This window comes from Trachymyrmex cornetzi, unplaced genomic scaffold (assembly GCF_001594075.2).
Source record: "Trachymyrmex cornetzi isolate Tcor2-1 unplaced genomic scaffold, Tcor1.1 scaffold579, whole genome shotgun sequence".
In the NCBI taxonomy this organism is placed as follows: domain Eukaryota; kingdom Metazoa; phylum Arthropoda; class Insecta; order Hymenoptera; family Formicidae; genus Trachymyrmex; species Trachymyrmex cornetzi.
The window spans coordinates 1,618,154-1,690,242 of NW_017299892.1; the positions used below are offsets into that span (position 1 = coordinate 1,618,154).

At 37.5% G+C, this 72,089-nt stretch overlaps 1 protein-coding gene across 1 annotated transcript; it reads right to left on the reverse strand.

The window, feature by feature from the left end:
- Positions 1 to 37,081: 37,081 nt before the first annotated feature.
- Positions 37,082 to 39,952, reverse strand: LOC108766266 (achaete-scute complex protein T3). Its single transcript, XM_018515446.1, has 2 exons — positions 38,790 to 39,952; positions 37,082 to 37,160 (listed from the first exon to the last, which is right to left on the reverse strand). The coding sequence occupies exon 1, from the start codon at positions 39,694 to 39,696 to the stop codon at positions 38,827 to 38,829; it is 870 nt and encodes a 289-aa protein (XP_018370948.1). The 5' UTR covers positions 39,697 to 39,952; the 3' UTR covers positions 37,082 to 37,160; positions 38,790 to 38,826.
- Between the last annotated feature and the right edge of the window lie 32,137 nt (positions 39,953 to 72,089).

Genomic DNA, 72,089 nt, shown 5'->3' on the forward strand with positions numbered 1-72,089 from the left:
GCATCGCACATGCACGTAGGCACGTAAATCGCGAATTTGGTGCTTTTTTAATACTGTATGCACCGGTTCACTCGTGGTGGTAGAAGAAGAGGGTATTTGTAATCTGTTAGGTGCACAATAACGACTGCACTGGCATTGTCATTGTTATTTATTCGTATCCATTGTAGTATTTTATTGCCATGTGTTCGTCTAGTTGCGAATTATGCAATATATTCTTTAGACATTTAATATGTTTTATATATATTCAAAGGTGTCTAAAATAAATTGTTAAATTTTGCAGTTCATAATCATGCACCTAATAGTATAAAGTAATTCTTAAAGATTTAAACAATTTCTAAGAATTTTGTTGTAATTTTTGCATCGAAATATGTACAAGAAAGTTATAACGTTCTAAAAGTAAGAATTTATGATGAATTTATATTCCGACATAAAATTTCTTTAATATAATTTCAGTTGTTTTTATTTTAATTAAATGAAATGCATTCATTGATATCGAAATCGATTGTTTTTTACGGTTAAAACCGAATATATTGAACAATGATTCAGCGTTGCAAACAGAATAACATCGAATTTAGTGGAACAATTACTTGAAACGATTTCACTTATTGAAATCGAATACGATTTGCCACAAGCGTAAACAAAAAAAAAATCCAAAAACAACTTTCTTTCTTCATTTAGGCCCAGTTTCACAACTCACGGTTAACTCTTAACCGAGGTTCAACTAATTTGTCATCTTTTCCCAATTCTAGAATTGAAAAGAGATAATGAATAAGTTGAACTTTGGTTAAGAGTTAACCGTCAGTTGTGAAACTGGGCCTTAGAGCACATCGCGAGTATTTTTCTGAACGGATGAAGGAAATTAATTTGCATGTAAAAATGTGCTTATCATTTTCCGCTGTATAATAAAACGTAGCGTACCAGCAAGCAAAAGCTTGTTGTTGCGCAATGCCCGGTTAAGAAGAAGTGTATAGTGCGTGAAAGAGTAAAAACGAGAAGCCAGGGAAAAATGTCCACTGTTCAGCGTCAATGAAAGCAACTAAGAAATAAGTATCGGTATAACACGATCACTTCTTTAGAATAATGGTTCTTCGAGGCGATAGAGAGAGACATGGAGGAAGAAGAAAAGAGCAGCAGAAAGAGGAAAAGAAAGAAAGAGAAAGACATGTTCCAATCGTGGAAATAAATCTCCATATCTGACACGAAATGGAACACTTTGGCACTTTTCTATGAAAAGCTACGGATGAATATCCTCACTGTAGGAGACAGAGAGGGTAGGGCGAAGCGCGGAAAAAGGAACCCGATGATTTCTACTATGCTATGAAAGAAGTTGCGGACTACTAAGAGGATGGGTCCGGGGGATAAACGGACGGGAAGGATAGATAAAAAGAAGAATGAAAGGAAGATGAAGACTGGATGAAGAAATGGGCCCGTCCTCTGATGGCACGGGGACCGTCTCAAATCCGTTTCTTTGAAGTTTTCTCGTATAGCAAGCCTCTTCTTCTCCGTTCATTCCCTTCGCCGGTTTTTTTTTTTCGAAAAGAATGGAATAATTCCGTTCAATTAATGTCATCAATTATATATAAATTGCTACTGTATTAAAAAATAAAAATCTCAAATAATGAAAATATGAAATAATGTTTGCTTTCTAAGTTGTTATTATATTTCTGAAGTTAGCACAAATAACATTTCCTAGAAGCAGATAATTAATAACATTGGAAGATGGAAGAATTTATCAGCAAGTAGAATAGGTTGCAACTAATTCTTACATATTTTACTCCTTCTATATTTTTCTTATATTTATGAAAAATCGCGTTCGTACTAAGATGGTAGACTCGGTAGCTGACAGCAAAAGAGAGACCCTAAGGTCAATGTACAGGCAAAGGTTTGGTCGCCGATCAGGTTCTTTTGTCCGTTTTAATCCGCAAAGATGTTGCTTGCGTAGCTGTGCCAACTTTCATCCGCCGGCGATCGATTTGTTGACTTACCTACAAACGTAACAATTTGTAAAACTAGATAGAAAATCAGATTTGTATACATACATAATTCTCTTTTTCTGTTTATTACTAGTTTAAAACTTTCTTTTTAACTAAAAATAAATATTTCGAAAAACTATTTAAATACATTAAACAAAAATAATTTCTTTTTATATAATTAAATTTTAATAATTTGTCTTACTTAATTTTATATATTTTTTGTTATACAGACATTCATAAACCGTCATGTTTATAAGAGGTATATAGGTTGAAACATCCAGTATACTTAACAATAGTTTATATAATTATTCTTTGTTTATCACGTCTTTATGAGTATAACAACTTGCAAAATAAAAATTAATTACCTTTGTCTTAACGTAGACTTACCCGAAATTACGGAACAACATAAATAAATAATCCAGAAAATAATTTTTGTAGCAATCTACTTCGTTTCAAGAAAAATGCAATGTAATGGTTTGATAATAATTGACTGCTCGGACTACTATGTTGCAATCTGAGACTCGGGTCTGATTTAAGGGTTAAGGAGTAAGTCTCCGAGATATCGGGCGATTAGCGCTTCCTGTCTGCAGCAACCACGAGTTAGCAAGTTGCCGGCACGCGTCCAGGGATTCGCCGAAGTCGGACTCGCGGGGTGAGAGCGAGCGGGGCCGCACGGTCTTCGCCCAGGAGTAAAAACAGGAAAAAAGTCCGAAGGCGCGCGCACATACGCACGTGCGAGAAGGAGAAAAGGGGGGAAAGCGAGAGCGACGAGGAAGGGGGAAGATTGAGAGCCCCAGAGAGCGGGGGAGAGTAGACGGAAGAGAGGATAGACGGGATATTGGAGAGGAAGAAAGTAATGGTGTATGGTATTTTGAGTGAGAAAAAGAGAACGCGAGAGACGATGCACACCGCATAATCCATTTGCCATGTGATTTACGCGAATTTAATAGAGAATTTACATAATTATTGGGGAAACGAATTGATGTACGGGTATATATTCGAATATACTATATCGAACGACGGCAATGTTGATATTAATTATGTTAATGTTAATTATCGAAAATTCGTCTCCGACGATTATTATTTTGGATGATTTATCGCAAAAGTCGGCGTTACACAGTCGCTGTTGTTTTCTTGGAGAAACTAAATGTTTCTAAAAAGTCGGTAATTGCAGGGCTACCTTGAATCGAGCCATTCATTTCTGGCGACACATATGTACATTTATGGAGAAAAAAAAACTTTGTCAGAGTCCAACGAAGGGGAGCGCAGGATGGGTTTTCTCAGGGACGATTCGGCCGTGTAAATTCGCTTTAACGCGATCCAGATGCCCACGTAATTGACAGAGACGGGTTCGCGAGTGGTCGGTTTTCATAGTTTATCTTTTCGCGCGGTGACGCGACGCCGCGCCGTAAGATTTAACGACAATAATGGCCGAGTATTAAATCTTTCGGCGTGCGTATGTCACCGCTGGCAGCTCGGCCGAGCAGCCTTTAATTATCACGAGAGATTCGGAAGTGGACTCGGGGCCTTACGAGACCGACGACGAGCCGTGGATTCGCGTGAAGAACGTGTCCGAGAGGGACGGAGAAGGCAAGACGCGGCCGTAGAAAGAAGAGAGTTTTGAGAAGCGGCTACGATCATGAAGAAGAGGTCGTGCACCTGCTGTTTGCACGCCACTAAAGGCCGTATTTATAGTCGTTACTTGAATCTTGTCTCAAGGGCGTATCGAGTGAGATATTCCGATCGGACGTTTCATATCTCGCCGCATGAACGATTCACCGATGACACTTTGAAGGGAGATTTAACGGACGAGAGAGACATGGCTCTTTGCATTCCACGCTTGTGTTTATACTCGGGCATGTAGCGTTACGCATATACAAGGTCGCCGTGCTACACTTATGGCGAGACTCGAGCGGGCAGGTAGCGGCAACTGTCGTTCCGTGTGTCGTGCTATTATCGCTCGCGATTACTTTTTGCGAACAAGTACTGCCCGCAATTAATAAATTTACAAGCGATTCGTAAAAACGAAGCGGCAGTTTCTTTGTTCGAGACATTTATTTTGCGTTATTATTCATTATGAGTTACAAGTATGGATTTAATTATTTGTGCTATATTTTGTTCCGATAAGATACAGGTTAGAAAAGGAGGAAAAAAAGTATACGTGTATTAATCGAAGCGAGGTAGTAAGAGTTATAAACTTGCTGCTTGATATTTAACAAGCGATACAATTATTTCCGTAATATCCATTAGATTTACATATCGCGTCTTTGACTTTCCTACAATTTAAAGGTAATCTATAGGGTGCTTTTTGTTTCCCGTTTTTTGCTTTCTTCATCATTTTTATTTTTTGCTCTTTTACCTTTTAGTCTGTTTCTCCGTTTTCTGTCGCTCGAGATAAAAGTTGAATTTCATTCGAAAGAGACAAGAAATACGTGACAAGAAAGTGCACTGTTATCGCTAAAACAATCGCAAAGACGGAAAAATAAGGTAAAAAATAAAAAGTACGAAACTGGAAACAAAGAGTACATTGTAGATTAGCTTCAAATGCAATTTACTCGTTGTTCTCGGGACCAAATAATGACGTTACACACGAATAGCTGGATCGAACGGTCGGACGAAAAGTGTCTATTGTGAATTAAAGTAAAATATAAGAAACAAAAATTCAACGGACAATTTAAAAAGTCGAATTAAATAAGTATTATATTTCTTAAAATGGATGAAGACTCTTAGATTCCATTCAAATATTCATCGTAAATTAAAGTAAATAAAATACAAGAAACGGAAAATTCAATGGAAAATTGAAAAAGCTGAGGTAAATATTTCGTGAGAGAAACCCTGGCACGCGGTTTCGATGTTGTGGTGTTTGTGGCGCGGCACGTATCGCGCGTTTTTTTGTTTACAAGTTGCCGTACTGCCATACGCGCAACGAGATTCAAGCAGGCAGGCAGTGACGAGAGCCGTTTCGTGTATCGTCGCGCTATTACCTTTCAGGATGCGATTATCTCTTATGAATAGGTACTGTTCGTGATTAAAAAAATCCAATAACGAGAAGCGATTTATAAGCGTATCGAAGTAATGGTTCTCTTTATCGAAGACACTTTGAGTGATTTACGCATATTACGTTTAAAGTACAGATTTCAACCGTCGTAGATTAGAGGAAAAAAAAATGCTTAGATGCGAATACGTATACAGTGGGAGCAAAAAGTATTCGCACAAGGAAATTTGTTATGAAAAAAGTCTTATTTGTAAACAATTAACATTAATTAGTCATTTTATACAATGAATATATTCTGTTTCAACATAGCCAACGAACTTCGCATTGTATACCTGAATTTAAAAGCCAAATTTCTCGACTGTACGAATACTTTTTGAGCATCCAAACAATAGCATTTTTTATTGTCGCTTATTTTTCAGATGATATATTTTTTATAAAATTAATACACATCTTTTTGGTATGCTTCGAAGCATTTTTTGATTGTTCAATTAGTAAAATTCTTTCTTCTGATTGGTCAATCAAAAGCGTCGAAGCAGTTGTAGCGTAAAATGAACCGCAGCCATTGTTTCCACTAATAGCGTTGTTTTTCACTGGCAAAACTGGTGCTCACTCAGTGCACATTAAAGCTGTTGTACGCTAACCTAATTTCAATGTAAAAGTGAGATGTTTCAATGAATAAAATACCCAAAGTATATCTTATCAAATAGCACAATATAATATATTGAGAATTTCTTCGGTTTAATTCGTTTCTATATTTTTATCAAACGTACATCTTTATGTCGATTTGTGTACAACGGTTTTAAAATGCACTAAGTGCGCACCAGCTCTGCCAGTGAAAAACGTTATAAAGTACCAAAGACAGAAAATGGACTGCTCGATCCGTATCTAAGTAGCGTATCAAATGTGGTCGATAATAATGAGAGAGAGGGACCATGGGAGACGGCCAATCTCCTTCTCATTCTCTCTTCCATTACACCATCGAATGGAAAGAGACAGAAATGGCCGTCTGCCACGGTCCCTCTCTCTCATCCCTATCGACCATTTTGACACGCGGATCGCGCAGTCCATGCCTTTGTAAAGTACGTAATAAGTTCAAAAGTCGTCGATTCAAATTTCAAAGCGGCGCGCGCGCGTCACCACTACACGGACGAAAGTCGTCCCCCTCCATTCCCCACCACTCCCGCTTCCTCCGCTCCCGCCTTCCGACTTCTATGTGTTGACGCTCTTCGCGACGTTTGGGACGCGACACGTAACCATTCCTTGTGAAAAATCAGCGTTTCGTCTCATTAACGAACTTTCACGACGACTATTCGAAATGGATATCTCGCGCGTATCATTCATTTAACCCAAGATAGATAAGGGACTAATAATTAGACATATACCGTCGCGAAGTTCGCGGCGAAAGTTAACCTCATTACGTAACGACGCTTCGATTCGAATTTGTTTCACGTTGCGCTTTGAATCTCTCGCTGTGACTCAGGTATTGCTTGTTCATTTTCGCACTTAGAATGTGTAATAAGACATCGAACTGCCGATTCGAGTGACTTGAGTAACGTATTGGTATTTTAAGATTATGCGTTTGGCGGGTTTTCTCCGTGTCCAGATCTATTTTTGGAATGCCAACGTTTCGTGAACCTTGCAATCCCCTTCATCAGGGCGAGGAGTAGCTTGATAAAGTATCAGGCTGTTCTTCGTCCTGATAAAGTGGATTGCAAGGTTCACGAAACGTTGGCATTCCAAGAATGGATCTGGACACGGAGAAAACCCGCGAAACGCATAATCTTTATGTAGAAAGCACCCATGGAAGCCTCAAGAGTATTGGTATATCAGTTAATATTTCGCGCATTTCGCGGAAGTGTTTCGTGTACGGAGTATCGTAAAATGTCGCGCGTAATTAATTGGCTTTCCACGAGTAATTATTGTGGGACTGGGGGAAATCTGAGAGGAGGAGGAGGCCTAGGAGGCATGGGGCGACGGCCGAGCAACGAGAGGTAAGTATATATTATTTTCTAACAATTGAGAAGCAGACTTCCAAAATGCATTTTGTCCAAAATTTCATTTTTTGAGTTAGAGATGGCATAGCGTTCAATATTGAAAGACTCGTATTGTTAGTTACTCTGTGATCTGAAAGCATTTTTTCACCATCAATTTATGTGTTGAAAAAAATTTAGACATTCGAAGTGCATTATATTTTTTAACTAGAGACAAATAAAATGCATTTGTTTAACATTATTAGAAATAGTTTAGCAATTTTGTTTAACATTTTATATCTTACTGATTGGCAAATTATTATTTTCTGTAAGGTGCGTGATTTCTTTGTGACTTTCTGGTAAAAAATTTTTCATGCATGAATATGTATAAGTATGTATAAACATACATAAATATTTATAAACATGTATAGTCATATATGAAATATATCCATACATGTTCATACATCCCTATTTCTTTTATAAAATTACTTTTTTTTTTAGTGTAATAGAAATAATAATAGTCATGTGAAAACACAAAAAATAATTACAAAGATAATTTTCGCATTGTTCGTTTTAGAAAAAAACAAGTTTTGAAAAACGTAAAAAAAATTGCTCATACACAATTATGCATACTTTTATATATAATTATACATAAGAAATTTTTGTACATTTCTTCAAACTTGATTTTTTCTAAAACAAATAATGTCAAAATTATGCTTTTAATTATTTTTAATGTTTTTATATTACTATTATTATTTCTATTACACTAAAACGTAATTTTACAAAAAAAAGAGATGTATGAACATGTATGGATATATTTCATATATGATTATACATATTCATGCACGAACAATTTTTTACCACGAATTTCTTTCTCGTTTTCTGAAAATTATCAATTTTAAACAAAATGCGTTTTGAAAGTTTGCTCCTCAATTGTGGAGTGTTATAAGATAATAATAATGATAACGATAATAAGATAACTGTTTGAATATTTCAGAGTCATCACAATCGAACGACCACATCCCCAGTCCCCAAATAAAATGTAACTGTTTTTCGCGAGTGATTATTGTGTAATGGTGAGATCAAGAGAAGCAGGAGGCCTGGGAGGCATCGGGCAACGACGGAGCAATTACGAGGTTAGTGTAATTATTTCTTAACAATGCGAAATTCTTAATAATTACAAGACGGTCGTCCGAATTTTAGTGATGTCACAATCGAATATATACTCTCAATTCCAAATTAAAATGTCGATCCGTCTTTGTCTTAAGGTACTTTATTTTGAATATTTCACTCGCTTATTATTATATATGCATCACTTATTACATATGTACTTTTATCATTATAAGATTTATAAAAAAATATAATTATTTTAGAAATATTATGGATTTTAGGAACTATGGAAAGATTACAAAAATTTTTTATACGTGTGTTTTAGTCGCATAACCGTGAACGCAATCTCTTCAGACTTATACATATAGATTGAAGTTGAATTGGAATTTAATCAATCTCAGAAGAAAGAAAACCAATATTAAGTTTAGAACTTTGCTCTGATTGGTCAAATTCCAATTGAATTTCAATTTCAATCTCTAGTCTGATATAGGTTTTTAGGTCTATTCTTATCACCATAGATTAATTTTAATCTTGATTTAAAATTTACTCTTTACTGTTTTCTAATTCTTAGAACTAGTAAAAGATAAAAAGTAAGTTAAACAGAGATTAAAGTTAATTTACACTGACAGAAATGGACATTAAGGTGGTTCTTTAGTAAAGTGTACAAAATTTGAGGTGCCTCACCAGGGCCCACCCAAAATTACAAAAATATCTGCATAATTTGGATAAAATATTAAAACTATGTGTATATCTTAATGAAATTGTATAGAATATACGATAGTAAATCAAGAGCTGTATCTTAATCAAGATGAGATTATGTTTACTTTTCGAGATTAAATTTATATGCAAGTTTATGCGCGTAAATATCTTACTAGAATGGCCGTTGACCTATTACTTTTGTGTGACTATTAAAATCGAAATTTTTTGAACTATTATGACCTCGTTTTTAGAAAAAGTCTAGGATTGTGTGCAGTTAGTCAAAGAAGCGTCTGCGAGCCTTATCTGTTACTTTGTAAGTTATACGTGAAAGGTTATTCTCTAAATTTGAATCACAGTGGATAATCATTGATATCAATGCCAAGTATGCCACTGGCAATCAATGAATGAAATATGAGATATCTAATCTAGTTGATCTTTATTATGTGATCTAACTAACCTTGTTTTAGTGCATAAATTCAATGAATATGGTATTAGAAGATTGAAATTGAAATGTAAATATCAGTATTTTAGTTATATAATACTCAAGCATTTTTCCTTTTTTAGTTGAACTTCACTGATTATCAGTGCCAAGTATGCCACTGAATAATTAGTGACTATCCACCGATTCAGATTTAGAGAGTAACATCTTCAACATTTTTTTCTCTCTTATGTCACCGTTAACCTACCTAATTTTGCGCACATCAATTTCGATATTTCAACTTGATTATATAAAAAAATTAGACATTTCTATGGTAACTCGATTTATTAAAGAACCACTTTAACTAATTTTCCAACATTTCCTCATGACATATCAAAATATTTGTATGCCTGTTGGTGCATATACGGACGGTGCACGTGCGTCGCACGCGTTCGCAGAAACGCTCGCACACGCGGCGGGGCTCATTAAGCCCGATATCGGTGCGAGTGTTACCTTCGCTCTTGCACCTTGCTTTCTCGTGACGGCGACAGGTGCGATCTCGCATCGCCGTCTTTGTACGGCGGCTCGCGTTCGTTCGTCTTCGTTGGCTCTTCTCCGATAATGAGTCGGTGGGACGGGGCACGTGGCATCGAAATAATTGCGGGAAGCACTCCCGCGCGTTCCCGAAAAAGAACCCGTTGGAGAAATCGACAAGAGCCGATACGCCCGACCGCTCATCATAACGTGATAACAGCCGAGTAATATGGTAATGACGTCGTATGTCTCGTGTGACAATGAATAATTCAGATGATAGAGAACGAACGCGATGCCTTCTCTCTTTTATACGTACGCCAAAATCCTTATTTTCAAATAATTGGAACGTTAATCATTAAGATAGTACGTGTTTGTAATGATGATGTTTAGTATGCTAAAAAGAAAATATGTAGTTTATAAATTATGTGCCACGACGTAATGACAATTTTAATCTCTATGCTATTATTTAATATAAATGAATTTAATATAATGAATGCATAAGAATTAAAGCATCTGATTGCGTAGGTATAATTATTAGCATAATAGAATTGCTTAACAGTTATAATGAGATTATGGGATACAGACTTTTGCATAACGCATAACGCATAATGCATAAGTGAATCAACTAATCACTGTTCTTTTCCGTGAAATGGAAGAAAAGGAAGGATTCAGATTGGTTGATTCTCTTATGCCCGTTTCCACCAATGTAGATTAACTTTAATCTCGGTTCAACTTACTCTTCTTTTTTTAGTTCTAAATATTAAAAAAAGACAAAGAGTAAGTTGAACCAAGATTACAGTTAATCTACATTGGTGGAAATGGGCATTATGCGTTATGTTTTATGCAAAGGTTTGTGTCTTTTACGACACAATTTCACAACTCACGGTTAACTCTTAACTAAGGTTCAACTTGTTTCTCATCTCTTTCCAATTCTAAAATTGGAAAGAGATAATGAGTAAGTTGAATCTCGGTTAAGATTTAACCGTGAGTTGTGTGAAACTGGGCCTTGAGATGATACTTACGCCTGATACTAGGCTGCACCGCGATACGTCAGTGGAGAAGATATTTCTCTTACGCAGGCGATAGAGAGACAGTTTAGTGCAACGTCGACATGAGTACACTCTAAAGGATGTGGATTTAACACCATGCGATATTTATATAATTCTTATATCTCGATGATTACAATCACAGTAATTTCCAATTTATCATGTTCTAAATTAATTATATTGTTAAGTATACTAAAACAAATAGATATGGATTTAATATCATGGATGTTAAATAGAATTCGTGGTGTTGACGTTGATAGAAACATGGTGTTGATTTAACACTATGGTTTGAAGTTCATGGCGTTAAATTCACACCACATTGATGTTTATATAAACGGTGAGAATTCCTTTTAATATCCATGGTGTTAAATCCACATCCATATTAACTAAGAACATGATAAATTATTAACTAAAAACATGATAAATTTGAAATTATACTATAACTGATTGTATTTATTGAGATATAAGAATTACGTTTAACATACATGATGTTAAATCCCATTACTCATATTTTTAAGATATATTTATGACTAAATTAACATGATTAACTAAGAATGTGAATATGTCTGACATTGCCGTGATTGAATGTAATTATCGAGATAAAATATTTGCAGTGCAACAGTCATTCTCGATATTCATTAAGTTTGCCTCATTATAATACGAGCCATTTATCACAGCCATTTTTATGTCGTCTGCCACGATTGCTGTGTACTTATTAACTGACGCTATGTAAGTCGTTATTTCGAAATAATTTTTCGCCGTTAAAAACTGATATCGAAGGAACGATCTGGACTTTGCGGACCTAGAGAAAACGTTTACGCGCCTGGAAATCTCGAGCGGTTTTAACACACACAGTGTCGCTTGTTAATTGAAGACGCGATAATTAGTGTGCGTGCCGATCGTGTCGGCGCGAGCTACAAAAAGTACAATTGTACGGACAGAAAATATCGTGATTAAATGGCCACGCCGACATTATTTTCTTTACGTATACGCAAATTGCCTGCTGACTCGTATGCGTTAGCGTGTGTTCGATCTTGCTCCTGCCGCGTCATTTTTATCATTTTATGCACCGGCGGCGTGACGTGATCTCGGGAGCTCTCCGATGGACCCGTTTCTTTAATCTCAGGCTCGGGTCCTCTCTCTAATCGAGTCAACTTCGTAAACATGTCGGGAGACAATTACAATTTTGCGTGGCGCATTTAATATGTTACATCGAATCGCAAAGATGAAGAAAATTCGTCAATATTGAACATTAATTATGCACGATGTTCTTGTTTTGAGATAACCTTGAATAAATCGCGCCGCAATTAAGGCGTTGCGTCTGTCGATCGGTCTGCATGTCTGCTTAAATATAAACTTGCTTGGAAACAACGTCGCAAAATAGCGTGGTAATTTATGCGATTAATTAATGTGATTCGATCGATTTATGCTGTTTACCATAATACAATGCACATTATACACATGAGCGTATAAATTGTATTTTGACGTGATTTTCCATGAATGTTAATGTGTTAGCATAAAGGTCGGTTAGTATGACAATAAATCTAGTCTTGCGTTTATAATTTTGTTCGGGCATTGAATATTGCTTTTTTCTTGGCGGGTCTTTCAGCCTTTTTGAAGCCTTTTGGCACAGTGGACGTTAGAATAAGAGGATGCACCATACAATTGCTAAATTTTACGACTGTACAATTTCAAGAAAATTTTAATGACGTCGTTAAAACTAGGTCTTAAATCAGTCATTTACGACGTGGTTCTCTTTTATTCTTTTATTACATAACGATGGAGAATTTTTACATAGACTTGTTCGAATTCTTGACTAGGTATTACGGGCGATTGAAATTTTTTAATAACTTAAAGCTTACTTTTCACAGATCAAATATTGAATCTAATAATAATAAAGATAGTGAATGCAGTAAATAAATACTCGTAAAAAAATTATTTGATTCTTTCGTATGTATCGTTCGCTAAATTAATAATCTTTGATAATTTTTAATGATTAAAACTAAAATATTTTTTTCTAATACAAAACATCTTGAATATACTTCAGTATTTATTGTATCGTATTTTTCATAATTTATTAATTAGTTGTTAAAACAAAATTTTATTGCGTTACATCTTACGTCCTTCCAATTGAGTTATCTTATTAGAAAAATAGGACGCAAGTTTGACATGAAGGCGTTAAATTGAACTTCAATTTAACATATAGGCAGTTTGTAAAACTCGTTAGAGTAGCTAACGACTCGAAAAAGAGAAGCCAGCTTGCGCGGGGGTTGGAAGACGAATTCGTTGTCAAATTGTGTAACAGCGGGATGGCGGTTATTATCAAGATGGTATAGCCCAGTTGTGTGTGCTGTGTATCGTCGGAGGCAGCGATCATCTTTTCTCGGCGCACACGCTGCCTGGGCGCACTCGATTTATCGCTAAAAACGATCTCGGACGTGTTCCTGCGCTTCCTATCCGAGCCTAGCATCACTTCGAAGTTGTTAACGAGGACCAAAGGGGCATCGCTCTTTCGCGTGGCTAATGCAGGATTCACGAAAATTAATTCCATCGTCAGTTCCGAAAATGATAATTCTTAGCAGTCGAAATTCCGAGGACCTTACAGACTAATTCGCGCGATTGTCAATTAAAAAATCAATGTTTTCTTGTGAACAAATTAGTCATTTTAGAAGAAACTTTACTCCTAATTCTTTTTGCTTTCACGGAATAGAAAACACTCGAATGTATCGATATAATTTTATTAAAATTTTATAATTTTTAAATTTGTGTTATATATAAAGTAGCACGGAAGTACATGACTGTAAAAACATTTTTCTATACTCATACAAATTTATATCTGCAACTTGAAGAAAAGCGAAAAAGAAACGCGCGATAAATAATTTTTTTGATAAAAGTAATACAAACGTATAAAGAATCGACGTTATTTAGATCGACACATATAAATGCTATTTTTACTTTAATAAGTTGTATTATTATCACACATATTTCTAATGCAGTACGCTTAATTTAAAATTTTCCAAGCTGACTCTTAATTAATTCTTACCGTACAAGGTCGGGTCATCATAGTGACCGAGTGATTCTTATTGATATTGGCAAGTTTTTTTGAGTCTTTCGGTAATTATAAATTATACTACTATATTTTATTATTCTTCACAATAAAATTTCAATATTTATTCTAGAAAATTGAAAGTATGTTGGTGAATTTTTAAAGATTTTTTTAATCATTCTGAATAGGTGAAAAAAATAGACAGATTCTAGTGACTTATGTTTGGACGGATGGTATACCAAATTGGATCTTTTATTGTAAAGGTTAATGCTAATTTAATATACACAAAGAAGTCACTATCAGTGCAGCAGGAAGCGAATCAATTGACTTTATCGATTGTTGTAGCAGCGTTGGGAATAGCGGAAGGATCGATCGATTTTCGAAATGGTAGAGTAGATTGAAATGCGTCGGCCAATAAGATCCGGATGTATTTATTGAGGGTCGAGGAATCTACGGGATCGGAAAGAAAGAGAGAGAGAGAGGGGGGGGGGGGGGGAGAAAGAGAGATGTATATCGATCTAACATCGAGACCAAGCGCGCAACGGTGCATTTTACAAATAGGGTACATAAAGAAACGGAACGGGCCCCCATTATTTCCTATCCAAACGAGTCCCTCTAGAGTTGGTCCCTCATGCTCGCGACTTTCGATGGACCAGGCATGTTCATCATTCGCGATCGTAGATTAAATCTACAACGGCATTCTAACGAAAATTTTCGTCGAAATCTGCGGTCATCCCCTGACCTTTATGAATTCCAAGACCAGCGAAATTTATGCCATCAATATCTTGTAAGTAAATGTTTAGTTGGCAGGTATTGAACTAAATATTTATTAAAATTGATTATATTTTTTTCTCAGTGTAGAAATATGAGAATCATATACACGAAATTTTTCTACACAAACACAAAAAAATTGTTCGAAATCATTTCTTTCTATCTTTCAGTATTTTTGATGAACGTCTTAGCACGCAATTCGAAAGCTTCCAAACGTCGGCATTGTGTCAAGGTAATATTTAGTACTGCAAATCAAGTATTCGTCACACTTTGATCTTCACGCGGTCCATTACCCACGATAGAATGCGATTAACTCGACGTAAGTGTATCGCATCAATTTCCATGGCGTTATCGAAAGAGGAGCGCCGCGGCGGTTGGCGCGACGGGAAGATCGATCGGCGGTATGGGTGATCGTTCGATCAGACGTGGTGCGTCTGATACCTGCCTTGATACCCGCGTCGTCGGCGAACGTCGGCCGCGTTCGCCATGGGTGCCGAAAAAAAAGAGGACTGGACGGACGGACGGACGCACGCACGCACGCACGCATTCACGCACGCACTCACGCACGCACTCACGCACGCACTTACACGCATGCCCGTGCAGTCCGTGATCTCGGAAATGAGCGAAAGAGAGAGAAAGATGGGGAATCCTGCTCGAGATGAGACGAGAATGACCGGGGGCAGCGCACGCGAGTCCGTAATGATACACCGCGGAAAGGAGGGATAGAGCTCGCGACCAGCTCGATGGAAAAAGACAGTGGACATTCTCTGGCGCGAGCGAATGGAATTTCGCGTGCGGAATTACGTACTCACCAGTGCCAGTGTCGAATTGATCAGATCGGGGAATTGCCCCAAAAAAGCGGACCCAAAATTTTTTCAAATTGTTTACAGGAATGAAGAAGTAGCACCAAGTAAAAATAAAAAATAATCAGAAAAAATGTTAAGAGTATAGATTTTAATATAAGTTTTAAATTTGCGTTGTAATGCTTATCGTTTAATATCATTGTCATTTGTGGAAGGTCTGTAAAAAAATTTTGTAGGCTCTGAAGAAAATCAATTCGACCCTGCGTTTGGCGTTTCTGACTACCGATGTGATGGGAGAAGAAACGTTTTCAATTTACGACAGTGGTAAATTAAAAGTATTCTAGTCGTTCCGAAAGAAGCAGCGCTTTATGGCTTTTCGCTATTCGGCATTGTGTTTTTTTGATAATAGTAACAGTTCTCGCAGGACGATTGTAGTCGTTAATGGAAACTGGATTGATCGCTGAAGCGTAGATTACTTTGTTGATCTAAAAGACGAAGTTCGAAAAGTTAACGTCTTCTCGCGAATTCAATGGATTCGTTATTGTAAAATCAATCTATTGTCTCCAGAAAGCAGCAAAATCTTCGTCGAAAGCCACGCGATTTGATCTCTTGAAGGGAATGAGTTGGAATATCGTTGGAACAGGATCGGCAATCAATTTAGCTTCAGCGTCTTCGATCGCGCGCCCTGATCGATCATTCAGTCACGTGAAAGCTTTTCGGACGCGACGGGGAAATCGCCCGTCGGCAAGACTCATTTCATCCTTTCGCTCGACTTTCTGCATCCATAAGAGGATGCACTCGCCGCGTCGATTTCAATACGGTTAATGTGTATCGGTCAGTCAGACATGAATGACGTTGCATACTCGAGATTCGCTCGCTTATTAGATCGCGTCGCATGCAGTTGCAGCCATTTATTGTTGCGCTGCACAACATATCACGCATAATATGAAAGAATAAAATCGATAACGGTTGATAAGACTAATGGAACTTGAGAAAATGCATTATTTATTATTACGCTGTATAACATCGTATCGTACACATACAATACACAGTAAAAAAGAAAATGTTAATTTTAACATTTTTTACATGTCCCAGGACATCATCCACTCTAAATTTTAAGTTAAAGTAACTCATTCGTCTTGTGTTATTTGTTAACGAATTAGTAATGTTAAATAATTGACACAATACTTTACATTTATATTTGTTATTTTGACTTGAGGGGTGATTTAAAACTAACATATAAAGTAAGTAGAGTACATAGAAGAGTAGTTGCAGTAACAAGAAAATGTTAATAAAACATTTTTGTTCGTATAATGTGAATGAAAAAATTCTTACATATTAAATTGACTTTGAGATATATAGATTAATTGAGACAATTGTGTTAAAAACACTCAAAATAATATTCCATTTTTAATTGACATACGCAATTGTTAAATTAGAAAGGTGACATAAATCTAACACATCAAAATGTTACAAAAATAATAACATATCAGTTGTATGTTAATTTTACATTGAAGTAATAATCAAAATGTGATAACACAAGAAAAATTCTACGTATGGATGCACGAGTTTTTACTGTATGAAAGAATAAAATTGATAAAGATTGATAAAAGGCTGATACGTAATTTGAGGAAATGCACCTTTGCCCGCGGTTGTGAGATTATGCACGTAAAAAATGATGGTTATCATCAATGATCAATTACGATTTTCTGATGAAATAACGGCTCAAGAAAATTCTCAGTTACTCGTCGGTGATCACGCGAGAAAGGGGCACCATTGGGATGAGTGCATATGCAATCGTACATTGTATCGCGCCGGAATTGCGTACGGGGTACAAATTGTCGACGGATAAACGAAGATAATTTGGCGCTCTCGGGGAAGTCGTCAATTATCATTATTCCGCGAATGCCACAATTTCCAAATGCAAGTTGCGAGCGGCAACATTTCAACGGGAATACGTACGTACGTACGTGACCTGTTCTTTCTCAGTCGAAACGTCAACTGTGCGTTAAAAGAGCCGGGGAGAGGAGATGCAACGAAGGGTAACAGAGGATAAGGGGAGAGACGCGTACACATACGTGTTCTCCATTTGTTACAGATTCCGCTCTCTCAACGAGGCAGAAAATACGCTGCGAAGGTAATTACGCGTCGTCGGCAGACAACGTTCGATGGGTTAATGCGGCCGCGCGATATTAAAGTATTTATCGCGTGCAAGAGGTAGAGACAAGATGTAATTTCACGTCGGACGCCATGCGCGTAACGCCTTGCGTCGGTTTCCATCGCAGTTCTGTTTTTACAGGTCTTAAATTCCACGTTGTTGTGTTTTCGGTCGCACGCTGCCTTTATCACAAATTGGATTCTGCGTCAAGAGCCAGAGAGAACGAATCTTCTCGCTAGGCAAGGAAGAGGTAGCAATTTATTTGACCGTTCAGGTAGCAATTTATGCCCACCCGTATCTTTTCCTTCGCGACAACGGACGACAAGTAAAATATTTGTGTTGAAAATTTCGCGATCAAGGCGAAGTTGGGTAGCGGTCGAAGTTACTGTAATTCATGTAATGCGCCGGATAACTGAGGTACGGAGGAAGCACGCGGGCGCGCAGAGGTGCAGCTTCGGTAAATTATCGGGAGATAAACGTGGCGGTAATTTAGCGCGACTTTGCCAATTACCGCGCGCTTCTAAGAATGCCGCAATTTTGATACGCGTGCGTGCGGTTGCGGTTGCGCTCTTAATGGGCCAACGTGTCCACAACCAGTTTCGTGAATGAAACAGTGTTGCGGAGACGAACGAAAAGAAAATAATAAAACGAGCAACATGAGCGTAAATATCGGCTGAGACAAAGAGATAACTGATGGTCTTTCAGTCGATTTCCGATACTGTCGGAAATTTAGCGATCGGGAGAATTGTATGTATGATCGTAATGCAAAATTACTCGTCATGGAAAATGCAATTGTGGTGACGCAAGGTTCAAGAGTAAGTGTCGGTGCGAAATATAATATAGATGTACTTGGCGTACGTGACAAAAAAGTACATTATTTTTTATTCACGATAAGCGATTGATTATGAAACACGCGCAACAATATAGCAACATAATTAGCATCGGTTTGTGCATTGTCATAACAAAATTTAAGAAAATTTACGCAAAATTATTCATTGTGCTCATACAATTTCAATTGAAATACATTAGGTGTCTGTTGAATGTTTTAACAGGTGTATAATTATAAATGACCTCGTGCTGAGTAAACAAAAAATACGATGCTTTTTTTTTATAGCTATTGCTTCGAAAACAGAATTTTAAATATACTGATATATATTTATATGTTTACTAAAAATTGTGCTAATTCTCTCTCTCTCTCTCTCTCTCTATATATATATATATATATATATAATGCTAAATGCATTATTCTCTTTAACATAGTCTCGTTTAAATAAAATATTATCAATTTTAATTTTCTAAAAAAAGTATTGGAAAATTTATTTCTCTGAATGCAAACGGAAAGAATATAAATCAATGAATTAGACTTTTTTATTAGTAAAAATTATTTCGAAATTGTACAATTTCTTTTTTAATATATTTGATACAAGAAATTGTTATACAATTTAATAAATTAAGAAAACATGATGTACGTACGAACAATGATATATGTATCTCTCTAAATCTAAATCAGTGGATAATCACTGATATCAGTGTCAAGTATGCCACTGGTAATCAGTGAATTAAATATGAGATCCCTAACCTACCTAATCTTTGTAATATGAACTAACCTTGTTTTAGTGCTTAAATTCAATAAATATGGCATTGGAAAATTGAAATTAACGTGCAAATATCAATATTTTAGTTATTCTATAGGCTTTGAATGAATTAAATCAATTAAGAATAAAAAGCTTTTAAGAGCCAGCGCTGGATGTTATTGCAATCAAGTTTTATTGCATATAACAAACGTTTGAATAAACAATACGTTTCGATTCTTGATTTGAATAAATTCTTTTTTATGTTATGTAAATCCTAAAAATAGACATCCTAAAAATAAAATACGATGCTTTTTTTTCTTAAATGTTATAGCTCGATACACATGTATAATTACTATGCACATGGACTGATTTTTGGAACGTAACTCGAGCGATCTAATTTTCAATTCGCTCGTTGTATATTATACAATATGTCGCACATTTATTATATAACTCGTGCGGCATTTACCGAGTTCTCACTTTCCCGTCCATCCCGACGTACACGATCCCTCCTTCTTCGGCGGGCAACAGTGTTGCAGTCGGCGGTGCAAGGCGCGCGCTGCGCGCACGCACGTCGAGAAAATAAAACACCGCCACCGCCCCGGGAGCACATTTCACGATACGCCGCTCTGCTCGAGAAAGGGATCGACCACACGGCGGGTTGGACAAAGATGAAGAACCCGGGTTCGGTGGGAACCCAAGAAGTTGCTGCCGGTCCCGCTGCCGTTGCGGCTCCTAGCGATGGGAACCAATCGCGCTCGACCACTCGACTTCTAGTTTTTTAACGGAAAGTTTGAAACGGTACGCTGGACATTACTACCGTATTTAGATACTTGCGATTATTTGTATAATTTATTCAAGATTAATAACTTTTTCTGTTTCCTCAAAGGATAGTGTTTAAAAATCTGGCCAAAATGGTTGAAACACGTGAGAAGCTTTAGCAAGAAGATGAAGATAACACTAACTCTTCAAGTGTTAACTTAATATTCTCGTTTTCTTTTATATGGGGTGATCCCGATTGACCACGGCTCGATTGGACACCACCAATCACAGCGACCGGTGCTTTGTAGTCTCAAGTGCTATGAGTGGCTCGTGTCCAATTGAACCGTGTCCAACTGGGTGCTACCCCTTTTATATATATTGTTATATTTAACGTTTCATTAATTATTATTACTTCCAATTTACATAAAGTGAAGTTAGACTAAATAAAAGTCATTTTTGACTATTTATTGCTAATATATGTACATATAGAGTATCGAACTTTTCACACTTGCTACGTTAAAGCCTAAAGGCTAAAGGCTTCGCACCTGATTATTGAGAGCGGTAAAAAATAGTGGTAGCGTAGTCCTAAATTTACTCGCCCCGAAGATCGTTCCTTCACAACCACAATGTATTAAGTAACAATTACCGACCGCAAGCGCAGCATCGACGAAGCGATCTTCCGACTGCATATCGTCGGCAAAAAATGTATTATTTCGTCAATTACGTAAGATTCAAGTGTCGAACCACGATTGCCGTGTATCTTACCGCCGCTGCAGAAACAAGAGTGGATGATCGGATGGGATGCACCCATCCCACACGATTATCTCGGCTATTATAAACAGACTCTAAAAGAAGCAACTCGAAGTGATGAGAAAGGGGAATCGCGAGCCCCGAAGAGATCAGGAGAAGACGAAGAAGAGATTCTCTTTTGAAAGGGGGTGGAAGTGATGTGAGATAGCCATCGGCATTCTGTGGAAGGAAAGCGCAGGAAGATGGCGGGAATGGCGGGAAGATATGAGAAGGAGAGAAAGAGAGGCAGAGAGAGAAGATGAAGCCTCGAGATAGAGCGAACGTGGCGGTCGCGTGGCCGGCAAAGAGGCTCGCGCGTGTGCACGAGAGACTCATCATGATGTTTATTCCGTTGTTTATCAGTTGGTATATCGAACCTCATTTCGACGAACAGGAGAGTTGCACTCCACATTAGTACCACGACACTTCACGGTTAATTCAATGTATGGTTCAATTTCACTCTAATTATACTCTTCGATCTCTCTTTCTTCGTCTTTTCATTTGCGCACGTACATATAATCGTGGCATATAATCACCAGGGTTTTATGAACAAAAGTTACGAGATGGTTTTTCTTTAACGACGTTTATTTCTCTCTAAATTGGAATTATATGCATAAAGGAGCCCTCATCTTGCAGAAGGCATAATAAATATTTTGCAGCATATATAATAGGAACTTCTTCAATTTAATTACTTCTCGTTTTCGGATCAAAAGTAATATTTTTGATATATACGTATCATTGTAAATACTTGTTTAAGTATACGACGATAAAATATGTATGATTTCTCTTTTTTTGCATCGTCGTGAAAGAATGCACGTTTCGCTTCTAAATCGTGAGCGTTTTTCTTCCCGCGTTCGGCATCTTCTTTTTACAGAGTTGTCATAAAAATTGAGGACATCGAACTTATATAAAATTTATTCATCAAAAAACCGTCTGGTCCACAATACTTGGGCAGCATTTCCGTGTTTTAAAATTCGGTGAAAAATGCCATGAAATGTAAATGTCCGTACACTTTGCTTGGAAGGTCACTTTCTGATCGCGATACGGACGCAATTTATGCGCGATGGTGGTAAAGCGAGTATAAAATATTAATTATTGAAAATATTACTAAAAATGTTACCAATCCGTAATAATTTAATAAGCGACGAAATTAAAAGACAGGCGAGAGATAACGATCTGGCTTCTTCGTTACTCGAGGCGATTTGACGCGGTAATTACCGGCGATATCTTCGTTATTGCACCCACGAGGATCTTAAGTCGGTAGATCTTAAATCTAATCCATGAAAATATATACACATGCATATATAGCAGACGCTTTTTCGCGAGATCGTTATGGCGTTTTAAATCCCTCCGGGAGCGCTTGTGCTCTTTTTCAAGGTCGACTCGAGTATAATTTCGACTTTTAATATCCATTGCAGAGCCTAAGGTGCGCCGAATGTTCGTCGAGGTCTCGTTACCAGAACCTAACTCGCCGAGTTCGTTGTTTATTCATGCACGCGCGTGCGGTGCACGCACTCGTCGTGCGCAAGCGTGAATTTCGAAGGACGAAAAAAGGCATTGGCCACGGCGTTTGTTCCACTCGGGCCCCGAAATGATTGGGAGCACTCGGCTCGGTTTGTAGGTTCGTATGCCACGGGGCCAGTAGGCTCCTGTACGTTGAGAGGCCGTGAATACGTGTGCGTGCCATCGGACACGCGCGTGCTCGCGAACCGACTGGGTCCGCGAGCACGAGCCGCGCTTCGGTTTTAATTCGCGTTGATCCAAATTGCGTATCGGGGTCGTTGGACGGAGATGAAGTATAAAAATATCATCAGCTTTCAATAAGTAATTTCTTTCATCGTTGTATAATTTCTTTTCAGCGGATGAATATTTTCGTCTTTTTCTTTCAATAAAATTTTTCTGTCTGAAGAAGAGTCACAAATGATATATTCACAAACTTTTTTAAAACAAAAACATTTTACAGAAAATATTTTTGTACTTACAAGGAACATTCTAAATTGCAAAAATGATATAAAAAAAACTATATAACGTTATCAGAAAGATCACGTTTAAAATTGATATTCTATTATTTTAAAATTGATAGAATTATCTATTTTACTAGATTTTGGACCCAGGACTCACTTTGAGCCTGATAAGAAAAAAATTAATTTGGGTTCTTATTATTGGGTTTCTTAAGTAACTCGTCTGTGTGATGGCCTTCTTCAAATTCTATATCTTTTATTTGAGATATATTTTTCAAAAATGCATTGTTTTTAAGATATTTTGTGTCTAAGTTAAAATAACCAAATAGATTTGAGCCTAAGGGTAAAGAATCTTATAGGATCCCGTGATTTAATCATCTACTCTCTAAATCTGAATCAGTGGATAATCACTGATATCAGTGCCAAGTATATTACTGATAATCAGTGAATTAAATGTGAGATTCATAACTTAGCTAATTATTATTATGTGATTTAACTAACCTTGTTTTGTGTTTAATTTAATGAATATGATATTGGAAGATTGAAATTAACATGCAAATATCAATATTTTAAACACAATCAAAACAGAGCATACAGCCACAATGCCAGATAATATTTGCGAAAGTCAGTTTATTCAATTACATTAAAACATGAAATTAAACGTTTCGGTCACTATTTTTGACCATCGTCAGTAATAATATATCCAATAGAAATTTTTTTACAATTATAAATTTATATCTCGTGATGTAATCTTCTTAATTCCAAACAGATTTTTTATGAAAAAGTAAATTGTCTAATACGCTTTTTATAAAATTATGTCTCGCTTTATAATCTTCGAAGGAATTTTAATTTGATTCGTCCTGATTTTATAACGATATTCCATCAATTATATGAAGAAGATCTTTCGTTCACGAAAGGTTGTGTGCAAATATACAACTTCCCAATGCTATTAGCAGACAGTAACTATATAATTTTTAATGTACTAATTAACGGAGTAATATAAGTTCCAAAAAAGGAAACATACCTATATTTGTACACGTAATATTTATAACGATATTCCAAATTTATTATAAGAAGAAGATCTTTCATTCTTGAAAGGTTGTGTGCAAATATAAAACTTCCCAATGTGCTCTTCTTCTTATAATAAATTTGGAATATCGTTATAAATATTGCGTGTACAAATATAGGTATGTTTCCTTTTTTGGAACTTATATTACTCCGTTAATTAGTACATTAAAAATTATATAGTAACTGTCTGTTAATAGCATTGAGAAGTTGTATATTTGCACACAACCTTCCATGAACGAAAGATCTTCATATAATTGATGGAATATCGTTATAAAATCAGGACGAATCGAATTAAAAATTTATTTCAAACGTAATCTTTCGACTGGTAACATTTGTTTTTTGATACTTTTGCAATTTGGAACGTTCCTTTGTTAGCGTCACTATTGTAACGTATTAATTTATTTGTTATAATAACAATTTTTCCTCTTTCGTCCTGCACACTTACTGTCTGTCTCTCTTTCCTATCTCTATTCCTCTCTTTCTCTTCTCTCATTTTTCGTCGTCCCTTCCTTCTCGTTCTCTTTCTCTTCATTTTGTTTTATCTGTCTTCTTCTTCAGCTTTCTCTTTCTCACATTAATAATTGCACCGTCGAAACCTGTCCGGTTTATACTCGGCCGCAGTGCAAAGGGAGAAGCACGCGGACCCGCTCGTTGCCGCTCGTCTGAGGTACTGGTAATTGTCGGAGCCTCTCTTTCGGGTCCTCGTTAGATCCGCTCCGCTTGGTTCGTCGTGGGTCCGCTGCTGCTGGAGAGCTCTGATACCACACAGATCGACCGCAACTCCGCGCCGGTTTCACCACCGAAATTCGCTCACTCGAAATTGGTTCAGCTTGCGGCCGCCGAAAATCGAGCACGTGCTTTCTACGGCTATGCATGTTCACCCGTAGCGCAGAATTTTGAATTACAATGTGTAAGTCTGACCACCACATGTGTCGAAATGTTCGTAAGATCATTGACATCGCAGGTAAAACCCTTTCCGCGAAACGATCTGCTCTTATTCGTGTCGTAGTAAAAAATTTATATTAGATAAAATTTCAATAAAACTAGTTAAAATCATGTATTTTTGAATTTTGTAGTGATTTTATATTATTTCTCTCGACAATCATAAATTTTTATGCACACACATATTCTTAATTTTTAATTAATAATTTTTTAAGCTCATACATTAGTAACGTTTTTTTATATGGTATATAAAATTATATGCTTTATTGAAGATGATCTCTATTTAAATTTTGCATCTACAAATTTATCGATAACATTTGCATAAAGTTATAAAGTATAGAGAGGAACTGTCTTTATTTACTATATTTAAGGCTTAGTTAATCGAAATTCCAAAACCCGTTCCTCTAGATTTTTTGTTTTGTTTTGTGCCCCTTCTGATTCAGTATATATCGATAGCACGCGTGCGGACGATGTCCTCACTCTCCAACGTTCATCTCAGATTCTCCAATAATTTCTTACGTGAGTCCCCCCCGTTTTGTTCGAAAACTATTCAAGCCCTCTCGGCAAAATCACAGCGACATTATGCCAGTCGAGCGGAGGGCGTGATTTCGGCAAAGTGGCCAGAAAAATAGCATACCGATCTCGCATTCTATTGAATTCGGACCACAAGCGGTCGGTAATTCCGCGGGTCGGGCCATCTCTCATCTCGCCTCTTCGCGCCCGTTCCGCATTACAATTTCTTCGGCAAGCCACTAGCTCCCTTTCTCTCTATGCCACGTCTCTCTCGCAGGGAGGTGACAAAGAGTCGCTGTCGAAGAAAGAGAATGGCAGACTGTATGGCGACGGTCAATGTCGAGGCGTGAGACCCCGGGACACCGTGGATTGTCCTCGGAAGAAAACGCGAATACTGAATGGGAAAGAATGGTAGCCAAACGAGGCGAAGTTAGTCGACCCTACTGCGGTTGCACCGACGACGGCGATATGGAAACGGTGCGGCAGCGAAGATCGACGAGGATTTCTCGTCATAAAAACGCCCCTCCTGGCGGCTCAGAAAAATCGCAGCTCGGGGTACTGCGATAATATTTTCCTAGGATCCTAGAAAAACTCGATACTTGCGTTTGCAGCCACCGGGGATCCATCCTTCGATCTCATCTTCCCTGACGACGGGCCCACCGCTCTTCTCTCGCGGTCGGATTACCAAGGCACGAATCGTAACCGTGAAAGGATCCGATTTGAGAACAGATACGTCCTCGAGCTTGTCTGTTTGTCTTCTCATTCAAATGCAGCGCGCCGCACCGCGCCGAGTTTTCTTTTTTTGAGACACCATTACACAGTTTCCTTATATCGCTTTACGAGCGATAGGGGAACGCTTGTTTTGTTAATGAACCGATATCTTCACGGTAATTTCAATTTCCAAATCATTGATCCGTAAATTCAGAGACAAGTCGTACAGAGAATCCTGTTACAGATCGTCCATCTGCTTTGTTTATATATATATACACACACAGAATATATACAACGAATATTAATTGTGTCCTAACATACATGAGAGGCGTACAGAATACGTTCGCAGAGGCCTCGGGAGATAAAAGTCGATAAAAGGATAAGCAATAATGAGTGTGTGTGTGGTAAGCGTGCCGGCAACACCACGTTAGAGTTGATCAGACAACAGGCACTGGTCACAAATGAGAGCATCTCGCACGTTCGGCTAATGAATAATTTTAGTATCCTGACGAAAATAGTCAGCGGCGCGCCCGCAGATTGCCGAATCCTTTAATCAAGTCGTTACGCTTTCCGCACGATCCCGACATGCGGGATGATCCATTCGTGGTTTCGACACGTGTCCGTGCGCGATAAACGAAGGATGATCGTGCTAGTCTGGGAAGGAGAGAGAGAAAGAAGGATATAAAAATGAGGGAAAGGAGGAGAGAGAGGGGGGGGGGGGGGGGAAAAAAAAAAAGCCCGCCGCGAATCGCCGCGTGTTGTTGCCGAAACATAAAGATCTTCTTAATTCGCGTGAGGAGCAGGCTTCCGTGCTTTTTTAATCCACGTAGACTTTTTGCGGGGTTCCTGCACCCGGTGATGCTTACCAACGTCGGTCGCAACGTGTATATTTAGGCTGGCATTAGGCCGTCCCGGCTTCTAGGCGGCTGCTTATTAACTCTTCTTCGGCATATTGCCTCCCGTAATGCGACCAACAACTGCAACGCCTCCCCTATATTTGCCTCCTTTTTGCCCTCCCGCTGCCTTTTCTTGAGCCCGACAAGGGTTTCCTAATACTACAATATCGCGTCGTGACTAATTCGCAGTCGTGATTAGAAACGATGATGTATCTTTGCGAACACGTGGATGATTAAAGCATGAACTTGAAAAAATTCGTACACAGAGAAATGCTCATAATATTTTTTTTAATGTACACAGAATATTCATATTTGGCACAAAGTTAGATGATGAGTATACGTGAAAGATGGTGTGGTTGAATTAGACCCTACTAGAGACCCTTTAATCACAGACGGGCCATTAGGATTTCGTCAAATTCCTCCAAGCGAGAAAGAAATATAGGCTATCTCACTCCTCCACCAATAGGTGTGTATACATCATGTAGGAATGGAGGAATTCGAGGAATTTGACAAAATCCTTATGGCCAGTCTCTGATTAAAGGGTTCCTAGTGACATCCCCACGTGACTTAATTGAAAAAATGGCACGAAGTGAAGATGTTCGTAAGTCATTTGCGCACAAACGAATGGAGTATTCAGATATGTCTGTAAGAAAGATTGCCATAAAGCTACAATTGGTCACTGTTTTAAATGTCTTGAAACAATTTTCAGAACATCAAACCATTGATTGCAAATCTGGATCTGGAAGGAAAAGCCGTTCTGAATACCCTGAGATAGAGAAATTAATTGTTTAGCTATTCAGAGAAAATCATAACTATCGTTGCGTGATATAGAAAAAATAGCAGGTATATTACAACTTATACATTTACTTTTTTGTACTTGCACCCCTACTTTACACCTACTTTTTTATCATATCACACAAAGATAAATGGGAATGTCTTCTAAACAATCCGTTTCTCTGTCTAAGGACATGCAGGGTTTTTTCTTCCAGATCCAGACCTGCGATTAATAGTCTAATGTTCTGAAAATCATTTCAAAATATCGTTTCAAACATTTTTGAAACAGTGGACGTGGGAAATTGTAGCTTTCTTGCAATTTTTTTTACAGACTTATCTGGATACTCTATTCATGTGTGCGCAAACGACACATCTTCACTTCGCGCCATTTTTCCAATTAAGTTACGTGGGCTCTATTCGACCACGTTATTTTTCACGTATACCTGTTAGCTAACTTTGTGCCAAATATGAATATTCTATGGACATTTGAAAAAATATTATGAGCATTTCTCTGTGTACGGATTTTTTCGAGTTTATGCTTTAGAAAACGTAAAGATAAAAATTTCTTTCGACTGAATTTATTACGATCACCTTGAAACGCTGTCACGATTAAATTAATAGTACGAAGTTTACTGTCACTGAATGCAGCCTTGTCCTGAGATTTGTACTAGCGCCAACGAGGACATGTTACGTCATTCGAACACAATCGGCCTCCAGTTAGCTCGGATTGAGATATAATCGTGAACGAAAGTTAGTTCGACAAATATTTGTAGTCACTTCCGGCTCTGTAGCTTTCTCACAGAGACTGGTTGAATTTTATTCTAGAGGATTGATTATAACGAACATGACAAATCCAATAGATTTAACAAAAATTATCAAAAAGGAGACAGAAAGACGTAATATTTCTTAATTAAAATTTTTTAATGCTTTAATTAAAATTAAATTAATTTTATACATGATTCTTTTAAATTTGCTCAATAATATCCACTTGCAGTTGAAGATATTTTAACGAAAAGGCTGACTTATTGTCAAGACATTCAATTTTTAAACGTGCGATCAAACATCTAATAATGTATCTTAATTTTTTACTATGTATCCAAAGTTCATTAAAATCGAAAAGGGACAAAGACGTTTTTTTTTTGGTTAGAGATTTATCTAACTTTTTAATTTCTTTTCCCCTGAAGTTCACCAGGTGGTCTGAAGATGCAGAACTTCTTGGGTCTCCTTTTGATGATGCGTTTACTTCATATCGGGGAGAGCGCTGATCAATGAGTAGTGATAAGACGGGCAGGATACAAAGCGTAAACAATCGTTTTTTGGCAAAGTCACATCGTATCCATCCGTCGTTTTCGTTGTTGTATCGATGAACGATTAGAAAGTAATTAGCGCCCCGATAATTGCCGATCCTTAGGTCGAACCCCTGCGGTTCCTACTCATCTCGTACCGGATGTTCAATGTCTCGGAGTAGGGATCTATTGTTTTCCATTGAGTACTTTCTCACGACCGACTGTTGCTAAGCGTTACTATTAACTACCATAATTGTGTTACTGTAAGAGATTTCTTAAAGTGGTATGCATAATGTTTGTCACTGATACTTCGTTTGTTCTCATTCTCGTTTTGAATAATTTCGTATAAGATAAATATATTATAAGAGAAACAGATCAGTTCGCATATACCGGTTGAAAAACCACGGGCGGTCTCGTGGAACGATCTTGTGACCGAAGACAACATTGTATAGAGATACAAACAGAGGTTTTCCGCCAAACAAATCCCAGAGCGTCTCGAGACTGTCGCATGCAATTCGTCTGTGAGAATCGCAGACGGATGGATTTACTTGGCTAAGCACACATTGCATTATGCTCTCCTCGGCTAATGTTGAAGCTAACGAGGCCGGGATATGGTTTTTCCGCGACAAAGGCGTAGGTTACACAGCGACGGCGCGAAGAGAAAAAGGGAAAAGGGAAGAGGGAGGACATTCATGCGTGGTCGTCTCCCCCGGTACTACCACCAGCGAAATGAAAGGGAAGGCACGGTAATTGAAGTTAAACGAGATAGCCGGCCATTCATGGGTTACGGGATCGTGACAATGAAGCTGGCTCTTGGTTGAACGGACGCCTCAGGCGACAGACAATGGCTCCGCTGGAGTTTACACCGCGTCGAGGAGTTATGCCGTAATATTGTGGCCGTCCTGGTAGTTTCCATGTCGATGAAGGTACCGCGTGAAGTTCTTCTCGTCGTTCACAAAATCGCCTGGCCGATTCATGCTGTAGTTCCGTCCCGACCTCAGTTCGTTCACCGCGCGAGATTGAAGAAGCAGGAAGAAATAGTTTGGCAGTGACCTTCATCATGTTATTAGGAACCAATCAATCTATTGTAATTGATTTACAAGAAAAACGAAAATTACAAAAATTATAACTTTTGAGAAGTTTTAAGATGCCTGCGTTTTTAAAAAATATATAAGAGAGATTTATTCATTATATATAAAGTTTTAATAGTCATGGAAAATAAAGCCACATGGAGATATCTTTAATTTCTTGAAACACACTTTGTTTAATCGTGTCTTTCTTTTTAAATTTGAAATGAGAGAATGAATTTAATTTGCAGTTATATAGTAACGATTAAGAACAAATATTTCATTATTTTGGAATAAAGCATATACATATATGTATCACAATATATAGTTGTTAAAATCTGCACAAATCTTTAATCGATAAGAGAAACGTTCAAAATCGGTGAACGATTTATATTTGAAAAGCACTGTCTATTCATTTGGCATTCAGTCCGATTAAGTACCCAACGAATAATTCTTCCATAACATTGATCCCATTCATTATTACAATCAAACACGCCATGAAATCATGTAAACGCGAATTGAATTAATCGAGGAATTAATAATACACGTGTAAAACTCGCATATGATTATATGTAGATACATGCATACCAGGACGATACGTTATTTCCATTGCTCTTTAAAAGTCATGAAAAAGAGCTGAGGCAAAAAGCTGAGAATCGAGAGAGTTAGATGACCTAAGATATCACACTTTCTTCGTCGCGAACAGATTTTTTCATAGATCAGTTATGACACCGAACGAAGGATTACAAGATTGATTTTCTTGTTCTCAGTGGTAGCTGGAGATCTCCCGTTGCGATCTCTTCGAAGCTGTAAACTCGCTGTGATGCCCAGATTCAAATCTCGAATTTTTCACAACTCTTTCCTGCTTACCGTCGAAACAAAAGTAAAATTTCGTGGAGAGCGCACAGCGGCTGATCGTGGTTTGGGAAATAACCGATGAGCTCGCACGAACGACATCGGTTCGGGTACTCGAAAGGAATGGACTGTCGTTTACTTATTTTTCATTTGAAGGAGTCCTCATATGTTTTCAAGTAGTTATCTGTTTCTCGTTAACACCCCGCGTATCTCATGCATCACATTGTAGACAAGATAGATAGAAATGTCTGAAGAGTCGAGTCTAGACAATAACTCTTTCTATCCATTCTAGAAATTCGACTAGAATACAAAACTAATTATGTATTTAAGCGTTCAGAGTTAGAGACATCATATATACTGCTCTTATATTATTATATGTATACATCTAGATTTGTGAATTGTTGACTTTCATCTACCAATTAATTGCGTTGGAAATTATATTACCGCAAAAATATTTTATACTCAGATCTTAGATTCGTCGTAACGATGCACGTAAACACATCAACGTGAGATCGTAGACGTCTTAATGGCAGCCAGGACGACTGCTGGGCGGGTTTGCCGAGAGCGATTGGCGCGCGATCGTTGATTTCATCCCGGGCGGTATCTCACTCCCCTATCTTCTGCGGTCGCACGTGAATTCTTCCCTGAAGAGACGCAGCATCCAAAACGCGTTTCCCGGGACGCTATTCGGCCGGGTCCCACGACCACCCACGACACTCGAATGTGGCGAATCCGTGAGACGCGAACGGGCACGAGTTCTCTCCCGTTTCATTTTTTTCCCTTCTCGTCCTTCACTCGACACGACATCTCATCCCGGATCCTCATCTTGGGTTCGAGAAGCCGCGCTTGAATGACTAAATGGAATCGAAGTGAAATGGAACGACCGCCCGTGTGTCATTCACATTCGTGTGTAACGTCTCGCTTCTCCTGGCTCCCGAAAAGCCGGTCCGGAACGATGATTCCCGGCGACGAAACGCGACGGTGCCGATGACTTTCGTGACTTAAGCGTTTCTGGTTGTCATGCGGCTATAATTATGCTAAGAGAACCGAATACTCTCTGAACGATTTAGTAGCGATCGGACGAATGCACGGGGATAAACTGTCTCTATTACTGATATAGCATGTTATTATATTATCATGTTGCATTAATCCATGCATGTATTTGCATAATTTGATATGAATCTGTAATAGCTTCTGATCGAATTTAGCAATATACATAGGTGTTAACAAATAGTATTACCTGATGCAGGTACAAATAATATTACCAGTGTTGTAGAATATGCTGTAGGTATATTTGATTAGCGTTTATTCTAAAAATTATGTGTTGTGCAAATCTAATTTTTAAGCATTAGAAATTTTAACAAAACATCGTCGTCGATGGATGTAGTAGGTAGTGTAGGTACCCTTCGTGGTATTCAGAACATTACAAATTTTTGCCTTAATTAATCAATGATTATTTACGTGCGTACGTTTACTATCCGCGTAAGATATTCGGATGTCTTTTTCGTAGCAATTTATGAGAAGGTTAATAGTTCGTACGGAGCGTTCCTCCCCATCGTCTTTTCGGCCATTACCCTATGCCATCTCCCTTCGCGCATTTCTTATTATATATGGAGCCGTGAGGAGTGTGTGTCCGGAAGCAAAATCGAAGAAAACGATACCACGCCGGGGTGGTATAATGCTTTCCATGGCACAGCCCCCGGCGTCCTTTCTCACACTCTCTCTTTCTAACGGAACAGAACGTGATGCAGCGCGTCGGAGCGCGCCGGATCCCGACTGACCTGTGGAAGAGTTGGAAAGGAAACTTGCCTCTAATTATCCTGTTGGGGCCATATAGTAGCCGCGTGAGTGCACGCGTGCGCTGCGTTGCGTATATATGAGTGAGTGCGTGCATACGTGCGTGCGTGCGTGCATGCGTGCGTACGAGTAACGCTGCACTGATGCGCGATCGAGAGGAGGACCGGACTTCAAGGAGAAGGGCGGCTCCGACGGCAACAGAATATATTATAGACTCGTTCCTTTCGACTTGCGCCGCGCCGGGCTGAAATCTCGCTCTGGGTTTCGTGTTAACTTAAGTGTCCCTGAAACGGACTTTGTGGGAGAGCGCGGCGTGCGTATGCCGCACGCATGCTGTCGCCTCTTCTTCTAGTTGATCTCTTAACGATCAATCTCTTTTTTCCTTTTTTTACGCGGTTCGTCCGAAAATGGGTTGTAAATTGTTGCGAAATGTATTTTTGTACTGTAAAAATGTATTCTTCGAGGTGAGCAAATAGTTACATTTGGAAACGCGTACATGTTTCAAAATTACAGTAAGAATTCATTGATTCTTATGCAGCAATTATATTGCGAAATTACAGGCTTTTTCAAATAGGATATCACAATTAAGATTTTAGAAAATTGATTAATAACAATAAGATTATTTTTTGTATTTTATTAGAATATATAAAAATACAAAAAAATTTGTTAAATGAGTTAATACATGTAAACAAAATCTGTAATGAGAGATTTTAAGTGTTTTGAAACTTATATGTTTAAAAATTATGTTAAATCAAATTTGATAATAAAGAATTATATGTCAATCTTATAGAATAATGATATATATATGTATTATGTATATTCACAATGAGTTCCATCCTTGAACTTTAAATCCAATTTGAAAGAGTCTGAACTAGCAGGACAACTACGAGGACTAGTTATTATTTGTTTTTGGCAAGAATCCTGACCGGCCAAACGGATCTAATTTTAATTCGCCATTGAGACAACTCGCCTTTTAACTTGTTGTACCGGTAAGACAGGCTTACGATCGGTTGCCGTGTGTTCTCTTAAACTTCGATTATTGTTCCTCTTCATATTCTTAGTTCGTCGAGATAGATAAGAGAATTAAAGAGATACATAGTTAAAGTTGCATAAAATCTGCCTTTTAATATATTAAATCTGAAATACTAAGAGATATTTAAAATGAGTCTTAAAAAATTTAAGTATATATGAAAAAATTCCAGAAAAAAGAGTCAGAAATAATAATCCTAATATAACTCATTAAGCTATGTTATACGTTTCGTAAGAACTCGTACGTCTATAGTCAATATTTAAAGATATATTTGTATAGTAATTTAAATATTTTTATTTTTAATATACTATTTTTATGATTCGTAGCGACACTGTGTTAGATTTTGGTCAGTCATTCGTGGCAAATCTTTAATGCTAATTCAGTCGTTTTGCGGTTTCGAAAATCGTGAGGTAGCTAAAAGGGCGTACGATGAGAAAATTACTGTTATTTTCGCGTATTATTTACTCAAGAAGACATAGGAATATTAACAGAAATAATCGAGACCAATTCTTTTCTGCGTTATGATATCATCAACTTCTGTGGTCAATATATGCATAATTTCTGAAAAAATGCTATAGTTTTGGAAAATGTATGACAGATGTTAAGTTCTCTTTTATAGCTGTTTCTCATTAATTAATCTGTATTAAGTGCAGGTGCAGAATTGAAATTTATTCATAAATTATCAATTTATAGCCAAATGACTAAAAAAAAAAATTTCTTACACCTGCAGAATTGGATACAAGTAATTATACATAATTTACAGAGGAACGGGGTGTACTTGAGATAATAATACACGCACAATTTTGTCACGAATTCGAACAGCCGTACTGTAACATACCGTACTGTTGCCGTACCATACCAACTATATAGTGCCTCTATACATGTTTATGATGGATTTTAATAATACTCTTTTCCGCAACTGCCCTTCCCTTCTCTACTCTTTTACCATTTCCCGAATTAAAATTAAATTTTTCTAGAATTTTTTATTTCAAGCAATTATAAATGTATTCTATAGTTGAATGTAGCGACTCTTCTTCATGAAAAGATACACTAATGAAAAATATATTTGAAATATATTTGATTCGAGAAGTGTCTCCCAGTAGAGGAAATCAAATAAGTATATAGGTATATGAGTATATTTGAAAAATATATTTTAAATGTAATATATGGAAATAGAAAAAAATTAAAAGATTTAAGGCAAATGAGAGTAAGGCGCAGTAATTGGCACAAATTCAATTATAAAACAAAAATTATAACAAATTTTTACATAGATGTATTAAAAAAAAATAGACACAAAAATATATATTCAAATTGTGTTTTTATTTTGAACGTTTTGGCCAAACATTTGGGGCCATCTTCAGCGAAATATATAATAAGAGAGAATTTAGACATGGAGATTTCCTTGCACACCACCATAATAGATCGAGTGACCACCCAGATGCAAATTTAAATTCCTTCAATTTGGTTCCATGCCAATGATGAATTGTAAAATTACAAATCCGAATAGGAATTAGACGTTATTAATTGCAACTGATTATTCAAATTAAAGTAAACCACTCACTTGCAGGTAAGAATGCAAGAAAAGCTCGATAAATAACGAGATATGAAGATGACTCCAAATGTTTGGCCGAAACGTTCGAAATGTAACACAATTTGAATATTTTTGTGTCTACTTTTTTTAATACATCTATGTAAGAATTTGTCACAATTTTTGTTTTACGATTGAATTTGCGCACCAATTACTGCGCCTTACTCTCATTTGCCTTGAATCTTTTCATTTTTAAAAATTTGAGAGTTATTACTAAACTTCCTATTATGGAATTGGAGTCTGGGTAGCTTGATAAATAACAATACTGTAAAGTTATTCGTAACGTCATTCGTTATATTTAACAAATCTTATTACAATGTTTTTTCTATTTACAAGAAGACACTATCGATCGCGAAACATCGATCGATTCGCTCCGGGCGAGTACACAAGTTTGCTCCATTGTGTGTGATTCATTCATTTTTCTTTCATACATAACTTACGGTGCATTGTACAAATTATTAGTGCTGTCAATAGTCGGGTACATAGGTATTTCGAATGTTACTTGGGTACTTGCGTATTTATTCCAAAATAAATTTACTTCAAATGATTAGGAAATGAACACTAAATAACGACGAGATTATGTCTCGATTATGTCGTATACATACGTTTATATTTTAAGAAAGACAATCCATGAAAAGACACATTCAATCAGAGAATAATACTATATTCTAACAAATATAAAAAAATGTATAGCATTACTCTCTGAACATTTTTTAAAAATAGATAATGCTATTCAATCCCTAAAACGCATAAATAATCCATATAAACATATATAATCTTAATGTTATAATATTATATCGTTTTCATTATTACCAATTTTTATAGTTGGGACACGTTAGATGAATATCTACACACAGGAAAAAATAGGAACTGGTTAGCCACAGATATCAAAGTTCTGTCCAAAAATAATGTAACTTAATATAATGTATCTGAAAACACATGTAATTTCTTTGAATTTGAGTAATGGTTAGGTATCTGGTATAGAGATTACTCGACCCATACTAACAGCATTGTAAATAATTATTACATAATAATATAACAACATAATTATAATTATAATAATGTAAATATAATAATATATAAGTATACAATGCAGTTATATATAAAAAATAATTAAATATTTGTGTACATGAGTAACGTTCGAAATACTCGAATATCTGAATACTGACAGCACTAACGCTTACTATTCGCTGATATAGCCAGTCGTTCCATAGAATCGCTACAGATTTTATGGAATTACCGCGAATTAATCATTTTAACATATATATACATATATGTATAATTATTATTATTGTGTAATAATAATATAATGTAATACAATATATAATACAATATAATATAATATATAAATGTAAATGTAATATATAATATAATATATATAAAATTAGTATATAATTATTTCCATATACACAATAATAATCATAATTCCTGTCGACGGATCTCTTTTTAAAAACGACCTCAAATTATTATTAGTAAACTATTCATTGAAATGTTTTGAATAAAAATCATAAATTTCTTCGGTGATATTTTTGCGTTTTCCTTAAAACTACGTTACTTTTATTAAAAATATTTTTGTTACGCAATAAATAGTTAAATATAATTTGAAGACGTTAAGATGGGTGAGCCATCCTGAATAAATAATGTATAGGTACGCCCCCTATCTTATATTTACTTTTGGATAGTGAAATACGAGAAAACGTCATAATAAATTACAAAATAGAAAGCTAACATAATTAGAAATTGCATTTATCATGTATTTTTGAAGTATTACTTCTAATTGTACGTTTCAAAATTCGATATCAATATACGACACGTAATTTTAGAGACGATATATTTCCAAAGATTTTTCTCATTTATATAAAAGAGTATATAACATATTTTACGTAGTTCTTCAGACGACAAAGTGCAAAGTAATATGACTAGATTATAGTTAATGCAACAGCCGCTTTCTTCATTTACCTTTATTTCTCTTGTTTGCATTGTTTTTGATTTTTGATCTACACGCGTGCCTTTGCATTTGGTCATTGCTGTAACAGAAAACGGAAAAGTTTCTATTAGATATGCGTATTCAATATTATTAACGTGAGACAATGATTTTTATTTGAGTAAAGAAATTGAAATAATGTTTTTAGAATACACACACATATATATAAAATACATATATATTGCATTGAACACGTTATACACAAAATTTCATGCGAATGATGCGACTCAAAGACGACATTCAATGCTTGCGCTTTCAGTATGATATCGATTCGTCCGAATAGATCACGGGTTTCTCGTTGGTAGAGGATGATAAAAAAGAAGCCCTGCAGGTATACGAGATGGAAGAACCAGGGGATGATTTCAGGTAAGGGCGGTTTTACTGCAAAGGAGTCCTGCACGCTCTTCGTGGGCAAAAGCGAGAGAAAAAGTGGAAAGGAGTGGAGAAGAGAGAGAGAGAGAACGTACCGGTTCAAAAACCGACAAACGAGGGACGGGAATATCTTGAAAGATGCATTCAAGTTAAACGCGGCAAACGAAATCGTCCTCGTGAAAAAGAGAGGTGGAACGGGACGGTGGATAAAGAAAGATGGGGGACGGGAGAAAAGTGAAAGATGAGGATAAGGGAAGATACACACACACGCATGTAGAATGTGACGAGAGATCCGAAAGTTACGTCCATCAAGATTAGAGGTAAACTCGAGCTTTGAAAGACAGTCAAATTTCTCCTATATTCGCGATTTGTTGAGGTCTTTGAACTATTATTATTATTATACTCTTACATATTTTTATTTCGAATTTGTTCAATTAAATTATTCTTATTTGAGGAATACTATAATCTTCAATGTGAGAAATTGAAACAATCTTTATGGTATTTCATTTTTATTAAACGTTGAGCTTACTTTATACAATGTACATATCCAACCGAAAAAAGGTGTTCCCCGATGATCGGATCGAGCGACTTGGAAACGTCGCTGAAGGACGAGGGGCGGGGTGGAGTCGGGGAAAAAAACGGTAGAAGAGGGACCGACACTCACGCACACATGTATGTGTATTAACGTACCGTGAAAGAAATCGCGGTACAAAAGCGTCGCTCCTCGAATGTATACGCGGTGCCCCTCTGAATGGAGTCTGTGATTTGAATGGTTTCAGCGAGGGTTCGTGCGCGCCATTGTAAGGGGGCAAGGTCACAAATTTACTCGGAAATTTCTTTAAGCTTCCCGGTAACGTAGCGAGATATTCCCCCGTGAACGGAATACGTTTGTCAACTGGTGAGGGTGGCAAACACACAAAAAAAATATTTTTTGAGAAATCGCGCTCGAACATCATTGTGTCAATGACATTTGTCAAAAATCAGTTATTAATTTTTAGATTAATTGTTTTAAAAAAGACGACGTTATCTGAAAAATTTTATTTAAAAACAGCTTATTCGGAAAATTAAAAATGAAGATGATAAAACATACTAATTAAAAATTGTAATAAAATTATGTTTGATATACAACATCACAAGATTCACAATCAACTGAGTCACAAAGATTTTTTTAGTAAGGTGACATAAAACTGACATTCACAATTATGACACGCGACGCAACTCTTTGAGGCCACAAGACCTTGCAACGTGAATGATCCGAAGTTACAATTACAAGAGAAAAACATCAGATCACGACACCAACCTTCAGAAGGACGCAGAGCCCAGCGACATCGACATCCTCACTGACTTTGTTGCCACCAGGAGATGACATCTAGCAACTCTTCGTCCTCCGGGCTCATCGGCTCGTAATTGTCGTAACTGTCGGAATGCGTCGTGTAAAGAGTGCCAGGTGTGCTGTAACCTTGACTTCCGGCTGACGAAGTTTCAGAGACGAAGCTTGGCGTTGGTGAACTCGACGTCTCCGAGCATGTTGTCGGGACAAAAGTCGTCGGACTTGCGTTTTGCCTAAGGTGTTGATGTCGGAGATCAGATCCATGTGGACTACCGTGATGATGGATCTCCCCGGTGATGCTACCTCGTAGTCTTAATTCCGCCGAATGATTCGAATCGGAATTCACTCCATTTTCAGAGTTGGAGGATGTTGAAGAAGTCGGCGAAGCTCCAATGGACTCTGAGCCACCGTCGTGTTCTTCCAGAAGACGTTGAAGACTCCTGATGTATTCCACTGCCATCCTCAAGGTCTCCACTTTAGATAGTTTCTTACTGCCAGCTCTGGATCCTCCATGAGTACCAGCCGTACTACTTCCTAGTGCCTGTGCCACTGTCTGTGGTATATGTTGTCTCAAAGTGGCGAACCCGTTGTTCACCTGTTTTACCCTGTTGCGCTCACGCGCGTTTCGCCTAGCCACCGAGGCAGGTTGATGTGGTACCGTGCCATAAGGTCCAGTTGCTTGACCGTAGATCTTGGATCGCTTGCAACCGTGTTGTAGAGTACTGTTGTTGGTTGGCATACTGTTGGTGGAGACTATCACGTTGCCGCGATGAGTCTGCGCGTTCGAAGTGGCGTGAAGGCCGTGGTGGTGATGTTGCTGCTGCACACTTAGCATGATGGGCAAAACGCTCTCCTCCTTGGGCCCCACTAAGGTCATATCACGGATCCGAATCCCCCCACTACCCGGGAGCAGGAATTGTAGCAGCGCGTGCCAGGCGACCTTCGTGCGACGTACACTGCTCGACGTATCGAAGAGAAACTTCGTCGAGGAGAGGTCGATACTACTCGTTAACACCTCGTAGGAAGCGCGGTTATAGGAGGTAAGAAAAACAGACGAAAGCGTGTGTGGTTTACTCGAACGAAAAGAAAAGCGTGGGAAGAAAAATTAAACCGCACCCTCGATGCTCTCGGTACGATTCTGGCTCCCGAAATGCCTAGCCAATGAGGGTTCGGGGCCTTATATACCCCGGGTCGGGCACGCGCCTATCCCCACGCGCACTCGATCTCGGGTCCTAAACCCCCGTCTTCTCCCCTTCCCCCGTTTTACCGGCCCGCAGCTCCTCATACCCCTGTGATTCCCCACTACTACGGTCCCAAAGGCCCTACGCTGCCCGAGATTCTCATCTTCGATCGTCCTTACTAGTACACCGCTACTATCCCGATCTGTTTACCGATTTGCTTTTCGGAGCATACCGCGTTATCAATATGATAGGACTTATCGTCGGCGTGTGCCGTCAAAGTAGTTGACAGATTGATAAGCAAATGCTAGAAAAAGATAAACTGAAAGATATAGCTTATAAACTCATTTTTTATTGCGTTTATGACTAGGCAATTAACTCTCGTATATATGTATAAATATTAACTATAATATATTCTTCTATATCTTTTTTATCCAAGTTCCTCTTTATATGAAAATAAAATGTTAATATATCATGTGCAATAAAAACATGATTCGAAACTATATAGATATCTTGCAAGAAATATAAATAATTTGTATTTTGATACAATTAAAATAATATTAGGAAAAGAAAGTATGAAAGGTATGAGAAAGAATATTAAAAAATTTTGATACCGCAGCTCATTATTTTAAAGAACGTTTTGGCAAGTTATCTACAAATAAGAATTAATTCGCAGGCTATGGAAAATCTGTTTATGAAGAAATGAATTTTTCATTAAATAGCTCAAATATATACAATAAGGTCCAATATTCATATATCTAATCCTGTTTCGCGATCCTCACGTGAGAGACACTGGCGCGCGCATACGAAGGGTCCACATCCCCACCGGTCTCGTGGTGTCTCGGGAATCGAAATTTGAACAGTTACCGGGAGAAAGAAAAGCTGGTCCGGGGGCCCGGGCAAGTCGACTGAGCGAGATGGCGAGAAAGCGAAGTGTAGAACACATGACGAAGACAGAAGCCGTAGAAGAAGAAGAAGAAGAAGAATGATGAGGAACAAGGAGTGGGAGGAGATGGAGAGGTCTGCGGCTGTAGCTGTAGAGAAGCTGTGCAGAAGACGAAGAGGTATCGGAGGAGGGTAAGGGAGCCCGGTGGCACGGAACATACGAGTATCCGAGACGACTGCAACAGTGGGGAGAGTAGCGGCAGAAGAGTATAGCGATGGGCACGACTGCGGCACGTGTCTTCATCTTATATAGCGCACAGTTTAAAAAGTGCATTGCAAAACATTGGTAAACATTAAAGAGTTCTTTGACAATTTCAACAATCGATATATCGTTAATTTATTATTGAGTTGAAAATGTATAGAAAAATAAGTTTCATTTCGATAATTTACCAGGACAGAAAAGTCCATTTTCTTCACGAAACGTTAAGAACTGTGAAAGGGGTAACAGATGACGCATAGGGTGCAAATGTAAACAGTACTAAGAAAATTTTGGATCTACTGATAACTTGTGAGCCTGAAAGAAATGGAACCAATGATATCGCGCTCACTGCCGTCACTAGTAAAGAAGACATGTATGACGACAAAGGGGAAGGGGAAGAGACGCGAGCCGTCCTCCCTTCCTCACATTCGTGGCGCGCGCCTACTCCCATCCACCGGCTCTCCCTTCCTCCAATCCTCCATTCGTCCGGTTTTATCCTCACCGAACGGAGCGTGCGTCTGCATGCATGCATGCATACGTGTACGAGGGCGCACGCGTTCTTGCTCGGGTCTCGTGCTTAAGGGCGTTTGTGTGGGGGATATGCGTGCGTGCGTGCATACACGCGTGAGGAGTCGCGTTTCTGTACGCATACGCGTTTGCGTGTGCGTGCTTGCGCGTGGAACAGGTATATGCTCTCCTCGTTTCTTCTTTTTTTTTCTCCCTTTCGATTCTGGCGGTTCTTTCCGTCTCTCTTCGTCGGTCTGTCTTTCTCTTTGTCGAAAAGGCGACGCGTGAGGGAGCGTTATAGGGCGGTAAGGTTTTCGCTGGACATTCCTACGTGAATAAATAAACGTCAGGCGGACGCTCGACGGTTTAGATAGATAATAGATGCGCGCTTTGAAACTTTTGATAAGGAAACGTATAGGAACGTAAAAGAAATAGCACGTCTCGAGAAACATTGATAATACGGATGTTACAGAATGAGTAAACTGTTAACAAAAAGCTCACAAGATTTAATATGCAATGTAAATTTTACAGCTTACTGTTAATATAAATTTCACATCTTACTCTGTCTTTACTAAGTTTGAATTAATTAATATCAAAGACATTCTTTCATTTCTTTCGTAACACTGATGATATGAATGGCATTAGCATTATGTTAAATTATTATATGAATATTTGTATAAATATTTGTTACATATAATTGGCATAATAAATAATTGCTATGTATTTAACCTTTACAAGATAGAAAAGTTGCTATAATGGCGCTAAAAATAGTGTCATATTTTGAGGCAAGAAATATAATGAAAAAAATCAATTATAACAAATCTTAAGGAAAAGCTGTAAAATTAAAAAAATAGACTCCCATCCTCAAAAGGTTAGCTATGTATTTAATTATACATTATTATTTAATTATTTGATTAACCCTCGAATGTCACACATGGATCTTTCATGTATTAAAAATAATCATTTTTGTACTTTAATAAAATCAAAAACTGCTTTTTTTCAAAAATTAAAGTTACAATGTTTATATCAAAACTGAATTATTTTCTTTTTCTGGTGCAGAAAATAATTTTCGTAATTTTTTTAAACATTTTTTCTAATATTTGCATAGCAAAATAATTTAGTAGAGACCTTAAAGGATATGTGTGAATTTTTACAGAATTTTTCGAGCACTTTAAGAGCCTTAAAATAAGTGTGATGTTCGAGGGCTAATGAAACAAAAACTACAAATGTCATTTAATATGAAAAAGAGACTAAGCGCGTGGCAATGTCAAAGAATTTGAGTGATTGCATATGTAAAGAATGGAGCGATGACTTTTTGTATGAGAAAGAGAGAGAGAGAAAGAGAGAACCAAAATAAATTCGTGATAGCCTCAAACCTCTGAATTAGAATTTATTCCGTAATTATATTCCTTGGAGCCTCTTTCTCGATTCTCTCTTACCAAACACTTCGCCGCTAATTACTGTGGAATTAATTACCGTGTCGAGTAGCGAGATGAACGATGCCACGTTTTGTGTTCTCCAAGTCAATCCTTGAAGTATGCGTCGGCTCCAATGCAACAGCGATCCGAAACGCGCGTTGCAGGCGCCTCAGGCACGGCGTTAGATGTTAGATCGTTCGGATCATTGTCCCGTGCGATCATAGAGATTAGGGGGCTTTCTGATTGGTCGGATGAAGTATGGATCGTGGATGCACTATGCAGTTGTTACAATTTCTCTCAACCCTTTTGTTCTCCATCATTTTCACGACGGAGGCGTTTAGAGCAGTTTAGTTCTATAATACGTTGTTGTAATAATATACCGGTCCTGATTTGTGTCGATTACACGTTACCGTAAACAGTTTAACAAGTATCTAAGTATATAAATGATAATAATAGTTGTAGTTTGTTTTTATATTTTCAATATAGAAACTCTTTCATAGTGAAATACTTTTTGCGTGTCAGATATGTGTATATATATATATATCAATAGATACACATATACTCATATAGCTATTCGTTACTTTTGGATATTGTGAAATTAAATCACTTTTGTAAAACGCTGTATTCATATACGTCATGCACAAAGAGAATTTTTCTAGATCCCTAATTAACTACAGACGCTTTATAACGAGGACAAGGTCAAAAATAATTGTCTTTGAAAAATTAAGTTCATCAAGCAAAACGCATCGTCACAAAGATCATTTATAATAATAAAGACATCAAGTAACGAATCTCATCATGGTTATATGATTACAGCCTGTGCTTTTTTTTTTACAAATTTCAAGTGCTGTGTATAAATGTACAAATATACTGAATGTAAGCGTACAGTTAATTTTGCAACGATATATTAATTAATAACAGTTAATTAATTTTGAATAAGTTTATGATTTTAATGAGAGAGAGAGAGATTTTATAAAGAAGATTATATATATTAATATATTTAATAAAAATGTCGTATTTTTTATTATAACGGTAAATATAACATCGTCGTACCTAATTGAATTCGTAAAAAATTAGATTTGACACACACGACATAGGTTTGCCATGAAAATACGTGTTTTTACGCGTCGGCAGGTCGACACCGGCTCGCACATGTAATGTACAAATACTTCAATGTTCTGGAATGGGCAGGGAGTCGAGAAGGGTAGTTCGAGGGAGAGAATTTACTCATGCATGCGTCTATTTCGTGAAGGGTCATGTGGGGTTGCTGAACAGAATATAATCGGCGACACATATGGCGCGCAAACGAATGTAGGTAGTGCGTATTGGTGCATGAGCCAACGTATCTAACATATGTCGCAGCAGGTTGGCCGGATACCGACATTCTTGATTAATTCATTCGTATTAAATATTTTAAAGATTTTTTTAAGCCTTTAACAAAGAAGAATTGAGATTAGAACATTTTATATGAAAGATTGTGCAATAAGTATAGAAAATTACCAAATTGATCATCGAATCAGTTATGCAGGGTTGGCAAGTAATGCGTTACTTGTAATGTCATTACAGTTACAAGTTACTTTTTTTGATAATATTTGAGTAACGATGTTACATTTTCTTCTGAATAACGTTTATGGTAACGTAGTTAAATTTTTGAGATAATGGTAACGATTTCACTTATCGTTACTTTATTTTTATTTACGTAAAAGTTTTAATCATAACTAGTATATACATATATATATATATATCTTTTAGTTTTTTTCTCTCCTAAAAACAGAATTCTTCCATCTTTTTATAGTAAATGTAAAAATTAGATATCTGAGAGAATAAAATACGATTTAATTTGTTTCTATATTTTTATTAATTATATATCTTTACGTCAATTGTACAGCGGCTTTAAAGTTCCCTGAATGTGCATTAGTTTTGACAATGAAAAACGCTATTATATGCAGATTCTTATAGTAACTAAAAAAGATTCTATTTTTCGTAGAGAAAAAGCTAAAAGATTGATACATATACGTATTTATTAGTCTTTTAGTTTTTTCTCTACTAAAGAATTCTCCCATCTTTTTTATAGAGTTACTGCTATTATATACAGCTATTATATACAAATTCTCTCGATAACTATAAAAAACTATGGAACAATTCTGTTTTTAGTAGAGAAAAAAAAACTAAAAGATTGATAAATATGTATATGTATCAGTCTTTTAGTTTTTTCTCTACTAAAAATAGAACTCTTCCATTTTTTTTAGTTACTGCAAGAATCTGCATATAATAGCGTTTTTCATTGGCAGAACTAATGCACATTCAGGGCACTTTAAAGCCGCTGTACAATTGACGTAAAGATGTATGGTTAATGAAAATATAGAAACCGCGAAATCCTCGATACATTTTATTATGTTATTTGATAAAGTATATTTTAGACATTTTATTCTCTCAGATATCTCATTTTTACATTTAGATTAGAGTTGTGTACAACGGCTTTAATATGCACTGAGTGCGCACAAGTTTTGCCAATGAAAAACGCTATATAATATTCTATTAATATCAAGAAAAAAGTAACGAAAAAATAACGACTCGTTACATTTTGAGTGACGGTAAAGATAACGAGTTACTTTTGCAAATCAATAACAAGTAACGATAACGAATTACTTTTTAGGAAAAAGACCGGTCACGAATTATTTTTATGAGGTATCGTTGCCAACCCTGATTATATGTTAATAATTAATCAGTTATAAATGAACGTTGCGTGAAAAAAGACCGTAGTTTATTTGGCAAATATTTTGATGAATAGGTAATAAAAATAAATAATTTATAAGAAATATATATATATATATAAAAAGAGGAATTGATTAGTGTATAAAAAAGCTACATAATCATATCGAGATATTAAATGCTTGGATAAACGGTGTGCGTTATTAAGATGGCGCCAATTACCGTCGAGAAGAGCATATGCACTTATCATAATTGAACTGTTCTTTGCATCCAAGCACGCGCGTACATTAATGGACGGCCAAGCACTTTAAACAAAGATGCATAAAAATTTTTGACAAGGCGGTACTTATCAGAATTTATCTTTCCAACTCATCCTTCCTGAATCCCATCTCGAGAGAAGAAAAAAAAAACGCGCGGCGACTGCAGCGAGTTTCGTCGCGACGAATTAATTCGTAAGATAAAATGCCACCCGCATGAGTGTGTATATATATACGTTTTTGTCAAGATATAACCAATAAATAAATAAACATATCTTAATAAGTTTATTAAAAAAAAATATTTTATCTTTAGCGATATGATATATTATCATGTTAATGTTATGAAATTAATTTTTAAGATGGAAAGACGTGGTACATAATTAATGTACGAGCACAGTTATTACATCTGCATATTCATGTATACATATACATACATATACGATGGAGAAAATTCAGTTTCGATTTATTTTTCACTTTGTTCCTCGTCTTCGTTTGCCAGCCTTGATTCCGGAATTTCGCGCTCTGCGGGAGGTCTCCGAGGTCAACCGAGAGTTGTCTCATCACTCTTGCCGATCGAAGGGTGGGATTAAAAAATCCAGGATATTTAAGATTCTGCCACATTGAAGCAAATACGTTATTTGTATCAGAACCCGGTGAATTGCGTACGCATGTAACGTTGCAATTACGCCGGCGCGGAGCGACGCGACGGATACCCGCGCGAACGAATGCAATTGCCGTGACGACCGGTGCATAATCCCCTCGTTTAAGCATAAAACGACAAAGGCTTTACGGCTCCATCGGTCGCCGCGAGCGCATCGCCATGCTGATTAATGATCCACGACACGTTCCACGCGAACCGCCCGGTTGCGGTTTTCCATGCCTCACGCGAGCAACCTTGCCGGTTTCACTGAGAACGTTTTTTTCGCGATGAAACCAATATATATCGCGCGCGACGTACAAGGATGAAGCGTAACACAGGTTGTCTTTTTGATAGGTTGCGATTTCAATCCTTTGCGAGATGTTGCTTTAATTATAAGATATTTTTGAAACTTGCTTCCTTTTTCGATGTAGAGTGAGATAACCATTCGATATAAAAATCATACACTTATACATATGAAAACCTGATATGGTAAACTTGCATTAACAATGTTTACAGCTGCAATCAACTACCCGCATAGACAATTTCATGATAACCGTATCGAATCTCTCTCTCTCTCAAGTTTTTTATGTGTATGTTGGATTCTCTTCATTTTTGTCTTACTAATCTTCTTTGGTAATAATCATTTATGGATTGGTGATAATCATTTATGAATCGTCTCCATTAAACTGGTCTTAAATATTTTTTTATCTTTTTATATACGTAATAAAGATTTATCTTTAATCTACGATGAATCTATTCGAATATGTCAAAGATGTTCTTACAATTAGTCAGCCTTGTCATCGCAGATATCAATATAATAGTTAGAAAATATTACACTAAAACTGCACTAATATTAATTTAGATTTTAATTTGTCTGTATAAATATATGATCAAAAAATTCTTTAATTTACTAATACAACTAATAGATCTGTTAAATTACACACACAAACTACATTATATTTATCGATAAATATAATTCATTTGTAATTTTATAATTATATAGTTTGAATCCATTAATGATATCTATATTACATATATTGGTGGATACATAAAGTAAACTTAATTGGACCTGTGACATCATCAATATATACAAAGTAATGCAATAAGAATATTTAAGTAATTTGTTATCTTATTGCATATCGGATTCGCTGGCACACTTCAGTCCAACATAATCGCGGTTTCTCTCCCTCATCGTTGATTTTACGCGTAAAAAAGGCATTGTCGCAAGATCCAAGATCGTGGATCGACGATCAGCACGACGATTCTTCTCGGTGAAGATTTATCGTGCGAGCGGTCCTGTGTACCTTGATATAATCCCGAGGTGGACCTGCGTCCTTCTGCGGCGGATCATTCGACGAGTCATTTTTCACGTGAACGCACAAAGGGAACGCCATTCGGGGGAGGAGACAGAAAGACGCGCGCTTGCAGAACTATCTGGTTAGACTATCTGTACACCGACGGACGTCTCGCAGGAATTTTTCGTGCCCGACAAAAGGCGGAATCATGATCCTACACGAGCTCTCGGCCACTCGTTGAAAGGCCGAGCTCAATCGAGAGCTACCGTTGATCGTCACCGATGATTCGAAACGGCGATATCTGTGGGAGAAAATATGAGGACCGGCATTCAAATGCTACTATACGAGTCGATGGTCCTTATATAAGGAAAGCTTGACTGACCGACAGTACTTGTGTCAAGAATATTAAATAACGAATACATCGTTTAATTTCGATTCTTAGTAGCATTTTTTTTATGGATGAAACTTTGAAAAGGATACTTAAATACTGATAGTAGATGTTTCTTTCGGGAATTGCTCTACGATGTTGCGTCATAATAATAATTTCGATTCTTAGTAGCATTTTTTTTATGGATGAAACTTTGAAAAAGATACTTAAATACTGATAGTAGATGTTTCTTTCGGGAATTGCTCTACGATGTTGCGTCATAATACTACATCCTGTACCTTCATGGTTGCCATTCGACAATGATTCCATTCAGCTTTCTATCGCGTCACATTTTATCGCCGGCTAATATTAAATCCAGTTTGCACACTGTTATATATACAAGATTAGGAAGAGAGGAAACTAAGGTCGAACATCAAATTTGAAACGCAAATTCGCGTCTTATCGCTTGCAGTTTTCAAAACCCTCAAACTTTTCAATGAAGACAATATATTTCTTCTTCTTTCGTTGATTTCTTCGCAAAGATTCTTTTGCAAACAATGACCGAACTTGTTTGGTCGCTTTATGACTTCTCGGATTTTTCAGGTGTCTAAGGGTGTGTTCTCTTGCCGTGAGAGGGAAAAATTTCTTCCGCGGTACACCTACCTGCTACCGTATATACCGCCGACGTGGTGGTTTTTTCACGATGTTATCTAAATTGTCACTGTGTGCAACCGGACGCCGAAGGATATCAGATATTTCGAGATAGCCTTAATTCCACCTTAATTACGGGATCGATTAATCGGGGGATTAAGCAGAGAGATAGGTTTATTTTCATCGTGAAGTCCTTTTCCCTGCACGGTGGTGGATCACGTTAAGGATTGAATCGTGTCCTTATACATTAATCGATTAAATCTTAAAGAGCCTTGAATACATTAGCCGGAGAACAAGACGCCGCGCGAGAAAAAAAAAACGACGGAGACCTTTCTCCTTGAACCGCGTCAGATACCGGTAACGGTGAAATATCATGCATGGAGATGCATTCACCGATTGAAGCTTCATTTACACTATCCATGTAGCCGGTGGTATCGGAAAACGAATCAATTAATTTTTTTATCTAAATTCGTCTTTTTATTCAATATTAAATTCATCTATCACTGATCTACTTATTAAACAAACGGTATAATACAGAGAAATCTGGTTAATACCATTATATATTTTTCGACAATAGCTACACAAATAGATAATGTGATTCGAAATGAAAATGGGAATTAAAATTGAAATTTCAATGTCAGCAATTGAATAAAATTATTCTTACTTCCGTCGACACAAATCGGCAAAATTATATTACATTCTTTGTCGTGAGATAGTCGCTTAAATATACTTAGCCTTAAACTGTCAATTGTAATGTTGAGATTTGTACAAGCGAAAGATTTGTGGCATAAGCAAATTGCAGTGTGTAGTAATTCTTGGAACAAGCAAAGCGAACACGCGCGCTGCCCATGCCACCTACAATTTTCCGTCTGGCGCCTATTGTGAGCTCTTGGCACGCGATTCCACGCGCACCTCGTTGACATGCAAATATCAGGCAGCTGATGACGACCGTGGCGATTTTCGCAGTCGGGTGCGAGGGATGCAACAAGACTATGCATGCGTATCGTTTACATGTGCGTGTATGATGGTGTCGCGCGCGCGGCGCGGCGCGGCGCGTTTCCACTTTCACGAAATGACGTGGTCTACCCTGAGAGGTCGGATGCAATCGCTTGGATGTCAAGGTCTCGCGGTCAAGGACGCGCTCACGCGAGCCCGCTCGTTATACCTGTGACCTGCAAAGGTCCGGAGCTTCGGAGCTCTCGGGGCCCCGAGACCCCGTCGCGCCGGTCTGCCACGACTTGGAGCATCACCGGCGAAGAGAGGTGATAGGGGGAGGAGGGATAAAACACTTAAATCTCTTTTCTCTCTTGCTGCCGCCGCCGCCGCCGCCGCCTCCCGTGCGAATTATCAGCAATTGTGGTTTAATTATAAAAATCCTCGGATGCATGTGTGCACCGGCTTCTCGTACTCCCGCACGGCGGCAACACCTGGTAAATGCGCGTAGAAAAATACGCAGGAATCTTGCTTTTCTGGAGGCTTCTCTTGTAATCACGATCGACAGATAATCATATCCCCCGTCGCCGAGATGAATTTTAACAACCGCTAATTAACTAAGATATGAACGCTGTGACGTGAATTGTATAGGAGATGAAATAATTTGATTCGCACGGTGTTATAATATATTGCAATTTTCTTCACGGATTATAAATTTACTCGCGCGCGCAAGTGATATTAGAATGACATCGCGTTATGACGAAAATGGCATTTCATCATGTTATATTTTTTTTGTCAATTTGATTAGTCCATTTTTCTATCGCTTTGAAAAATAACAGATATTTCTTTTCTAGGAAACTTCATTTCTTAAGTTGTACCATTTTTGAAGTAAAGGAGCGATGTCATCTATACATCTTTTGGGAAATTCTGAGTTTAAAGATTTGTTATAATACTCTCCTTGTCAGTTGTACAATAATTTATTATGATATACATATAATAAGAATTCTCTATAAATTCTTTCAAGTCAAAGCAGATTTACAACGTCGTAGTTGTTTTACAATTACATCGTTACAATTAAATAAAAAATTGAATTGACCATAAAATTTTAACAAATAATATTTCTCATAGAATTGAGCATAAAAATGTTTTTTTTTTTTTTAAATTTCTTTATCTCTATCTTGCTAGCGTAATTTTAATATCTTAAATAACTGGCATAGCATTTTTTTTCTCCTAAATGATAATTACCTAAAACGATATTTTAGATTACGGCAAAAATTCAGAAACTACTTATAAAGTTTGTGTTCCAATGTAATTAACTTTATTTGCTGCGTCACCCTGAAATGTTGCGATGCTTATTCGTGCAGAAGGTACGATCGATCCACGAGTCGCACGCAAAAAAGTGGACCCGAAAAGGGTGCCCACTGTTCTGAGGTGCTAAAAACCTCGATAATCTCAGCGAGTAATAACGAAGGACAAACCTCAAAAAGGATCCCCGAAAGGGGGCGTGCCAAAAAAGATACCAAATGCGGGACAGGACTCGAGAGGGAAAAAAAATAAGTACAAGTCCCGTAAGGGAGAAGGAAGAAAAGAGCTTGGGGAAGGACAAGAGAAAGAAATTAGAAAGATTTTGAAGATAACGAGTACGGCATGCGCTCTTTCTTCTTTCGTTTCTCTTAGCGCCAATACTCCGTTAATTATATATCACTCAATTATAATTATCTCCGGCAAGATAACGAATCGATTATCAAGATGGCATTGAACGAAAAACCAATCGGTTTTCAGATAAAATTTTTAGGCAAAGTGCGTTATTGTTGTTCTGTGAATTTTTCTATCTATATGTTTTTGACTATCAAAAATAATTACCGAGCCATTATAAAAAAGAGAAACGTTCATTCCGCAGATTTTTGAGAACCAATTGATGCCCATTTCTATCAATGTAGATTACTTTTAATCCGGTTCAATCTACTCTTCATCTTTTTCTAGTTTTAAGAATTAGAATAAGATGAAAAGTAAGTTGAATCGAAATTGAAATTGATCTACATTGCTGTAAACGGATTTTAGTGATAGAGAAATCTCTAACTCTGTTCATTTAGAGCATTTTTTGAAAGTTTGCAAAGCGTTTCGTTTTGGCAAAAATTATAGCATGACTTTTCGACGAAACAATAATTTTATACACGGACAGGGTGTACATGTACTACGTATTTTCGGCATGCGTAAGAATAGAAGATGAGGGAAGATACAGTAAGGAAGGAGGAGATGAGAAAGCAAGAAGTCGGCCTGGAAACGAAACGGCAGGTGGAATTCACACGAAATTTACTCGTAATCGGCCGCGCGACGTATTTCATGAAAGGCGTACAGTACGATACAGTGAAAAGAAGAAGGTGATTAATTCAGATACATTTTTTATAGCAATTGAATAGCGTATAATGGCAAAACTTTTTAGTTTTAATAGCTTTGGTAGCAATTCGATCGATGTTCACATGCGAATTCCGATATTAAACAACGTCGCGAGAGACGAGAGTTCTTCTCCGACATGCAAGGACGCCAACTAATAATTTTTTACATTGTTTGTATTTTGTGGAGCTTTTTTTACAAAAAGTGCATGCATGCCACGGATTTACATATATCTCGAAACCTGTTTTATACGTTCGCGCGAATAACAGATTGTGGCGTTATTGCACCTTTTGTCGTTATAATTCTTGAAATCACGAAGACGTTAATCCGCCAATATCCAATATCGTTTGGACGACGAGTCATAAAAGCAGATACAGATATTACGATAAATACCATACGTTTCTCTCTTCGCAAAAATGCTCGCGTGCAGTACAGAAAGTTAACGGTGACGTCATGTTCAGAATTTTATATTCTTTAAGCAGCGTGTGGACGACGCCATAAGACGCGTGCCGCAAATTCTTCGTCGTTTTTCGATCGTGGAACTTTTACATCGATTACGATGAGAGATATGAGACGACACTTTGAAGATGCGGGCTTCCGAGGTTGCCAATTACGATGGCAGCTGCTGTCTCGAATATACCCCGATAATGCTATTCGGTTTGCAAGATATCGATATTTGACTACGATCCAATCGGTTCGATCCAATTTCTTAACAATATTTTATACCTGAACACATTTAATTTAAAAAAACTTATATAGAAACATCTGCGAAAATACACACATACATATCTGCATTCTTAAACGTTAATTGCATTTAACGGTAAGATATTGATTATAAGGATAAGTCGGTATCCCATTTTGTTAACAGCTTTTAATCATAATATAGATAAATTAAATGGAACGCGCAATATATAAACGGTGAGCTGTAAAGCAATAGGTTTTATTAATTTATTAACACTTTCGGAAACTACGTCTGAATTATTTTTATACCGTTTTAGATTCGAATAGTGTTTAAAATTTTTTGATTTAAAAAAAATTAGGTAATTTATTTTTTACCAACATTGCGTAAGATTCATTTTATTGTTACAAAATATGTGCATTTAATTACGTTGCAAAGTATTACATCGAGGTACAAATCCTTACATCATAATGGGATAAGAAAATTATTTATGTTAATAAAGCTAGTTATTATCCGATTCTAAATGTTAATCTGCAAATATGTACATTTGGATATGCACAAATATTTATAAATAAATATTTTCGCGTAGTTTAGATACATGAAAAAGGTATTTGTATTTTATAATTTTTTGTGTGTTAAATATCGTTCGCTTAACCCGATGTGTAACTTTTATGCCCGCAACACCTGTTTTAATGCAATTTAATGTAACGCGACAAATAAAAGCTGTCACACGCAAAATTCGAATATATATTGATGGCACGCACTCTCGCGACACAAGATTCCGCTTGCGCGCGCGCGAGCGCGTGCTTCATCAAGATCACGCATGCACGCACGCGAAAGAAACTTCGTGCATCAGGATTCATCTTTGCGCGATGCACCTGCACCTGCCTACGGCCCAGGAGCTCATTTAATGTCGCACGTTACGTCAGAGCGAAACTTTAAGCGGGGTCCTCACTTAAGAAAAGACCGACATGTGTAAATGGTTTACTCTCTTTACCAAGGGAAAGAGGAGAAGAGAAATATAGAACTAAAAATCGCAAACCATCCTTGATCTCGTCGATATTAATAGCGACGTAAGCCGGATAAAACGCATGATGTGTCTAAGAAAGATTTACATATAATTCATATTTTCTAAATATTTTTTCCATCTATATATAGAATTTCTTTCTTCTTACAATTAGCATTGATTACTTTTCTAAAAGAGGAGTCAATATTTGAGTGAAAACGCAAGATACAAAATAATTATTGTAGAATCAACTAATTAAATATGAAAATGAGCGATTTCCATATTCAATTACGTTATGCACCTGCGTCAAATTAATTTTCGTTCTCTAGTGTTTCAAGGTAATTGGTCTGTGTTCTCCAACATACACAGTACACACGGTATTCGATATTGCATGTTAATATAAAGTATCGACGTGAACGGATAATTTTACCAAAAATCTGTATAGAAACTCTAGGAACAATTGTGAATTTCCCTGTCCCTCTGCCTTCCTCTCTTCCTCCTCTTTTCGCCACTGAGCTCGAGAAGTTAGGCAAGGTGTCGACGGTGGCCGTAGGAACGTTGGGAGTCTGCAAAGCTGCAGGTGACGAGTCCGGTGGTCCTCTTTGGCGCACGACCCCGGTTCGGTGTGCGTGCGTGCATGCGTGTCACCGTACATGAAGAAGGATGGTGCAGGGTATACCTGGCTCGTCGATACGAGAAAGAAAGAGAGAGCAAGAGATGGGCAGGAGAGAAGTAACATTCGGATCTGCGCGACAGAGCGAGAAAGGTAAAGGATACACGAAAGATGGGGAGGGACGGGGGCAAGGACCAGGGAACGTCGAACAGGAACGAGCGCCGTGGAAGCGAACCTGTAAAATGGTGTATGAAGAGCCGAGGCGGCCGCGGAGGGCGCGTGGCAGCGCCCTGCTCAGCCCAGCTGCAGCTGCCGTTTTCGTCGTCCGCACTCCGCATGTGCGCGCGCGGGGCCCGATGTTGGGCGTTCTCTTTCTCTCCCTCTCCTTCCTGCTCGGTCCCTTTCTCTCTCTCTCTCTCTATCTCTCTTGGTCTCTCCTTTCCGACCGGGTCTTACGCGCGCGTGCTCGCCCGCACGCCGCCGGTGCCGTGGCGCGCGCCAACACTCATTAACGCGAAACTGCTGCAGCGCGGCGCGCGTACTTTCGCGCGGGTATCGCGCGACGGAGACGCTCGCCTTTCGCTTCTCATCTCACCCATTCTTCATCGACTTCGAATTAATGTACGGTATTAATTTGCAAACGGTAAAAATCGGATGGCGCTTGATACGACGTCTTAATGAGCGATCATATAATCGCTGAATTATGAGTTTCGGTAAATATAAAAAAAAAAAAAAAACAAGGAATTAATGAATCGCGATAATTATGTGACGCGTGTGCTTCGTGTATTCGTTCGGTATTAAATTCCGCGGTGTGGAACTAAGGGATAACGTCGAGTACATTTTGAACGACGATAAATTTTATGATTACTCGAATATAATAAGATTCCTGAGCTGGTCTGGTTTTGCCGCTTTAACCGAAATTGAGATTTCGATGATCGACAACTATCTTTTATAACGGTTGCTTAATTAAGATGGACCATCTTGATACGTTGCTTGATGAATTTTGTAATAACCCGAAAGTATTTGGCAATAATAAGTGCCAGGTGAGCGTCTTAACACGTTATAATTTTATGAAGTGTTGCCGTTATCTTGAAAATTGCTACATTTCATAATGTAATGCAATCATGGGATTAAGAAAAAATATCAGTCAAAATCTGTCTTGTGTGAAAAGGATTGGTAAAAAAGTAATTAATATCAATTAATTGATGTATTATCAAAAGTTAAGCAATATAATATAATTATTAAATTAATATTTTAAGATATTATCATTTGTAAATGACGGGGAAAGTACAATTCCATGCAAGTTTTCGAATTAATTTACATTCCGTAATGTTCAATGTTGTCGATATATCTGTAATATCTCCAGAAAAAAGGGAGATGGTTTGGAATTGATAGATCAATGATGATTGTAGTATCTTCAAGCCGGGGAAAAGTGAAATATTGTAAAGAGATACCATTCTGATGGAAACATGACATCGATGTGTTGAATCCGACAAAGAAACTTTTCATGAAGACATCTTAATTAAGACGAAGCGGCAGAGATGTATATGTCTGCACGTGTAATCTTAATCATACGGCGCCTTATATAAGGAGGTTTTAAATCTTTTCATGTAATTATTTGATCCGATATGGTGCGTACACGATTATGCGCTTTCATTTGTAACGTCGCGTCATGCCGATTCACATATAGCATGCATTTTCATGCTTGGTCGTCATTACATGTATTAGCTTTGCCGAGCTGGCATTCCCGAATTTGTATGAGGCAAAAACGTCTTTCAAATATATTCCGCCGGATCTATAACTTTTTCGTTAAATGGTACCGTTGACATAAAAATAGATGTCTAAGAGGGAAGCATTTACATTTCCGTAATGAAAAAAATTCACGATCGTGTCGGTCCACCGCAAGATATGCATATTAGGACAGAATAGTATTAACTAGATATCTACGAAGAGTATAACGACTACATCGCATCAAAATGTAATATAGTACCAAAGTTATAGGCTGTTGCATTAATTTCAGCACAGACGGTACACGCCGTGCTTCTCGAGATAAGAAGGGGACAGCTTCTGGCGGCTTTCATCCGCCGCTCACGCTGAGAGGACGAGAAGTTAACTGCCAAATTAGTGGCGTGCAATGTTAACATCCTATCAAAACGCTCGTAATCTCCTGTTTCCCTCGGTTAAATTAGTAGAGAAACTTAGCTTCGTCACAGCCGGAGTTTGGCGGTCTTTTCCTTTTCACGAACAGTACGTGCATCACTCGCGCGTGTAGATCACGGTTGTAAATAAAAGATCTTATACACTTCGTATCGAAGGATCGAAGGTTCTCGACAAGCTGACGCAAGCTCTGGCGAATCAGAAACGAATCCTTGTTGATCCTGGCGGCTTCGATCTTGAATTTCGTAGGAAATATGAATGAACCGGCTACTAAATCGTACATATTGAATAGTCTGCCATTGCCAATTAGAATGCTGTCGGGGAACTTTTAACCCTAGTCTCTACCGGTTGGACATATCGATAAAACTGACGTGAGTCATCGATGCTGACCGTGAGTCATACCTTGGTCGACAAGGAGAAGCCTATTTCTTATAATATTACAATGACCGCATATACACGTAGTTCCCGATAATTATTTTCGTATTATTATTGAAATCATAAATCTTAATATCTCTGTGATAAAATATTTTTTGTATTTGTCAATTCACGCGGGTAATAGTGAGATTGATATTAATTATGATTGTGAAGAGCCTCCGATCTGTCATTGCTAGAGAAAGTTACTTGCCGGACGAGTTCTATTATCAGGAATATGTTAAAATGCGGTATCTATCTATCTAAAAATCTAAATAATATCTATTATTATAGTAAGCAAAAAGCGGCTGCCATTATGTTGGCGACCATTACGTTGCCAGTTTTCACAAAATGTTACATAATTCAAGAATAATTTATAAAATTAAAAGACGCAATATCTTGTACAATACCTTGTACGTTCTCCACTGCTACTTTTATTCAATTATAACTACAATATCAAATACATTTTGCCCCAAATACTATTTATTATGTAAATATATATAAATATATTATTTTATAAGGCGTGATTGAAAAGTGAGTCAAGAGCGGCGATTGCGATTTCACAAGACGTAAACTTCTTTGGAGTCACTCTTTTGCCTTGCATTCAGTTGATTGTGATTGGTGAGCAGAATACTTTTTACGACATTATTTCTCCTGACGCGGCGACGATCGTTTATCAATACGAATAATGATGACGGGAGTTTCGCGTACGTGCACACAAGTGTCTGGTAATAAAGCCGGCGTTAACCGTGGCAATAACGATCCAGTCTCGCTGGCTCAATGGCTGAAGCTCAATGGCGAGGAATTGAAAATAATAGCGGGGTAGGTATTGTGTATCTTCGGAGCGTTCATGCTTCTTTGCGAACCTCCCCCGTATTTCTGACGTGACCGAGCACTATGCCGAGTCCTCGGTCAAACTCGAGAAGGAACCACTTGAATGGATGATCGTCTGACCCTAACGGAAATCAAGTGTACATCACGTTGGAAAAAGAGTATTTATTTAATCATTGATGCTCTATAAATTTTAGAGATTTCTCATTTTGAAGATTTTTCTTCTTTACATTCAGATTGTACTGGAAAGATGAAGAAAGGAGGGAAGGATATCAGAGAAATCATAATTTAATAGTTTTATATAATTTTGCAGTTGGATCTAAGAAGAAGATTAAGGGAATTAAGTTCCTCCAGAAATATTAGTCATCATATAAGGAAACTTTATCGTCTCATTATTTTTTTTACAAGTTTAAGCCTTCCCTTATTTCTTTCTCCCAACAAGACTACAAAGGTAGATCCGTTCTACGCCGAAACCCATGCACCGTTCAAGCCCTTCATATATTAAGGAACGTAGCGCTTTCGCTTGTTGTAAAAACGTCGGCAGGAGCTAATATGGTCTGCAGATCGTGGGATTTGTATTAACATGTATTTTTATCTGCGAGAGCAGGCGAAAGTAATTTTATTATGTAGAATTGGTCGCGGGCGTCGTAACGATTTTCTCGCTTATGCAAAGTAGCGTGCGAAGTTGTTGCGAAGTGTTCTTGTGTCAACAACATCGCGCGCAATATATTTCCAGCGGCGACCCGTAGAGCAGGAATCCGCCCGAATCGGTCCGAAGACACTGGTGAGATTGTTTCTATAGCGAGTAAAGTCGCCATATATTAGGGAATAACCATTGAAGAATTAAAGGAATGAAATCATCTCGAACGTCTTTTACTCACAAACCCTCCGTAAAAACATCGTCTTTACAACATTCTTTCGTTAAACCAGATGAGAAAAAAATTTTGAAAATATCCTTCGGATGTCAACTGTTATTTCGCAATAGCACTTTCATAAATTCGGCTTCTTATTCGGTATACTCGCTATGAGTGTTTGCCGAAATGACTGTAATTTATACATTGCTATACTTGCGTATTAGTCATCATTATGTCGTTAACATTCTAAGGAATTACACTCTGACGTTAGATTAGTAAAGTGTACACATTCGTATTATATTTGAATTGAGTGTATGCCATGCTACTTACCGCAACTGTAAGATTCCCAAGCGCGGTTAAGTGCGCGATCGGCTTAAGTAGAACGTGGGTATACATGAAGAAGAGCGAAAGGAGCAGCAACATGAACAGAGCGCCAATATGAGTAGAGGGGATTGTTGGCGCGTGGCTCCGATCGTCCCCTCTGATCCCTTGACTCGTCCGCCGATCGCCGACTCGCGCGACTGTTCGGAAGGAGATAGATAGAGAGACAGATAGAGAGAAAGAGATAGAGAGTGATAGGGAGAGAGAGAGAGAGAGAGACAACGAGAGGGAGGCAGATGCCGTGGTGGTTCTTTCGGGTCTGCCTCTTACCCAAGGCGGCATTGAAGGCACGAGAGAGGAGCGCCGGCACCAGCGAGAAAGGCTGTATAAGAGGCAAGCACCTGCCGCGGGCGCACGGTGTCGGACCGCGATCGCTCATAGCGCCTGGTCCCGGCCGTCTGCCCGGTTGGGCCCCTATGCCCACATCTCTACTCACCACGAAAAATCATCGGCTAGAGAAAGAAAAGAGCGCGACACACATGTACCTGTCGCATAAAGTAGTCGCGTCATTAACTAGTCTCCCTTGCCTCTCAAGAGCCCCGCACCGTCACCATCATCCCGTCGTGTTTTCTCGGGCAGCGATAACGGTCGCGAAGGAATTGCGCGGTCAAAGACGACGAAGACGACCTATTCTCACTTAGCAAGCGAGGACTATTTAGTTGATTTTTATCGGATAAATGACCAAACGATACCAGTGAATGTGTTTCACCTGGTCTGACAAACATGCAATCGTAACGTATTTCATCTCATGTGGGCAATGTGGTTTTATGTCTCCTTTTTTTTTGAGAGAGTATTTCCCAAAAATAAGAATAGATAAAACCTAATTGCCCAGACGAGATAAAACACGTTGCGATTGCATGTTTCAAGTGACGGAAAATACATTTATGATCTTTCGAGTCTGCCGATGCATCTGACACATATATCATCGTTAGTAACTGGAAAAGTTACTAACTATTCAACATTATTCAATCGTTTTTTTCGTTATCATTTTTCGAACCGTTGCGTCTTGCACATATAATAAAAAAATTAAGAAAGATCAATATTTCTCTTATTATTAGAGCCACGTCTATGGCACGAACATTATCATGTATAGATAATAAGTCTATAAAAAGAGAGGAAAGAAAAAGTAGGAGAGAGAGTGAAGCCAGACCAGTCTGTATAGGCCAGTGGGTATGAATCGATGATGCCCGCATGATCGAACTGAATAGAAGACAAGAAAGGGGAGGGGGATATGTGAAGTCGGCGATGAGGCACGATTGCATATAGGCAGTACTAACCCACTGAACGCGATGTCCGGCTGTATGAGCTGGAGACTAGTAGAATTTTTCTTCACGACCGGTCTAGTGGCGTCTAGCTGTAGTCTGCTGTCTCGAGGATTCCCCTTCTTCTCGCCGAACGAGATGTGAAGGAACGCTTAGTCCGTTGATTGCAACCACGACGGTATCAGATACAAAGTATCTGATATGAAGTATCCTTCTTATTGAAGTATCTGATATGAAGCATCCTTTCGATTTTGGATTTTTTCACCATTGAATTGATAGATTTGTTAATTTTAATTAAATTTGTATTGTACATGATTAAAGATGATAATAAATGCGTTTGGAATAAGATACCATATATTTTCTGAGGTAATTTTTATTTCTTATTTAATAAAATTTAAATTTAAATTAAATTACATATATTTTAGTACTTTTCGGTAATTTTGCATTATTAAAATGTGTGTCATTTTAAAATATTTTTTTCAAATAAGTCACAGTTCAAAAATTAATTAATTACTCAAATTGCTCTTTTTTTTAATAAAAAAGTTAATTTATATTTTTTAAAGACATTAAATCGAATTAATAGCCTTAAAAAAAAATTATACATGTGCACGCGCTTTACGTTCCGTAAGTCTTGCATTGCGACGCAGTAGAAGACAAACGAGTATCGGAGATTCGATGAGGGTGCTGAAGAAGGGTAGCACGGATTGTGGTGCCCGTTCTGATTACGCGTGACACCACCTGTCCCCCCCGCAGGTGGCCGGTTGTCGCATGATACAAGGAAATTTATGCTCCTGCTCGTGATCGGTAGACAACTAGCGAGCAACTGGTCAGTAATCACGCTCCGATAGTATTACTTGAGTACGCGGTCCAACCCATAATCACACTTCATAAAACACGATCACCGGCAGCAATTTCATTACTTTCATTTGCACAGTTAAAGTATAGAATTAATTTCAGAGTATCATATTTTGTCCCCTTACGATAAATCAAAAGCAGGTGAAATATGCATAATTTCGTAATAACGAAATTATTATATTCAGCCAGTTTATAATATTTTCTTAATATACTTTTTTAACATAAAAGTACATTTCGATGAATAAAGACAAATAATAATTAAGAACATTACATTTCATATGCATAGAAATTTTCTACCGTTTACTAAAATAATAATTTATTTTTTCTTCACACGTTTGTAATATATTCAAACGATAGTAACATTGTTTCGAAATATTGCTGACCGAAAAAAGGGAAGGGTGTGTACACCAGTGTCAATATTTTGAATTCTAGGAAGATATCTCTTTCAGTTTGTTTGATTTGCTTTTATCACTGACCACGGTTATATCGATGCAACGGTCCGCACGCCGATATATACATTTTTCCCCTTTACTCACCCTCGCTTTCCCGGCAATCACTTATGCGGGAGTAGTCACCTGGCCACCCCCGCACACGTTCTTATCCTTTTGACCACCTTGCCGGGATCTATGCATACTTGCACACGTGTGCATACTTGCGCACGTAATCCGGCGTGGCATATGCTTTCCTCCCACAAATGTGTTACTCCCTTAAAGCTGTATGGTCGAGGCTTAAAGAGATGTAACTTATTTACTTCGTTTAACTCTTTGGGTATAGATATTTCTTTCGGTATAAATATTTGGCAATATATATTCAGTAATACATTGTTAATGTTCATACTTAATAATATAATGTCGAAATATTTGAAGTATTTTAATCTTTACATGATTTTTTGTAATTTTATTTTAACAAAAATATATACCTGCATATATAAAACGTTTTATAATATATTGTAAAATATTATAAACTGCGTTAATACTGCGTAAAATATGATATATTACGATATGTTTTATAAAAGTGATACGCAAATAATAGCTACAGAAATTCATTATTATGTGTGAATAAGTATGTGCGATCCGCCCACATCTTTTCTTCCAATTATCAGTTTCTTGTTCAATTAACGCGTCAATAGTCAGTTAATAAATAACGATAGCTGGGTGCTATCGAGAGCCATCGGCAGATCATTTCGCGGACAATTGCAGCGAAATCGAAGGAAACGAGGAGCTGTCGAGCGAAGCTGCTGAGAGCCCGGCAACTGACAGCCGAGGCCAGAAGTCATCGGCAAACAAACCACGGGGCATCCTCCCGAAGCCCTGATACTCGTCTGCATGCATGCTGGTACGCCGTGCGACCACAATTGCCATTTCCAAAGGAGAAAAATCCGAGGTAACGATCGTGGCAGATGGGCGATCCATACGCGCATACGCACACCGTCGTTTCTTTCGACCGACGCATAATCGTCAATAATAGATGTAGCGAAGGTGTGTATTCAACCCTTGCTCACCGGATCTACCGCGAAAAAGCGAAAAACAGCCAGACGATACCGCGAATGCATCCCTCTCATCCTGTGAAAGCGGTGAATTTTACATGAATGAGATATTCCCCCCTTCTTTGAATTTTAGGATTTTGCTAGACGATTGACGGTTGATCGATTTTTTGTGGAATTCAATACTCAATCCCTCTTTAGTCCCTGTATGCACAATCATATGTCATTGCTTTTAATCTCTTTCTTCCTCTCTCTCCCTCTCTCTCTCTCTCTCTCTCTCGGTACGATTTTTGCAATGAATATTTTGAATTTATATTACAGAATGTAATATTTAATCAAATCATTGAAAAATTTCTGTTTTACTTCCTTATTTCCTGCTCTATGAAGATTTTCTTTTTATTATAATAATTGAAAATAAAATGTCTCATCTCGTTATATACCAGAAATACCAAAATTGATTAAATGCACGAAATTGATGTTATACAGATTGTGTTAAAAAATTATTTCTTTGAATTTTATCAATGATATTCATTAATTTTAGTCAACTCTTAATATTTTTAAATTTATATGTTTAGAAATTTTTTTCGCACGTTTTTATATGTCAAACATACAATTTCAAAATTTAATACATAAAGTTAATGATAGTATATATATATATATATATATATATATATTAAAATTAAAATTATGCAATAATATTTTTGATAATAATATCAAATCTCTTCTCGTGCAAGTTTCACTGGCTATTGTCGTTCCGATAGATCAATCGTGAAATGATTTAGGACTTCAACCCTTCTTCAATCTCGGAAAATATTCCTTCAAAATGTGGAATCATCCCTTCCGTTGATTGTTCGTCACTCCTCGCGGAAACACCCGGCTCCTGTTTGAATAAGATGTCCAGACGATGGGGTGCAGCTGTCAGAGCTGTGCGTTACGGCCTTCCGTAGTTTTTCCAGATTTTTGCGTACCGCAGGTGATGCGGGCACGCGACCTTCCACACGCATACGCTATTTCTTCTGTTCTCGGTCTTGTTGTTGGCCTTTTCAGTGCCCGCAGGGAACCCTTTCGAGAAGTGGCCACTGTGAATTACGAGGATCCAGATCCTCCGGCGAAGCGTGGGAGAGCTAAGGGGCAGATGCCGAATTTTGGCTTTGCCGCCTGGGGATGCGGTACCACCGACTGCGTGCGTGTCAAAACAGAGTTAATTCTTTTTCTACTCTCATTGTTACTCTCTCATGCGAATTTTTGCGACGTGGACACGCTTCTCTGTATCGAGTTTTTTTTTAACTCTATCTTTTAATAAGAAAGTTTGTGGAAGCAATTTGTACATTGATGTAGAGAACAGTAATGAAATTGGGCGCGTTAAAATATTTAATGTGTTGTTACGTAATAGCATAATATTATTCAATAACATGTAATATTTTGTTTAACGACCGGGTGGTACTTTTAATTACGTGATTTGTACATCACGATAAAACACGAAATTACTTACACGAACGGTAAAGAGCACAGCTTGCTCGACGATAACGTAAATTCTCACGTGGTGCGGAAACGAAAAATGTAATTTGTCATTAAGCCGCTATCGTTACTATATGTCGTGCGAACGTATCTATATGCGCGTGATTACTCCTTTTTTCAACGTACCACACATTGGATGATGTAATGATAATACAACGTGTAATCCTCCCTATTCCCACGCAATTTGTATTGCGTTGGCGCGGCCTGGCACGAAATTCCACCCTCGGTCACTGACCACAACAAGCTCGCCCTCCCGATGTGAAAAAGGGTCCCAGGGATCGGACTTTGCGTGGGGGCCATGTCGTCGCGTCGGTTTGAAATACTGAAGAGCGAAACCGGGTAATAACAGCAAACTACCTGGATGGAGCGATTTCGCCGCCAATGCCATATGGCGCTTCCTCCTGAAAGGGCCCAACGGTTTTACTGTGACACCTACTGCTCCCACGAACAAAACATTACGTTGAGATTATTTGCCGATTGATTGCGTTGTGTCTACCGAACGTATCTTTCGCATTTTCCGAAACCAAACGTAGCTACTGTCGTTTTCCTTGTAAAAGTCCTTTATAATCTCATCGAGGAAAAGATCGCAAATGTTTTAAAATCGATATATTTTGTATAATAATGAAAAAAATACTTTATTACCCATTACGAAAATAATATATAGACTCGTTTCATTTTTGCATTCAGTAGAGTTGATTTGTTGTATATAGTGAAAATCGTTCTTTTTGATAAAATTATAAAGTTTACTCGTAGGTCTTACTTTTGTGCTATTATTATATATTAATCGCAAATTACATTTTAGAAAATCTCAAAACATGAAAAAGAAAAATTTGTCCTCATTTCAGACTAAAAGTTTTGGGATGTACTTTAAATATTTGTATAAAAGTATTAAAAATTGCAAATTTTTATTAAATTTTTTTTGCCATGATAATTTTGAGTAGAATCAAAAGAATTATAAGATTCTGCATTCAAGAAAATCCAGTCTAGACGCGTGAAACGCAGGATTACAGTGAATCGGATCGTGTCTATAAATGGTGTCTGGATCGCCAACCACATGTTATCGGACTGTGCGTACGCATAAAGCATTGTGTGAATTGTTTCATGAAATTGGTAGTCGACAGAGACAACTAAGTTTTAACATATTGTACCTACCTGTAATTTAATATACATAATTTTCAGATTAGAAATTTATTTCTGTAGTGATATATTTTTGCGAATTTTATAGAAAAATGTTTACAAGAAATATTTTATGAGGACATAATTGAATCTCATGAAGAAGAAACAAATTTTTTATTAACAAAAAAAAATTAAAATATTTTATTACGAAATTTAGCAAAATAATACTTATGTTATTAATGATGAATTAAAAGAAATATGTCTAACTGATAATAGAATTTCCCTCAAGCTCACTGAAACAAAAGACATAATTTCACGGTCGCCGACCACATGTCATCGCGTCTGTTCGCTCGGTGAGAAATTGCAAAGGTATATACGCGGTGTCTACGCGAGACCAAGAAATAATAGAAGGTCGACGAAACCGAGAGTGCGAGTGTTCTTTGCTGGCAAAGAAGTCGCGCGAAAGCGCTCGAGAGGAAACCGAATGCGTCGAACGGGGAAGAAAGAAGATGAAGAGAAAGCAGAGAATAAAGAGGAAGATGAAGGAGACTTAAGAGAAGAGGAAGACTGAAAAAGAAGGAGAAGGTGAGCACCTCACGGGTAATATTTATACCGTTTATGAGCTTGCCGGAGCAAGCAATAGATGAGGAGCAACGAGGACGACGCGAGGAAGACGAGAGAGGCCAAGAAGAAGAGAGCACACGTAAGAAAGTAAAACCGTTGCGGTTTACGAGATTTTATGGCGTAACCCACAGAGGGACCACGGTGCTATTATTATCTATCTTGGCAATGAAAATTGGCTGCCTTTTAATAGGTATCTACCTCTCGCGCGAGCCCTTAATGATACCCTGAGTCCGGGAGTCTTGAAAACGCTGTGCGCTTCATATCGCGCCCACTTTTACGCGGGATACGATGGAATTAGCACACGCCACTGTGCTGCACGGTGCTGTGCACTTCGGTTATAGTATTTTTCACACGTTTAATGCAGTATCACGACGCAAAATTTTTACCAATTTTCATCACAAAATTTTAACATTCGTTTGTGTATCTTTTTTTTCATACGATAATTGAGTTAATTTCATTCGTGAAATATTCCACATTTTTTATTCAATTCACCTGATCGTAAAATACCGATCGCGATTAAGATTTCTCGACTTATACACGTGTGTACATAGAAAGAAAGATTTTTTTCTCATCAGTTTCGTTAGATTTTTGCTAGAATTCTTTCATGTCATGCATCAATTTTATCGTTTTTATAACTATTTGCAGCAGACATGCGTAGTCTGGTCGAGATTTGGGATAATGGGATAAATTTGTATATTATCGCTGTTTTTTTGCGACGGATTTGGACCCCTAAGAGAAAGAATGCGAAAGTTTGGCATCAGATGGTAGAGCTGGCGAACCAGACGATCGTGGACCATCTGGTGATCCATCGTGGCATACGGCGAGTATCCGAATGAGCGTACGAAAAAAGACTAAAACCTGATACTTTGGCTTTAAGACTCTAGAGATAAGTAACAACAGGAAGACAGGATTGTACAGAATAATCCATCATATCCAAGGAGCAAGAAACTGTTTAAATCTATATAAATTATTTTAATCACATTTGTAATTTATTTAAAAGAAAAACGAACGAAATTTCAACATATTTTCTATTAAACAGAAATAACTATTTTTTATTATTACAATTTTATTTTAAATAATATTTGTACAGTCCTTGAAACTTAAATCTAAATATCTAGATAATTTTATCTCAAATAAAATTGTTAACATGAAATCTATTTAATATTAATTAACAAATGATATTTTATTATTTATTTACATCATTTTGAATAAACGTTTTCCTTTTCGCCTGAGGTTTAAGAACTTATGCTTGATATTATTTCTTTCAATGAGAAACTGATTTGTGTTTGAAAGAAGAAATATTCTCACGATTCTATACGAAACACTTATGACCGAATATCCTGTATATTGAAATTATTGTAAATACCTAAACAAACGTATATTTTTGCAGTACCGTCCGCGTTGGTGTGCTCCGATCGCGTAGAGAGTCGGTGCAGGTTATTCCCTCGGGATTCTTTTGTCGGTGCGCGAAGCCGAAGCACGCGTGCTGCACGTGCCCCATTGCGGACGTGACTCGGCCGGCATTGCGCCTTATATTGCGTTAACCGTCTTATTTTGCCCCGGTTGCGCCCTGAAAAACAACGCCGTTCAGCCGCGGCCGGTTCGGCGCCTGAAATTGCGACGTCGCGCGAGCCGCGAGTTGTGACCTAAAAATCTCATTTAACTTTCGATGTGTATTCGTTGCGCCGTCTGAAAAAAAAAGGGACTCGGGTTTTATGTGCTTCCTTCGTTAGATTCGGTCACCCTGATCACCCACCCTCCAGTTGCCCCCTGCGATCGCCTCACGTCGCTGCAGTATGAATTATATCTTGAAACTGCGTTACCTGAAATAATAATATTATCTTTACTAATTAGAGATAAAATTTTAGATAAAATGTTAACGGCTATCATTCTAATCATACACTGAAAAAGAAGATTGACTGCTGCAGCAAATTAGATGGTAAAATATGGCATAGCATTTTTAATTGGTTGCAGCAGTCAATTTTTGATTGCGTTAACCTATCGAAATCCTATAGTGACATTGCGGATAGGCTAACGCAACAAAAAATTGACTGCTGCAATCAATTAAAAATGCTATGCCATATTTTACCATCTAATTTGCTGCAGCAGCCAGTCTTTTTTTTCAGTGTAGTAATAAGATTTATATATTATAATTTTCTAACCATGCGCTCTTTCTCTCTCTCTCACTCTCTTTAATGTTCTTATGCCCGGTTCCATCAATGTAGATTAACTTTATTCTCGATTCAACTTACTCTTCGTCTTTTTCTAGTTCTAAAGATTATAAAAAGACGAAGAGTAAGTTGAGCCGAGATTAAAGTAAATCTACATTGGTGGAAATGGACATTAGAGGGTCTCTTCTAAGACACCAATAAATGCACGTTAAATGCATATCTTTCTCTCTTTTATATCAAGTTATGAAACTTTCAAATTTAATCTTACACGTAGCGTATGTGCATATAAGGATAATCACATACAAGCGCAACGTGATGCTTTCGCTTCCCGCAGATATAAAACTGAAGAGTCGATCTCTTAACGTATGCAAAAAAAGTCCGAGAAATAACCGCGCGAGATCGGTGGAAATGCGCGAAAGAGTACCATCTCGTTCTGGCGCGGACGTGGTTGTTTTGCCTCGATTAAGACCGGGCTCTTTTTCCTCGTCGGCTTGACTGGTCCCCCTTTGTCTCCCGTGGCGGCACGTACCCCAGTTTCGGTGGAGTGATTTACAAGTCACTCCAGCATGAAAGGCAGGTGACCGTGCCGCTCGAGCGCTACTTAAGCGCTTGCACGAGTTATGAACACGACCTCGTCGAGGGAATAAAAAAGGGACTCCGGCATTCTGGATAATAGTAATTCCACCCAACTTTACACCCTCGATCGGAACATATTGGTGTGTCTGGCGAGACGATAATATGGAAATTTCATGCGTTACATGCGCTCTCGCGTGCCAAACGTTTGTTATACTTGCGGGGTATAAAGTTTTATATTTATGCGTATATATTAGGAGTTAAACTTAATTCCTGCCTTCGAAGAGAAATACCTTAATCAAAGTATTATTAATTACTAATAAAGTAGAAAATGGAGGAAATTACTTTGATTAAGGTATTCATTCATCTTCCCTTCGAAACAAATCAATTTTGGAGACGAAAAACAGCAGGAATTAAGTTTAACACCTAATATTTACAGTGTATATCCGCAAAAAAAAAATGTTTTTGTTCATTCCGTTTAGCTAAAAAAAAATATTTTTTATGTGGGGGCTGAGTAGGCAGTCAGCCCTCTACCCGATAAACTTAACGGATTTGGAAAATTAAATACACAGGATTTATGCGCTATTTATGCGCTAATATTTCCAGGCAATTTTGGTTTTTTGCGCTGCAACACTTAAGGCACTTCTCTCTTGCAGCGGACAGTCGCATTCACCCCTATGCTACGTCTGCTTATCTGGCCGCCCCACTTAAATAAACTTTAATGAAAAAATTATGGAATAATGCGCTATTTATGCGCTACCTACCTATTTACTTTCATGCTGAAGTGACGTTGTATTTCTCTTTCGATCTCGCGCAAGACGAACAGTTTGTTCAACAGTTGATTGGAGATTATGCAAGTTCCACATTTTCGCCAGGGACAATTATACATTATTAGATCCTTGTATATTTAAAAAACAGCAATTGTATAAAAAAATGTCGACGGGAGACAAGTGATTTTTCGGTAAAGATTTATTTGAGATGAGGCGGCAGGATCACGAAAAATCAATGTTTAACAACGAGTGGCTTCCGTCGATCAGAAGAAAGAGAGAGAGATTCGACGTTTTTTTTTCTTTGTCCACATTATTATCCTCGGGAAAGGTCGAGTCACAAGCGCGACGGGTATCGTACCGTCCTTCGACCGTAAAATCATCGTCCAGTGGAGGTCCGGAATTTACCCCACGTACATCTTCGGATCTCGAGATCGCTCTTGGAATCGTTCAAACGTATCGAGATGTATTGTCGTGTAAAAGATGCCGAATGAGAAAAAAAATGTGTCGATGAAAATCATCGGTGTGTAACGACACCGAGGATCGTTCGAGCATCACGAAGCATCCATCTTTTATCACGTTATTTTGTTTTTTATATTTGTTTTCTTCTGATATATCAGATATAATAGATAGAAATATTTCAAATTCAAACTTTAGTATTTTATCAAATATTTATTAATAAAAAATATATGTATATGTGTATATGCAGATATATTTTTAAAAAATTAAGACTCGTGACTCACAACGCAAAATCGTTTTTGACCAGCTATAATTTCAAATATAATAATCATCCAAATTTTTATAATTTATGGATAAAACGGACATTTTCACCGCAAAGAGTAAAACATCTTGAATGTATTTTATCGAAACATTGTGTTTAGACTAACAGTGAGATAACAAAGATTACTCATTAAGCATGAAAAATTGGATAATTATACTGGTTTTTTCTTGCAATTTCTGATAAAAATCTTTATTGCGACTGTAACAGTGATAAATATAATCAACCGGGGAGATCGAAAAATGTGTAATCTCTAACCTACTGTAATGTAATCTACTTTTTTAAAAACTATTTATTTCCAGTATAACTTTTCGCATCTTCCAATATTGTTATGACTTTAAAAGATTTTAGTCCTAAATATGACTAATATAGTAATTTATTATGTCTATTTCACTGCATCATTATGATTTAATTTACTATCGAGATTATTAAATATTTGTTTTATTAAATGGATGAGTCTACGATATATTAAAAATGATGGATACTGAAAAGATTAGACAGGCTCTAAAGCAAAGTACACGTGTACTGAACATATTTATTATTGTCTGCTTTCAAACATAAATTTTTTGCTTTAAAAATAAAAATTTTCTACTTTAAAGACCCAAAAATTATATAAGAAAAGAATTGGTGTTTTTAAAGCAGAGAATTCGCGTCTTTAAAGCAGAGATTTTTAATTTGAGAAAGGCCCTATTGTAAACAATTACCATTGCAGAAATTGACTTTAAAATACGGGGTTGCAGAGTGCGCTAATGTGTCAAGGCTAAAGGAATCTGCAATTTCGTGTCTCGAGGAAGTGGAGAAAGACGCCTGTAATATTAGGCGTTAACACCGGCTGACCCGCGTATAGGCGCGTACCCTGACACCCTTCAATTACTCTCACGTAGGTACCGTACCAGCATCGCACGCGGATGGGTTATGGTTTGCACTCACGCACCATGCCACGGCGTAATGCATTTTAGCGTCGACACCATCGGGGAACCGTAAATATCAGTTCAAGCGAGAAACCGATCGTTTCGACGTGGAACGCGAGAGTTAATGCCACGCAGATCCTTCTTTCACTTTTCAAATCGTTTCACCGCGCGTGTTACGCGCAACAAAAGGTGCTGGCAGATGCGATTAAACCGATATTTTTTCAATTACCGTCAGTATTATTTATTTTTACACTCGCGGTTTCTTTGTGCTTTTTTCCCTAAATTTATTTTTTCTTTTTCTACATATACTTTTCTACATATTCCGAAATTCGAGGACGATATTATTACAGCGTGAAGCTTCGTGAAAAATTAAATTGAAAAGTTCTCTACCATTTTGCAATTTTTGCAATTTTCCAATTAGAAAATGCAGTACTGAAAAGTTAATAAAAAATTCTGAAAAAATTCTTAGAGCTCTATGAGAAGAAAATAAACAATTTTTGTCTCTTGCTGTTGATAATACGGTATAAAATTATTGAAACCAATATTCGGTGATATTTAATAATTAATATTTCGTCAATTATTGCAAAAATTGCAAAATGGTAGAGGACTTTTCGACTTAATTTTTCATGAAGTTTCACGCTGTAATAATATCGTCCTCGAATTTCAGGACATCTTGTATACATACATTACCATATATTACTATATATATTAAATATTTAATGTAATATTTTTTGTATTTTTTTTATACTTTTATTCTTTTAGGATAAAGAATACTTTCAGAATA

What these genes read in the sequence shown, in the direction of transcription:
- LOC108766266 (XM_018515446.1), bottom strand. Translation starts at nt 39,696, where the DNA reads ATGACCTTAGTGGGGCCCAAGGAGGAGAGCGTTTTGCCCATCATGCTA.